Source organism: Canis lupus, chromosome 8, assembly GCF_011100685.1.
Source record: "Canis lupus familiaris isolate Mischka breed German Shepherd chromosome 8, alternate assembly UU_Cfam_GSD_1.0, whole genome shotgun sequence".
Classification (NCBI taxonomy): domain Eukaryota; kingdom Metazoa; phylum Chordata; class Mammalia; order Carnivora; family Canidae; genus Canis; species Canis lupus.
The window spans coordinates 7,035,474-7,107,562 of NC_049229.1; the positions used below are offsets into that span (position 1 = coordinate 7,035,474).

Here is a 72,089-nt window from a genome sequence, read left to right on the forward strand (position 1 = left end):
TAATGATAACAACAAAAAAGGACCAGCTTACTTAGAAATTTACATATCAAAGAGCAGATGGATGTCCTAAGAAAATAGCATGTTAATGTTAAGTATGTTGTAGAGGCAACACATGCTGTATCTTCAACATTTATACCTACAGCTATTACCTTGACCTTTTATTTTCACAATCTGTTTAACACTATGACCTTCATTCCTCATCAATCTTTTTTTTTTAGAAGCAGACTCCAAGTGGCAACATACCAACATTTGGAAGTGTTCAACCACAAAAAATTGAATTTTGGGGGGATCCCTGGGTGGCTCAGCAGTTGAGCACCTGCCTTCAGCCCAGGGCGTCATTCTGGAGTCCCCAGGTGGAGTCCTGCGTCGGGCTCCCTGCGTGGGCCTGCTTCTCCCTCTGCCTGTGTCTCTGCCTCTCTCTCTTCTGTGTCTCTCATGAATAGATAAAATCTTTAAAAAAAAAATTGAATTTGCAATGTCTATTCTGTTTTTGTTATCTAAACTTAACTCTTTCTCTAACTCATTGGCCTTTTTCTGGCTATGTGCATCTTTCTATTTACCTGGATCTTATGGTTAGTAAATAAGTCTAATCAAAAGTAAATTTTCTAGCTACTGATGAGGGCCCAATAACAGACTACTTTCACTCTATAATGACTTAACTGTTATACCAACAAAAAACAAATAAACAAAAAAAAAAAAAGAAAGAAAGAAAAAGAAATCACAAACTGTAGTTAAGCTACCAACGAGGCCCTCAGAACCTGGGCTGCCCAGAGAAGAGTCACTCAACACATTAAACAACAAATTAAAAGCCAGTAGCATTTAACATTGGGATCTAAATGCAAATGCTTCATCATAGACATCCAGCTTCTTTGACTTTCTTTTAGATATCAATCACTATCTTAATCACACAGATTACAAAAACTATAAAAAACTTTTGTCAAAACTGAAAAATAAATTGCTGCTGTTTGTTGAACTTGAACAATCAATTACAGATTTAAAAGGACTATATGCTTTGGAATCAGAATAGCAGAATTCAAACCTCAACCCTACTTAGTCAAATTAATCTGTCAGTATCTCTGAGTCTTCATCTCTATGTATTGATAATAATCTTATCTACCTCATAATATTGCACAAATAACACACAGTTTTTAAAAGATTTTATTTATTCATGAGAGACAGAGAAAGAGAGAGAGAGAAAGAGAGAGAGGCAGGGACATAGGCAGAGAGAGAAGCAAGCTCCATCCAGGGAGCCCGAAGTGGGACTCGATGCCAGGTCCCCAGGATCAGGCCCTGGGCTGAAGGCGGTGCTAAACCGCTGAGCCACCCAGGCTGCCCCCACACATGTTAAGTTATTAGGGTAGTACTGTTCTATATAAGGTACTTAATGTATTTTGCTTATAATTGTCTTTTTTATTTTTTATTTTTTTAAAGATTTTATTTTTTCATGAGAGACACAGAGATAAGCAGAGACATAGGCAGAGGGAGAAGCAGGCTCCATGCAGGGAGCCTGACGTGGGACTGGATCCCAGGACTCCAGGATCACTCCCTGGGCTGAAGGCAGGCGCTAAACTGCTGAGCCACCCAAGCGTCCCTAATTGTCATTTTTAAAGAAAATATTACATTAATAATAATTTACTTGACATAGGGAGAAATAGATACAGTTCTAAGTCAGATAAGCTTCTCAAAGAATATAGCACTAGAGTTGAGATCTGAAAGATGGGAGATTTTTTGATAGATGAATACAGAAAGGCCAAGTACAAGCCAGAAGAACAGTTAGGAGCTTAAAATATGTGTAGGGGAAAGGTGATGTGTACCTAAAATAAAGAGGAGATAAATTAGAGATATTTATGATGTCTACTGATATGTTGTAGGGTTGATAAGATGTTGGAATAAGTAAATGGGAGCAAAATCAAAGGCCCCTGCTCTGCCTTACATAAATTTTTCTTCACTGAAATTTGGTACATAGGTGAGGAAGAAACTGATAAAAAAAAAATGGAGGAAAAATAACTAATATAGGCTGGATTTTATAGGATTTATGTATCTACAAGCAGTGTTTTAAAGCTATTTAATTGAATGTTTACTGGGAAAAGACAAGTAACCTAAATGAGGGAGGTGGACTTGACCTAAGTATAACAAATTGGACAGCACATATCTCTACAGGGAACTACAGATATGACTCAGCTCCAATGGATTGTTGCCATGCTCACATGTGAAGTTGATGTTGCTAGATCTTCCTTTTTTTTTTTCCAAGAGGACTTTTATTTAGGTTAAAAATTATAAATACTGGCATGCAGTATATTCTTAATTATATGGTTCCCCAAGATGCATGTGGTTTACATTCATCTCAAAGATTCTAGATTGTGACTTCTCCTATAGATCCCATCTATTTTTTCAAAGCATATTAATTGGATACTTCTTTAGTGTCAAGAGGTATTTTAGATGCTGGATATACCTGAATGAGTCCTCTAAGGATATGTCGTAATTAGCATTGTGGAATTTTGCAATATTGTCCAAGAAAATTACATAATGCAAAGAAATAGATGGTTTGATTCGGTGCCTGCAGAAATACCAATGGAAATGTGATCTAAGGAATGCCTCAGAGAAAGAATAGGAAGAGAATCAGGAGGAATTTGCATGACAGAAAATGATAATTTCAAGAAAGATGCTATAGTTAAGAGAGGCAAATGCTACAGGAAGACAAGTACAATTGGGACAAAAGGGTGTAGTTGGTTTGGTAAAAGTGTACCAATGGAACCCTTAGAGAAAACAGTTTCAGAAAAAAAAAGGAACAGAAACCATATTTTAGTCATTGAAGAATGAATGGAAAGTGGAGAAGTGGATGTGATAAGTATATTGTTTCTAGAGACTGGATTAGGAAAGAAAGCACAGAAATAGTGCAGGAGGTAGTTGGACATACAGGGTGGAAGGAAGAACACATTTTTAAGATGTGAAAAACTTGAGTATATATTATATAAAGTCAGTGAAAAGAACGGGATTACAATACAATAAAGTAAGGAGGAAGGAGGAACATGAACCAGAATTCCAGAAGAGATGACTGGTTTCTAGCAACCAAGAAACTCCTTTCACCAAATTTTTTCTGTGATCAAATTTTAGCTTCCTGGGTGCCTCTTGCCACTCCTACTCTTGATTATTGCTTCCGGGACTACTCAATTTCACTCAAGAAAGTTGAAAAGAATATATACATACATATATATACATACATATATATATATATATATATATATATATATATACACACACATAAAATTTGTAAAATTTTATCAAATGCTACCTCAATTTGAGAATCTATATATGGTGACAGTACCAAGAAATGACCACTTCTGAGTTGTTTCAGCTGCCAGCTGGACTTTCTCAGTATGTCATCTGTCCATCTATCCATCCATCCATTTATTCACCCAACCATCCCCCCAAAAACATATTTTTTAAAAAGGTTTTTTTTTTTTTCATTTATTTGAGAGAGAGCACAGAGGGAGAGGGAGAAGCAGACTCCCCACTGAGCAGAGAACCTGATGTGGGGCTCAATCCCAGGACCCTGAGATCACCTGAGCCGAAAGCAGTTGCTTAACTGGCTGAGCCACCCAAGTGGACCCGAAAAGACACTTTTTTTAAAGGACCTTCTCTGCCTGCCTCCAGGCTGGAAAATGACTAAATGAAGACATGATCAGGATCCATGTGCAACAAGCTGTTTTGACAGCAAATCCAAGAAAACCGCATTTCACCACTGGACTGGAAGATCCCTCCGGGCAATGACCAAATCTTGTTTATATTCCTGTAAGCAGTTCTTGGCATAAAGTAGGCCTTAAGTACATTTCTTTTTGGTGTATGATCTGGCTTCCATCTTCTCTCAAGCTTCATTTCTCATCACTCGGCCTCTTAATCACTAGAATTTAGCACCATGGGTCTCTAATCTGCTCCTGGATCATGCCAAGACTTGCCTTAGTACCTCAGCAGTTGTTCTTCTTCTTGACTTTCATATCCTTCCTCAGAAATTCTATGAATTGGCTAATTTATATCCATTACTTCTTAGCTTCAATATGAATCCTCAAAATGGCCTTTCCTGACCACATTATCTAAAAAGAGACATTAACTTTTTTCTTTTTTAAAGATTTTATTTACTTATTCATAGAGACATAGCTAGAGAGAGAGGCAAAGACACAGCAGAGGGAGAAGCAGGCTCCATGCAAGGAGCCCGACGTGGGACTCGATCCCGGGTCTCCAAGATCACGCCCTGGGCTACAGGCGGTGCTAAACCGCTGCGCCACCGGGGCTGCCCGAGACATTAACTTTCTAAGATACTGTCTTGTTTATCCTTTTGTAGAAATTGCAAACTCATCCTGTGGAGGTTTCCCTCTTTCAAGTATCAACTCATTTCCAGAATTTGCCTAACATTGTTTATTCTTCAGAGCCTTCAGGTAGATTTTGTTTTGTTATGTTTTGTTTTATCTGGGATTATAATCATTATCTGCAGAAAGGTTAATGCACTGGAAGATTAACATATTTTGATTTCTAAAAAATTCTGAAGAGACCTTATATTACTAGAAAAGTGCATGTTTCTTTAGGCATTTTCTCAAAAAGATATTAAAAGTACACATTCTAATAATAATAGTCTTCAAAATAAAAAAATATTGAGATCGATTTCCTGTTCCTTAACACTCTGACTTTTGACTGTTCTTTTATTTTTTAGAAATTTCAATTTCTTGCTCAGGTCAATTAATAAAGCTCTTAAAGATGGCTAAGAAATTTACAGGGGAAGGCTTAAGCGTGAGGAGTATTTGACTCATTGACTAAAACACTGCAAAGATTATGCAAGAGCAATGCAGGTTCCATATTTTCAGCAAATATTTAAGTTAAAAGTTCATAATTTTCTCAGTCAAGAATACGATCCTGTCTATAACCCATTTTTCTTTTTCTTAATTACATTTTTATATTCCAAACTTACAAAAATGATTAGTGTAGATTATGAGCTAATTACTTTCCAACTTCATTTTAATTAATGATGCTATTTTTGGGGATACCAGAGCAGTGACACATATAATTCACATAGCTTTGATGTTTATATTTTTGTTACTCTCTTTTTTAACTCAAATGACTGTTTTATTCCCTTCAAATGTATAAAAATCAGGGCTCCCATGGGCTCCAACTTAGTATGCTAAGCTTTATTTTAGAGCAAATTTTTGTAGTGGAGAACATTAGCGGTTTATAATGGCTAAGTCAGCAGACCTTTAACTATAGTTATAATAAAGGGCATCTCAAGCGGAGAGATCACGCTCTCTCAAAAACCTCCACAGTCATATCTCCAAGCTAAAGAGGAACAAGAGCCCCTGATTGGCACTTTGTTACTTGAATGGTCCCCCACTGATGAGGCAGAAAGGACATTAAGGATGATTTTAGCACAATCTAAAATCTCGCTGATGGCAAACTTAAAGTGGTGAAAGCCATAGTGCCATTTCTAAAATATGCTCCAGCATCTGAAAAGCTTTGCTTTCCAAGATACCTGGGCCTTAGTCTTCTTCCTACTTATTACTTCTAAAAGGCCCTCTTCATCATTCTGTCCCCTGTCTTCCAGGGCTCAAGACAAACTAGGGAATAATCTTCATTTATATGCAGCACAATCTTTCTGCTGCTGGTGCCACAATATAAACGTGTTTTATTAAAAATTAAAAATATTGGTTCTACTTTCCATCAGAATGAAAAGTGAAGTCTCATTCGCATTTTCAGTTCTGTTTTCTCATGGCCATCCTTCTTGCATTGTACCTCAGGACACTACTATTAACAGATAGGCCACATTCCCAGAGACCTTAAATTATGTCAGCCTTTCCTGAACTCTCAGTCATGAGACAATAACAAAAGGCAGAGGACTTTTCAAAGGATAGGTAAGGAGATGCCATGCTCCACTGGGATTAAACCTCTTTCTTGATCTTGTGTCAGAATGATGCTGAGAAAAATATATGTGGTGTCTTATCATCTCACAGCACATGGCTCTTAAAAGTCGAAAAGGCTATTATACATTGAAGAAAGTTAAAGGCCCAGAGAATTACTCTACAGTATTCAACTCTCTTTAAAAAATAAAATAACAAGGCACATGCTGGATGGTGTTCCCACGGATGTTTGTCTGCTACATTGCATGCTTGTTTCCTTTTTGTAATGTTAACTTTCAGGCTCCTGTTGGTATTTTTGGAAAGCAGAGAAGCATGTATTTTGTTAGTTGCCAAAATTGGCTCCACGGAGCAGCACGCTTTGCAATTTGAAGGTTAAATTCCTTTCAAAGAAACTTGTTGGAACTGCTCTTCTCACTCCTATTAACTAGTGGAACTGTCTGACCTTTATAAGTGCAAGTCAATATTCACACTGTCAGAGGAGTATCAGTGGGAGTAATCTTTTCAGTCCCAGAGAGAAACAGTTTGCCACAGGCAGATCATGAGTAGAGAAGGGGAGTTGGTGAGCAGTGACATAAAACACTTTTAAGTGAATTCAAACAATGTCTTTGACACAGCTTGGAATTTTATTCAGTTTTAGTTGTAACAGTGCCTACTGGTCCTTCTAAACTGCAAAGGTGTCATTTTGAAATAATAAAGACACAGAATGTGAAATGAAGGCTGTTAAATGGGCTCATCCCTTTTTATCCACACCTTTGAGAACACAGGTGGCTTTTGTCCCCCAAAATATACATCTCTGAAAACCATTTGGAAGTGAACATTATTATTTTTAATGAGCACCAGTATTTCTTTTCTCTCTCCAAGCAAGACCTAATACCGGGGTGACATTTTAATAAACTTAGAGAATTATATATATATTTTTTGCCTTTTATACCCCAAGCTGCCATCAGAGTTTAACTCAAAAAGCAATTTTTTTCAAGTAAGACGTCTTCCAATGTGACATTCACAAAATAAAAATAAGGGAAGGAGCACGGTAATGTCGATTTAAGTTTTGGTTGACTTTCCCTTCATTACTATATCATTATAATTACATTTGTGATCAACTGTGCTATTACAGGGTTTATTTTAATAAAAATATTTTAATGAAAATATAACAGCATAGGTTAATTTTTGAAGACTGAGTGAATTATTTAGTTGCTGTTTCTACCAATAGATAGAATATATCTTAGGAACAAAAAGAAATCTTGAATATTACTTAAGTGTTTTGTCGTTAGTGACATCAGTGCAGTAAGTTGAAACTATTTCATTTATATGATAAAATAGAGCAAGTGATTTAAAATATTGGTATTATTGGGAATTAGATTCTTCACTGTGAAAAAAGGAAAATATGATAGGAAATGGAAGAAGGAAAAGAAAGCTTTTAGGTTTTTATTTTAATTACAGACAGAATAAACTCAAAATTTTATATATATGCATAATACCTATATGTGCATGTGCATATAAATAATTCTAAACATATAAGAATGTAATTTTATAATTATTTGATAAAGTACTCAAATACTGGGAATGAATTAACAAAGGAAAAATGTTAAAAAGGACTCTCATTGACCAATTTTAGAAGATATTTAACGTCAAAATAAACAATAATAGAAAAAATTATAATATTTTTTTCATGGTCTATGATCTTTAGTTAAGTATAAAGACTTCCAATCACATTACCTAGGGACCATTTTGCCCACTGCTTTGTTTGGCCGCCAGTCTCTTGTCTCTCTCCTCAGCAATGGTGAGGCGGATACCCTTTCCACGGGGGAGGGAAATCCATGGTTTGTTGCCTTTGCCAATAACAAAAATGTTGGAGAGTCTGGTGGCGAAGCTATTGCCATTGGCATCTTTCACGTGAACTACATCAAAAGAACCAGGGTGTTTCTCTCTGTTGGTGATCACACCAATTCTTCCCAGGTTAGCACCTCCCGTCACCATACACAGATTACCCGTATCAAACTTGATGAAATCAGTAATCTTTCCTGTCTCTAAATCAATCTGAATGGTGTCATTCACCTTGATGAGGGGATCTGGATAGCGGATGGTGCGAGCATCATGAGTCACCAGATGAGGGATTCCTTTTGTTCCCACGAAGATCTTTCTCACTTTGCACAACTTATACTTGGCCTCCTCAGGTGTAATCCGATGAACAGCAAATCGACCCTTGGTGTCATAGATCAGACGGAAATTCTCCCCTGTCTTGTCAATGCTGATGACATCCATAAAACCAGCAGGGTAGGTTATATCAGTTCGGACCTTGCCATCAATCTTAATAAAACGCTGCATACAGATCTTCTTTACTTCATCTCCTGTTAGAGCATACTTAAGTCTGTTCCTTAGGAAAATGATGAGAGGGAGACATTCTCTCAGCTTATGGGGGCCAGTGGTTGGGCGTGGGGCAAACACACCAGTCAGTTTATCCAGCATCCAATGCTTTGGAGCTGCTACACGCTTCAGATGCTTCTTGGGACCACGAGCCATGGCTATGCTAGGCATGAAAAGAGCAAAAATATTGTAACATTTAATTAAAAATAAATCCATTAATTTAGACTGATCATTTTTTAAAAATAAAAGGGGGGATATAGAAATAAATAGCTTATTTGCAAAAAAAATAAAGCCAACTACACTATTAAATATAGAAGAAATTATAGAGAAAGAACATAAACATTTCACAACCACCACAGCAATTAATAGACTCAGAAAAATATCATTAATACAGGTAAAAACCCTGGGTAAGACATCTTTAAAAAACAGGATACTCATGCAGGGTCAATAATCATTTTAAAAAGTATTTATTAATTACAAAAGGAAAAAGTACCTTTTCAGTGGATAAATCTGGTGAAGATCATTTTAATCAAGTGGCTAAACTTAATACCACTAACCATACAAATTGACATCATGTACTATACAATAGGATGCATTAATCAGTTAGGTAGTGCTCTCACCTATTTCTTAACGTGAATCATGAAGAAATAAATGAAGAAACAATTAGAAAACCCAAATTAAGAGACATTCTATCTAGAATAGACTGTCTAAAAATATCCATATTCTAAACTTTTTTAAAAAAGAAAAAGCCGGGATCCCTGGGTGGCGCAGTGGTTTAGCGCCTGCTTTTGGCCCAGGGGGTGATCCTGGAAACCCGGGATCGAATCCCACGTCAGACTCCCGGTGTATGGAGCCTGCTTCTCCCTCTGCCTGTGTCTCTGCCTCTCTCTCTCTGTGTGTGACTATCATAAATAAATTAAAAAATTTAAAATAAATAAATAAATAAATTTACAAATAAATAAAGGAAGGAAAGAAAGAAAGAAGGAAGGAAGTTAGTTTTAAAAAAAATAAAAATAAAAAATAAAAATAAAAAAGAAAAATCCTGTAAGAAGTCTATAGCTTAAAGGGAGCTGGAGAATAAGACAACTACATGAAATTCACAATCCTCATTTGCATTCTGGATCTTAAAAGTTTATAGAACACATTATTGGGATAATTGATAGTAGGTAGAATTTAATATAGACTATATTAGATAATAGTATTGTATCAATGTTAAACGTCCTTTCTATGACAATTTTATTATGGTTATGTAAGCGAATGTCCCTGTTCTTAGATGATTAATGATTCATGTTGAATTAATTAGAGATGAAGTGTCACAATATTTGCAACTAATCCTAAAATGCTTTATTAAAGAATATGAGTAGAAAGAGAGACTGAGAGAGATTGAGAGAAAGAGGACAGATGGGAGTGAGAGAGATAAAGGGAGGAAATGAGTAAAATACTAACAATTGACACATATAGGGTGAGGGCATATGTTTTTCAAACATGAAAAATTTCCTGCAATTTTTTGATAAATGAAAAGTCTTTTGGTATAAAATTTGTGAAAGCATTAAAAATCAGTGACTTTTATTCTCTCATATATTTCCTATAAAAGAATAAAAAAGACCATCAATTTTGACATATATTACATTATATTTTGTATTACTTAGAGTAAAATGTCTAATAATTTCCTGATGAACTAGTTATTTATGTATACAATTCGAATACTTATAGAAATTTAGAGTTGCAAGGATTTTTGAGAGTCAGAGAAAATTATAGAATCATAAATTTCCACATACGTTAGCTTATTGATCTTTTTGTTTTCTTGTATCTTAAATTTCTCTCCATTTGTTTTTCTTTTTCTAATCAACATTGAACATGCTCTATTTGACTTAAGATAAAATAAACCCCTTTTCTCAACCCAAAGCCTACCTCTGAATACCACTTATCCTGCTCTCTTTCTTCACAGATAGACCTATTCACTCTTTTCACACAGCACTCAACACTACTGAAATGGCTTTTGTCAAGGACACCAATGACTTGAATGTTGCTTGATCAAATGGGTACTTTCTTGTTTACCCTCTAGAGATCATTTGACAAGGTTAACTTCCTCCTTCAGGAGGGGAAAACATGATGAAAAACTTGCCTCTGACTTCCACGTTTCCCTCATTATTTTGGGTCTTCTATTGTCAATCTCCTTTGCAGATTCTATAGCTGCCCTGGTTCCTTAAAAGTTTGTGATTGACAGATGTCTGTCCTAATTCATCTGATCTTTTCAATAACCATCTATATACTGGTCTACAAAATCTAAGCAGAGCAAATGTCTTTCCTAATTCAAAACTTTTTCAAAGTGGTCTCCATCTGCAGCATGGCGCCTAATACAGGACTTGACCTCACCACTGTGAGATTGAGACCTGAGTTGACATCAAGAGTCAAATGTTTGACCAAATGAGTCACCCAGATGCCCTCTAGTTCAAAACTTTTATATCCAGTTTACTATAAATGATCTTCTTTTGAATACCTTGTAGGTATCTGAAATTGAACATTCCATATTTTATAATTACACTAATCTACTGCATGCTAATGGAAATTTTTTTATTCAAAAATATTTATAAAGTGCCTGACACATACCAGTTTGTTCCCTAGGAGCTTGAAATACATTAGGCAACAAGAGAGATAGATTCTTGACCTGGTAGAGCTTACATTTAATTGTCCAGGCCAGAAATCTGAATGGCATCTTTAATGTATTCTTGTTTTCCACTGCCCCATCAAATCTGATATGGCTTGGATTTACTTTCAGTGTGTTAATTTCGCTCTGTGCTATTCTCTTTTGACTATAATATTACATAATCACTAAATCAGTTTTAAACTCATGCCAATAAGTTTAAGCCCATGTTAATTGATCAATTACATGCTTTTGAAAACCAGCTTCTGAAAACCAGCCAATTAGTAGCAGCCAGTTACCAATGCCACAGTCCCCACACCAACCTCCTGAAAGTCTGCCAAGTACTGTATATTTTATTTTATTTCATTTTGCTTCTCAAAGCCTTTATAAGATCAGCAGTTTGTTTTGTTCAGAGGTACCATGTCTTACATGTGCAACTCTCCCTTGATTACCACGAAAAAAATTCAACTTTTTTCCCCTGATATTGAATGTTGACATCTTTTCTCATTTCACTGTCATTATCATTACTGTAAACCATATCTTAACCATATCCACCTGACTTATTGAAACAGCTCTTTCATTGGCCCACCTAGCACTCTCTTTTTCTCTTCAGTTCATTCTTCAAACCTCAATTCATTCTGTGAGGCCAGTATTACCTTGATGCCCAAACCAGGAAGACACATCACAAGAAAATAAAATTGCATATTAATATCCCTGATGAACATAGATAAGAAAATTCTCAACAAAATATTAGCACACTGAATCCAACAACTAATAGAAAAATGATTATACATCATGACGAAGTGGTATATATATTGGAATGGTGGACTGGTTTAGCATATGAAACTCAGTGTAATCCATATTAATAGAATAAAGGACAAAAGAACATAGTCATATCAGTTGATGCAGAAAAAGTACTTGACAAAATTCAACATCCTTTCATGATAAAAACATTTGACAAGCTATAAATAGGGAACTACCTCAATTTTATAAAGGCACCCATGGAAAACCTACAGACAACATTATGCTTAGTGTCAAAGAGTAAATATTTTTCCTTTAAGGTCAGGAAGAAGAATATCCATTATTACTGCTACTTCTATTTAGTATTGGATTGGACGTTCTGGCCAGAGGAATTAGTCGAGAAGAAACAAACAGCATCAAGATTGGTAAGAAGTAAAACTATGTGTAGTTTTACTTCATAAATGACATTTACATATGTAAAATCCAGGGTAATCCACAAAAAAATAGGCAACCTTTTAGAATAAATGAATTCAGCAAGTTTCTAGGATATAAGATCAGTATAGAAAAATCGTATTTCTGCATACTACCAATGAACAATTTGGAAATGATACCAATAAAAACAATTCCATGTATAATAGCACCCAAAATAATAAAAATCCTTAAGGATATAGTTAACAAAAGGAGTGCAAAACTTGTACACCCAAAACTAGAAAACATCATTGAAAGAAAATATGGATTAAATGGGAAAAATATTTCATGTCCATAGACTAGAAGATTCAATATTATTAAGAGAGCATTATACTCCAGATCTACAGATTTATCACAATCCTTATAAAAATCCCAGTATCTTTTTTTTTCTTATTCAGAATTGACATGTTGATGATAATAGACAAAACCATCTTGATAAAACCATCCTGATTTTAAAACTTACCAAAAACTTACCAAAAAGCCGTAATCAAACCATATTGTGGTATTAGCATAAGGATAGATATAGAAAGCAGTGGAATAAAATTGAGATTCCCAAAGTAAACCCATACCATATGCCAAAACCTTTTAATGGGGAAAAATGGTCTCTTCAATAAATGGTGCTGGAACAAATGAATATCAACATGTCAAAGAATGTTGTTAGATCCTGATCTCACTCCATGTACAAAAATAAATTCGGTATGGATAAGCAACCTATATAGAAGAGCTAAAACTATAAAATTCTTTGGATAAAACATAAAGGAATATCTTTGTAACTTTGGATTGTGATTTCTATATATGAAAATAAGTGACAAAAGAAAATATAAATTGGACTTCATCAAAATTAAAGTTTTATTCTTCAAAGGGCACCATTAGGAAAGTAAAAACACAGACTTGTATCCAGAATCTATGTAGACTTCTTATCTCAACAATAAAAAGAATAATAATCCAATTTAAAAATGAGCAAGGACTTAAAATTTCTTAAGGAAAATATAGAAATGATCAACAAGCACATGAAAGATGCTAATGTCAGGGCACCTGGGTAGCTCAGTGGTTGATCTTCTGCTTTTGGCTCAGGTCGTGATCCCAGGATCCTGGGATGGAATCCCGCATCAGGCTCCCTGCAGGGAGTCTTCTTCTCCCTCTGCCTGTGTCTCTGCCTCTCTCTCTGTGTCCCTTATGAATAAATAAATCTTAAAAAAATAAAAATAAAACAATCACAACAATAAAAAAGAAAGGTGCTAATATCATTAGTCATCGGGGAAATGCCAGTCAAAACTGCAGTGAGATACCACTTCATATCCTTAAGATGGTTTAAAAAAAATTTAAAGACTTAACAGGGCTGGCAAGGCTGTGGGGAAAATTGTAACCCTCATAAATTATTGGTGGGAATGTAAAAATGGTGCAACCACTTTGAAACAATTTCTCAGATTGTTAAATCTAGAGTTTCCATAGAAGCCAGCAAACCCACTCTTAGGTATATACCCAAGGAGAATGAAAGCATGTCCATATAAAATCTTGTGCATGAATGTTCAAAACAGCATTGTTAGAATATCCAAGAAGTGAAAAAAACTCAAATGTTCATCAGTGGATGAACAGATAAACAAATGTGGTGTATTTCCAACCATACAATGGAATAGAAAAGTTCTGATACATGTTACAACAGAGATGACCCTTGAAAACATGATGGTAGGTAAAATTATCCAGTCATAGCAAACCACATATTTTATGATTCAATGTGTATGAAATATATGTATAGTCAAATGCATAGAGACAGAAATATATCAGTGGTTGTTAGGGGCTGAATAGGAGGAGGAACACAGAGTGAGTGCTAATAGCCATGAGGTTTCTTTTTTTAGAATGATGAAAATATTCTGGAATTAGACAGTGATGATGATTGAACAACTCTGTGAATTTCTTTTAAAAAAATGATGAACTGTACATTTTAAAGAGTGAATTTTATGGTGTATAATGCAATTCTCAATAATGCTATCATAAAAATAAAACCAACCCAAGCAAACTGTCTAAAATGAAAATCTAACCTTATCAAATCTGATTTTTTTTTAATGCTTTCCAGTGACCTCCTCTTGTCTTTAGGATAAACTTCAAACTTAACATGAACTTTTTATACTCTAATGGTGATCTTAATGTAACTCTAGTTGCATCTCATGGCACTCCCCACTCCAACTATAGATACACCAAACATTGTACTTCTCTTTAGGATACGTTATACTAAACCTCCTTCAAGTCTATATGTCTCGAATTTTTAGTTCTCTACACTCAGTTCTTCAGTCTCTTCATCTTTCGCTCTATTATGAAAACTTCCTTTGCCCACCATCCACTATTAATAGGTTAAGTATGCTTGATCAGTTATTCCACAAGATGTTAATAAGTACTAAACTTGATTGTAATTACTTGTTTACCTTTTTGCCTCTCTTACTAGACTGGAAACCTACAAGGGTAGAGAGATTGTCCCTTCTATTCTCTTCATTCCCCATGTTATAAGTAATAAAACACATATTTGTTGGATGAATGTATCAATAAATTAACTCACTCCAGGTTATTTTCTGAATACATTTTGTATGATGGTTTTAGTAATAGTTCTAATGAACTGGATATTTTTTTCTATAAAATGTAAAATTTTTATTAAAAAATTATTTGCATTTGTTTACCATATTTATGATGTTACCAAACTGATGCCTTGATGGAGCACATCATAGTAGGGCCATCCTTATGGCTAGATATCTAACTACCCTGATCATCTATGTCTTTACAGTCATTATTATCCTTCATTAAACAAAATGCTTAAGCATCTGAATAATTAGTTTATGCTTAAGAAAATTGGTATTAATAATATAAATTTGCACAGCATCATATTGCTTGAAGAATGAACAAGAATTTGAATTTTCTTTTAAAAATGACTATATTCTCCCCTTTGAACATATAAAACTTATTTTAGTCAAACAAGTCAGATTGCATTAGCCTGGGTCTGCTCAAAGCCAGCTATGCAAAGAACAAGATTCCACAGGCCTCTTGAAAGTTTTACAAGTCAGCTCTGCCCAGTTTAATAAAAGCATTTGTGTTGACTTAAATTTTCAGATGAGCTATGTTATTAAAACAGACATACACAAAGATGGTAAGATGGTTATTTAAAAACCGGTTTTCCATCTAAATAATGTAGTTTATTTAATAATGCTTGATTAGTAATTAGTGATTTGTTAGATGATGCTTAGTTGGTGATTAGTTAATATAATATGTTCAATTTAACAGGTGTACTAGACAAGGTTCTCCAGAGAAACAGCACCAATAAGATGTAGAACTGAGACAAAGAGAGAGTTATGATTTATTATAAATAATTGGTGTATGCAGTTGTGGAATATAAGTGCTCAGATCTATGGTCAGTAAGCTGGAGACCTAGGAGAGCTAATGGTGTAGTTCCAGTCTAATGGCCAGTCGACTTGAGACTGAGAAGAGCTAACGTTACAGTTTGAGACCAAAGGCAGGAAAAATAACCCATGGCCCAGCTAGGAAGTCATCAGGCAGGAAGAATACCCCCTTATTTGGGAGAGGGCCAGCCTTTTGTTTTATTCAGGTCTTCAACTGATTGGATGAGCTTACTCACATTAGGAAAGGCAATCTGCTTTACTCAAGGTATTGATTTAAATGTTAAATTCATCCAGAAACACTCTCACAGAAACATCTGTAGTAACGATTGACCAAATACCTGGGCAACCTATGGCTCAGTCAAGCTAACATATCAAATTAACCATCACAACAGGCATTTGCTACATGTGTCTAGTAGGTATTTTCCTTTTTGTCTGTTACTATTTTTTATTTCTATTTTTGAAGGAGAGCTGTTGGTAGTAGTAGGAATTCCTTGCACTCAGTTTTTCAGATTGGTGTCTGTGGAGGCAGAATTCTAAGATGAGCCTCAGTGAGTCATGCCTTCATAAAATCACCTCCCCTTGAGTGTGAATTGAACTTGTGACTTGCTTCTAGCCAATAGGATATGGCAAAGATAATTGGAAAGTCATTCCCTTGATAATGCTATAAATATAATATCCTATCTTAGCAGATTGGAGAGAGAGCTTCTCCTGCTGGCTTTGAAGGAGTAAGCTGCATTGTTATGACAGAGGTAAGTGGCAAGAGACTGCAAGGGCCACTAGCTGCTGAGAGTGGTACCTCGATGACAGTCAGCAAGAAAACAGCAACCTCAATCCTACAACCACAAGACATTAAAATCTTCCAACAGCTATGTGAGCAGCCTGGCAAACAGCTAGATTGCAACCTGTGAGATGCTGAGCAGAGGACCCAGTTCAATCATACCTGAACTCCTTGACCCATGAAAAGTGTGAGATAAGTGTATGTTTGTTCTAAGCCTCTAAGTTTGTATTGACTTGCTAAGCAGCAATAGATAACTAACGCTGTATCACCGACACCAAACTCTTCTCTAACCTTGACATGAAAAACTATTCTGGTTGCCATAGTTTGAAAAGTGGACAAGCGGACTGCATTTAATTACGAGTTAGGACAAACATAGAGTGTCCAGAAATTGGAATGAGAGTTGAAACCTGTGTAGGAGCAGGGCAAAAAGAAATTCCTGGCTCATAAGCAGTAGAGATTTGACTCAGACATTTAACATGAGCAAAAGCATATTGGTAACAAGTGTACAATGTATTCAAGTACAGTATAGAGGATACAACAGTAGGCATATTTTGACATCTATGTTGCCAGGTTTGTAAACTCATAGCTGGGGATTGGCTTCCAGGCACAACATTTAAATATCTAAGAAGTGATACTGCACAAATTCAGGGCTCGATTTTAGTGAATAACAGCAGCCTTAACAAACAGGAACAGGATTTAGGTTCATTAATAAGATAGCTTCTTACTTATGAGAACTTGGAGAGATTATATATATATATATATATATATATATATATATATATATGATGAAGTCTAAGCCTCCAGTGTCTGCGCTATAGCTACTTTTAGTTAAGTTTGGGTTCTAGATTTCTTCCTAATCTGTGACAAAGAACTATCACTGACATCTAAAAAACTAAGCCAAAGATATTTGCATTTAAGTACAGAGTAGTATACAAATATATACATAGATAAATAAAATGACCTTTTTGTTCCTTAGAGCAACTCATAGGTCTTACAGAATGAGGACTTCCCTGAGAGGCTTTAGCTCCCTGATTATCACTGAGTATACCCATATTGTGTGTCAGAGTGGAGAGAAAAGGGATGCAGTAAAAGACAGATCGGGGCCCAAGCCCATGTGTTTGATTATGTTCAGCAGACATCCATAGCAACAATCCAAACTACTCTCACAATGAAAAGTATCAGCAGTTGGCCACTTCTAACCCCATTCTAAACTGAATCAGCCCACACCATGTTTGGCTCTGAATATTTTTAACTAATATTTTCCCTCATTTTTCTATCAAATCCACTTATCTCTCTTTACCTTTATTCAAATGAGCAACCCTAGAGTTTGACACTCTTAAATACATATTTATGTGATTTAAGGCATTGTAAGAAATTATATAAGTTACTAAATGTTTGCTGAGGAATCTTTAACATAAACTCATTTTCAAATCATTTCTTAATACCAAGGGAGTACATAATACAACAAGCATGCAGGCACATCTGGATGGGGGAAAAAAAAAACAAACCCTAAGAAAACCCTAAGATTATTTCTCCTATCAAGCTGGTCCTGGAGAAAAAACTGAACATTTCATATGTTCACAGCTTAGAGTAAAAGCAATACAGACTATAGGTAATAATGAGATGCCAGACAAGATTACTAATGCTTCAACTCTCTGTAATCCCAGCATTAACTAAAATTCTTATTTAGATTCAGATCAAATGCTAAAAACTTGAGCATCATATTCCAAACTTCCTATGATCTGGACAAATTATATATTTCTAATTTAAGTATGACTTTTTTCATTTTACTCTAGCACACTCTATCTGTTTGACACATTTATATATGTTCTTTCTGTTCTTTTTGTCCAGAATGCCCTTTAACTGATGTTACTTGCTGGACTACTTCATTTTTTTAAGTCTTACATCCTGCCTAAAATATGGTCAAACTGTTTTTGTTCTGAAATAAATGCATCCTAAATACTGTTCTTGCTTTAAACTATTTCACTCTTTCTTTATACCAAAAATCAGCTTATAGTGTAGTATCATGCCAACAAGACAGTTGACTAAATATCCTAGAAAAAATTCCCCTCCCCCTGCAGACATCCTAAAAATGCTAAGTAAAAAATAGCCACAAACTTTGTGCTCTTAAGAAAGTAAGTGAAGGCTACAGGTGGTAAAAGTGATGAAGTAGAGAACATGTTTGTGATGAGGATGCTGAAACCACAGGTGCCTTGAGGCTGTTTGCAGATCTTATTAACTGAGAATCTAGGGAAAATAACATCTTTCCCGAGATTTCACATATGCAAGTCTTTCTTCTTTCACTGGGGATTGAAATTTGTTATTTATGTTACCTATATGTTCCAAGAAATCCTAAGTTGAAACATTAATTTAAAAATTGTTATTGCCTAGTGGTGCCTAGCAGAAAATAATATAAATATTCTCTGAAGGGATTCAGCCTCGATTGAGGACACATAGATTCCCACACGTAAAACCCTGCCAAAACTGAGCTCACAATACAAAATTTCCAAAAGTAGAAATAAACAAGCTACCAGAATTAAGAATTAGTAGAAATAACAAGCAACAAAATAAAAAGCTCCAAACTCTCCACATACTGAAAATTTGGAACAGAATAGAAGCTAAGTGATCTTAAAAGATATAACTAAGTAAAACAGTTGAGTAAAGAAAAAAAGACACTTTGAAAATATACTTACAATTATTCAAAAAGAAAAAATGTTGCATCCATGCTTCTTTTGTAGCAGAAAAATATTCCAACTGGAACAAAGATTTCAATGTAAAGTAAGACACGATGAAAATACTAGGAGTAATCATGGAAGAGTATTTTATAAAGACTGAAAAATTCCTCTATAGAAAAGTAGAAAATTTCTAAATGGTAACATACAACAAAGTGAGAAGAAAAATAACAAAATGAGAGGAAATTAAAACTCATATCACCAGAGAAAAAGGATTAACCTGCTTCTCTCCCCATAATTAATAAAGAATGCCTACAAATTGAAAACGACTAAAATTCAATATCATGTGGGTGTAGGAAATAAACATAGCTCTCAGGAATGAAAATGCAAATTCCTTTTAAATAAGAAAAGGCATTCTACTGAATCAATATAAAAGCAATGCAAATTTAAACTAGGAAATACCATATCTTATGTCAAAATAACAAAATTGCAAACATCTGGATACTACACCGTTACTATTTAGGCTGTAGGGTGATAGACCTTTTCACACATTCCAAATGGGACTGCAAATGGCTGCAATCCTTAAAGAATGCAATTTGACAAGTACTAAAACACCAGATTTATATAGCTTTGGCCCAGCAAATCTATGTGAGCATTGATTTATACATTAAGCTATTTTTGGAAAGATTATACAAGTAATCTAAATGTCCATCGTTAGAGGGATAAATAAATTAAGGTATACCTATAAGATGTATTACACACATGTGTTAAAAAATTTTAGTGAGGAAGCTCCCTGTGTACTGATAGGATTACCTCCTTAGTACATTACTAACTAAAAACAAAAAAAACCCAATACCCAACCAGAAAGTTAAGGAACAGTGACTATGTCTGCTATTTGTGATTAAAAAAAGGATGAGAACACACATTTTAATTGCTTTAATAGGTACAAAAAAAAATCTCTGGTAGGTAGCACGACCAAAAAGGTAATATTAACAGCAGGCAAGCATAGGGTTCTGGAGAGATAGTTTTCATAATCTATCTTTGTATTATTCAAGGTTATGTCAGGAAAGCAAATTCAAACGTATGCGTAAACTGAAGATATTTTTAAACAAGAGGTTTACCTAAATATTAGGCAAGGCTGAAGAAATTAACAAGAGAGGTTGAGGCACATAGAAATTAGCGACAGTGGGAAGCCATTATCTGCTATTCATGGAAAACAGTAGGAAATAGGCTAGGCTAGGCTAGGCTAGGCTAGGCTAGGCTAGAGGCTCTCTCAGAGGACCATCTGATCACATCTGTAATTGTAGCGAGACAAAGCAAATGATAGAATCCATGTGCTGAAGCAGAAGAAAAGGGGAAGAAATATTCATCTCTTTCTTGCAGCCTTCTGATACTTTATCCTTTTATTGGACAAACTCAACCAGAAGCCAGATAGCAAGGAGTCCTATAAGGGGGAAGACACCTGAGAAGCATAGAGCAGGAGATAGAAGAGGAAGCTTGTATTCTTATTACATGCAAATTGAGATCAGAATTAGATACCATGTGGCATATAGATTGAGCAAGAATAAAAGCTTGACAAAAGTCTTGTTAGCAAGACTTGTCTCAAAAGCAATTCTTATATGTGACTAGTGGATATGTAAGTTGATAGAACCCTTGGAAAGCAGTTCAGCAATATCTAGTTAAAGTTGGAGATGTGCATTCCTACAAACCAGTAATTCCACCTCAAAATAAATTACCCGAGGGAGAGTCACTCATTTGCACCTAGAAACATGCATGAGAATATTCACTACAGTTTTTCTGTAATAGTGTAAATAATGGCAAATCACTTGAATATTCATTAATGAGACAGTGGAAATGTGTGCCTTATTCATACGACAAAAGGGTGGACTGCGGCGAAAGTGAATGAACTAGAGCTACAGCTATCAAACACAAATATCACACCAAAAAAGAAAAATTGCTGATGTTATTTATATGAAATTTAGCAGCATGCAAATTATATATTGTTTAAAGGTAATAAGGATAATACCATATTCAGGATAGAGGTTAACTCTGAGGCATGACATATGGGTATGCAAAATATTTGGCTGTTTGAAAAATGTTTCTTTTTTCTTAAACTATGAAGTGGGTATACTAGTGCTCACTGTATTTTGAGAAGTTCTTAGGTATATCTGAAATATAAAAAATTTCAAAAATATGTTAAATAGAATCAAAGTAAAAAAAAAATATATGTAATGAAAGGATACCAGAGTTATATATGGAATTATATCCCCCCAAAATTCATATGTTGAAGCCCTAATGCTCACTATGACTGTACGTGGAATTAGGGCCTTTAATAAATGAGAACTTAAGAGCAGAGCTCTAATCTAAGAAGACTAGAATCCTTCTAAGAACAAAAAAGGTAACAGCAGTGAGAGTGCATGCAGAAAAGGCCATGTGAGGACACAGAAAGTGGCCATCTGAAAGCCATGGAGAGAAGCATCAGGAGAAAGAAACCACACATGCCAACATTTTGATCTTGGATTTCCAGCCTCTAGAATTGTGTTTAAAAAAAAAATCTGGGATGCCTGGGTGGTTCAGCGATTAAGCGCCTGCCTTCGGCCCAGGGCGTGATCCTGGAGTCCTGGGATCAGGTCCCACGTCCATCTCCCTGCATGGAGCCTGCTTCTCTCTCTACCTATGTCTCTGCCTCTCTCTCTCTGTGTCTCTCATGAATAAATAAATAAAATCTCTAAAAAAATTGTTGTTTTAGCTACTTGGTCTCTTGTATTTTGTCATAGCAGCCCTAGCAAACTAATACAAATGTAGTTTATTTCTTATTACCCATAGTCATTACCCCTGAAATTCTGGTATTTCTCAGCCTTTTTTTTTTTATATATATATTTTATTTATTTATTCATGACAGACACAGAGAGAGAGAGAGAGAGAGAGAGAGACAGAGAGAGATGCAGAGGGAGAAGCAGGCTCCATGCTGGGAGCCCAACGTGGGACTCCATCCCAGGTCTCCAGGATCAGCCCTGGCCCAAAGGCAGGCGCTAAACCAATGAGCCACCCAGGGATCCCCATCTCTGCCTTTTCAGTGTATTTCCTTTCACCATGATCATTGGTGTAACTCCCTAATCGTAAAATTTAATGATCCTTTAAATTCGTTTCTATACTTCAGTGTATTTCTGAAGAAATTACTATTACCTCTTCTTTTATATTGTTGCTTTTAATTTTTTTGTCTTGTTTTGAATTGCCATGGTTCTCCTCTAAAAACCTATATTATTTGTCCTTTCCCTCCATATTTGTTCCCCAACCTGAGATAACTTCTCCCAAGCCTATGTCTTGTCTCTCTTATATCTCTCACTTTCCTCCATGGAACAGCATCCAAATAACTCCCTCAACCATATCTGAGAGGCTTTTTTCTTACTTCCCAAGGACAGAAACTAACTTAGTTGCCTACTACTAGAAGGTCATTTTATGATGCTCTGACATATATTGTCCCCTACTATGTACATCTATTCCATGAATACTGTGATATTAGTCACTGCTGTTACAGTAGCAATGCCTGACACATTATGAACAATGCAGAGTTTTCTTTTCTTTTTTTAAGAAAGGAAGAATTATATCAATTAATGAGAGGACAGAGAGGATCTTAGAGTTAAGCACGCATGGAAATGTGTTTAAACCCTTATCCTTCTGAATGTATACTTTTGCTATTGATTCTCAATCCCTGTTCCAGCTCCATATTCCATTAACACCTCTAAAAACATACTTCTAAAAGCTGATTTCATCATTTTATCCTCATAGCTGTTTTTCCATTTTCTTTACCATCTCTCATATTTCCACTGCCATCTTCTGAGTCACTCAAGCATGAAAACTTTGTATTGCTTCTAATTCTCTTTCCTCTTTCTTGCTGTCCAACTCTTTATATTCATTGCCATCTTCTTCCTGTTGATATTATTTCTTGTAAGGCTATTGAAATTATATTTTAACTGGATCTTTTCTTTCTAGTCCCCCTCCTCTAGTAGCTTAAATAGTAATCTTTGTACAGTCTTACCAAGGCCCTGATGTAAAATTTCTCTTTCAGATCGAATACATTTCCAGTGCCCCAGGCAAAATTTCTTTTAAGGCCCTACCACAGTTGTGTTGTTTTTGTTTTTGTTTTTGTTTTGGATTTTAATTCCAGTAGTTAAGATATAGGGTTATGTTAGTTTCAGGTGTATAATATAGCGCTTCAATAGACTGTGTTGGGAAAACCAGACAACCTACCAGTTTCTTGACTGTCTCACCAATTCATTGTAATCCTACACATTCACTTTCATACCAGTTCCTGCTTTGTCTCCCTATGACTTTTCCATTTGTGAGTGCCATTTATGTCCTGGTTAAAAAGATGTCCTTGATTTATTATTTATTATAAAACATAGCTTAATTTATTTCTTCAGGTCCTGCTTATTAACATATTTTTGGCTTATTCCCAACCACATATGTGTAACATCTCTTCAATCATTGAGGGCTTCTTCCAGCTTCTTTATCCACTTTACTCAAAAACTGATTTTGGATTTTCTTACATGTGGCCAGCAATACCAGGTACTTCCCAGAACAAATATAATAAACTTTTAATATTTTCTCCCACTTTTCCCTCTTATGTACATGATCTCCTAACTTTTTATAACATGAAACATGCATAAAATTGTGTTATATGAACTAATATCATAAATGAAGGTAGATGCTGCAGAGATAACAAGCTGAGGGCTCCTGCTGTTCAGGCAAATTAGATGCATATTGGGGCACATGAGTAGTTCATTCAAGACACACACATCAGTTTTATATCTCACTAATTGGGAAGATTCTCCTTATATAATATTTGGTAATTGAATACTATACATAATAATTTAAGAAAGAAGCCACAGAATATTTATATTTTGACATTTTAAATATTTGTGACACCTGTGCCAGAATTATCACTATTCACCAGCATTAGTTTGTCCTCAGCTCTTGAGTACAGGAATGATACCACTATCTACCCACTCAATTCATTGTCAGGAGGATTGTTCCCACATACCATTTTGCCTCCATTTTAAGATGCCAATGATTAGGACATTCCATCTCTTTAATGATAGCACATTGATGAAATATAAAGAAACATTAAGTGCATTTATTGATTGATACTTCTCAATATCAGAAATGTTTAAATGAGTGTGTCTATTTGACAATCAAGGAAATACAGTGTTTATCCATTTATCTAAAGGAGAAAATATTATATACTTCTTTATTTGCAGGTGACTTCTGGTGGGCAGAAGCTTTTAATTCTCTTCTTAAATGACAAACACGAAGGGGTCCATGTCTATTTAACTGTCTCTGTGTATTGGCTTCTGGAGCATTTGGTGTGTTTCATAATTCTTGGAGCTATGCGAAAACTAAAGCAGGTCTCCAAGTGGCTGTTAAGAACCATGTATGAACTACCGGAGGATACAGGACAGAGTAGATAAGATTCCCTCCCAGTCATACATGTGATTGTCCCTCCTTCACATTTGTGATTTCCATTTAAGAATGGTAGGTACATATGTATGTGCATGTACTAGCACTGGTGCTCTGTTGTGAAAGCTAGGTTCATTATACATACATTATCAAATACAATTTTAACATTCTCAATACTATTAGTAGCAAAATATTGAGTTTTAAGTTTCTCCCTTACCCAAGGGCTTGCTAGGGTTGCGTCACTGAGAATTCCAGATGGAGAACTACTTTCTGGCTCACACATGGAAGCCCGCCAAAGGGGGAGAGGCTGTGGTTTAAATTAATCTTCAGCTGGGGGTGGGGAAGACTTCACCACAGTCCCCTGGAGGATTTGGAAAGCATATTTACACCTCCTGCTTTGCCAACAGTGAGAGCAAAACAAATCATTGTTCTGTACAGATAGCATGATGGAAGCATATTTAACTGAGGGGAAGTTAAAAACAACAATTGCTCAGCTTGCCTCAGAGCAAGGCATTTCAAGAAGGTATTCCATTTTTTTCTGTCTCTTAAATTTTTCAAAGATAGAAGAATATTCTCCACTTTATTCTTTACCTCTCCCATTCTAAGTCAAGTGATATACTCAGCTCAGAAAGAGATCTTTCTGAATACCTTTTTCCTAGTCTTTCCAAATGAGTTAAAATCTAGAATCTGTAATTCCATCACAAATATATCATTGACATATTGTAATTGTCAAAGGGGTGAATACTTGATAATGGCTTCATGAATCTGGCTCTTAACCCAGGGTTAACAAAGGCAGTACTTAGGTTCATGAAGATGTTATTGAGAAGAGTCATAATTACCCATCCCTCTTCCAACCTTGTTTTGTTCATTCAGTTCCTTGGTATGGGAGGTTAAGAAATGTGTTGAGATTTCGGGAAGATGTTTCATGCATTTTATCTGATCTTTACCCTATTTGTACCGGTTTAAGTATATTTAACACTCATTGCAAATTTGCTAGCCTGGACCCTGAATTCTTCAGAAAGCCAATCCATATGGAAGTTTTGTGAATTCCAACTCCTGTAAAACATCTTTGAGATTGCTACACTTGTGAACACAACATTATACTCAATTATGTGTAAGAGAAAACCTATATACTCCAATTATGCAAAGTTCCCTTTTGTTCAAATTATGTCATAAAACTATGCCAATATATGTTTCTGATAGAACCATTTGGTCTTTCAAATGAAGGAGCCATTAGTGACCTCACAATAAGAAACTTGGTTCTCTTAAATTGTCCAAGGTTAGTAGCAGATCAATATGGTTCAGCTTACTAGACTTCTGTTCAAGCACTTTGCCTATGTTAGCTTTGATTTGAAATACATTTAACGCATCCCAGGTGTCTCAATTATAATTTATTAGTTTTGAAAAGCATTCATCCCCAAGTAGTGAAAACTTAATATACTCAAAATATACCAGTAACCAGAATCAATTCTGGATGACAGCAAATTAACAAAACAATTCAAAACTGGACTTTGGCAAATTCTTTGGAGCAATTAGTGATAATCAACTCATGAAGTGACAGAGAAGCTACCACATGCTGTTAAGAAAAAAAATCACCATCTTGTGGAAGCATACATTCATACCAAACATTTAGGAAAATCCATTCCCTTATAATCACAGACATTGTATAGCATGCTCTTCCACTCTTGTGTGCACTTGTGTATTATAACTCTCTGTAGCATATTTTCTCATTAAATGGTTTAATCTCTAGGTTTATTTAATCTATAGGCTCATAAAATTGTTGTAGTCTACAAAATATAACTCAAATTAGAGGAAATGTCCAACATTTTACTAGATAATCAGACATCTCCAATAGTGCTAGTTATTTATCCGTAAAGAAAAATGTACATTAAACATTACAGGAAAAATATTAAAAATGAATTACCCTGGGCCTCAAATCACTCCTTTTTAGTAATTATTCAAAAAGTGAAATCTGGGATCCCTGGGTGGCGCAGCGGTTTGGCGCCTGCCTTTGGCCCGGGGCGCGATCCTGGAGATCCAGGATCGAATCCCACATCGGGCTCCCTGCATGGAGCCTGCTTCTCCCTCTGGCTGTGTCTCTGCCTCTCTCTCTCTCTCTCTCTCTGTGGGACTATCATAAATAAATAAAAATTAAAAAAAAATAAAATAAAAAAAACAAAAAGTGAAATCTTTTTGGAAATATATTTATCATTTAGACTGTCACTAGGATTAGATTATATTTAAGGTTGAAGAGTAATCCATTTCAAATAACCCTGAAAAGGTTAAAAATACAGCTTCAAAAACCTATTTCACCACCTGATACTAGGTTCATAGTTTCTCAGAAAGTAAAGGATCCTGTAGCCATTCAGACAGCAACTGAGTCTTGAGTGTTGAACACACTCAGAATTCCATGTGGTATGGGGGAAGCTTGATATAAATAAATGTATAAGAAAATATATTTATCTCTCAGATGTAACAGTAAAAAGAAAGTAATCATGTGCAGAGTCAAATTATACTGAAATTATACACAGGGTAGAGAATGTGGAGACAGTGAATAGGTTGTAGGCATGTCAAAAAGAATTCAAGAAAAGGAAGTGTAATTGAATATTTCAAGGACCGAATCCAGAAGAGTGCTGAAGAGATCCCAGGAAATTAGGGCTTCCAACTTCTCTGGAGTCACAGGATCTTGAGTGACAGTTTACCTTTGTCCGTCTTTGGCATTGTTTCTTTCTCTTTTTTTCTTCAACCTACAGAAGGCTTAAATATAGTTCTGTGTGTGTATCTTCATATTCAACAACAGCTAATTGATAGAATTTCTTTGTGTCTCAATTCCAAACTCCTAAGACAATTTGATCAACTTGGTTTGGTTCTGGTGATTACCCATGATTAGACTTGGAAACTTTGTGTGTGTGTGTGTGTGTGTGTGTGTATGTAGGAAAACCTATCTATGAAATTTGCTCATGGGTAGGTAAGAAGAAGTCCCTTGAGACAACATTGGCATTTCTAACATACTCTGATATATTCCCATTCATGTATTATTTGAGCACTTCCATGGGAAAAAAAACAAAAAACAAAACCTATGTTAATTTGACACACATAGAGATTTAACCATACACAGTTCTTGTATCTAAGGAGCTCAAACTAGAGTGGAGGAGATAGAAGAAAACAAATCACTAATTTCAAGGGATATATAGAATACTAATGGCTCTGATACATTAGATACATCAACTCTGGTCTTCTCGTGTATCTCCTCCCAAGAGGGTGAGGAATCTACAGGGCCCAGATGTTACAGAGTTCTCTCTGGATATCCTGGCATAGAATTAGCTTTCCAAATGGCAGAGGACCTGTGTGAGCTTCATCTACATGATTGTTTTCTAGAAGACTGTCCTATATTGTACATTCTCCCTCTTCCTGATGGATAGGTGAAAGGATATATGACTCAAATTGGAAGAAACATCTCCATAAGTCCCCTGGGAAGGAAAGGGACAGGATAGAGATAGGGTAAAGAACTAGAGAACATGGAATTTAAGCAGGGTACCTCCCTTTGTACTCTTGTCCTGGATAACAAATGTTTGGGGCAAATCTAAATACTTACTAAAGGACTATTAGAGATATTTTCTGGGTGTTATGGGAGTACAGAAGAGAGTCACTATAGTTAAAGCTGATGAAGATATATTTGGAAAGAAGGATGACATTATATTTGAATTGTAAAAGACTTAATAGTTACGTGAGCAGTGATGAAGTTCTTAGAAACTACAATGTATGAAAAGGCAGGAAAATACATATTTATCTATATGGTATGATATTCATAAGGACCTACAGAAAGACTTTATGCATGACACAGCACTTGGTACATGGATACTAAGGATCTTCAACTTCCTTTGGTACCAGCAGTGACCTAAGACATTCCCCTTTCTTCCCATCCATGGCCTCACAAGTTTTCTAACACTCCTCATTTGAAAGTTAAAAATACTCAACAATTCACTGAGCCTTTCCTCTGGAGATAGGCTGGCTATTTCATTTAACATAAGTGTAAATGTAAGAGTATCTCTAAGGAGTGAGTAGTCTGCATGTTCTCCATTCAATAAAATGGAGTTCAATTAATGAAGATTTAAATATTAGGGGTGTATAGTTGAAGGTGGTAGGTGGGTTACACACATGATCTTCCATTCCCCCTTGAAATACCAATAAACTTTTAACAAAGGAATTTATAAAATAGACTTAAGCCAAAAAAGACAAAGATTATAGAATAATGCAATGTTAGGAAAAGTGGGAACTGGATATATACATGGTGTGACGGTTAATTATATGTATCAGCTTGACCAGGCCATGTGATGCTCAGATATCTGATGAATCATTATTTCTGAATGTGTCCGTGAAGATTTGTCTAGAATAAATTAGCACTAGAATTAGTGAACTAAGTAAAACAGACTGTGTCATCCAGTGTGTTGAGGACCTCAACAAAAAGGTGAAGGAAAGGAGAATTCTGTCTGGTTGCTTGAGCTGGAACACTGGTCTTCTGCTGTTGGGCTAGGACTTACACCATCTGCATTACGGTTCTCAGGCCTTTGAACTCATACTAGAATTATACCACCAGCTTCCCTGGATTTCCAGCTTGCAGATGGCGGATCATGGGACTTCTGGGCCTCTGTAATTGTATGAGCCAATTCCTCATAATTAGTCAATCAGTCTTTCTGTTTCTGTTTCTCAGGAGAATTCTGACTATGCACATGAAAAAGGCCTTTAGAAACCTAAGATAGTTTCTACCTGGCAATGAGCAAAAATCTATTATACTGTGGAACACTCAAAAGTAATATCAAGTGCCTTTTGAAGTAGGGGAAAATGTGAAATCAAAATAAAAGAGATTGTTGAAAGTTCAATATTTATACCTGGACCTCCTTTATCTGTTGTGAGGCAGTACTCAGCTGTCAATAGTATTTACATATTCATGAGTTGTGTACAGAGAACATTGATGTAACCTAAATGACCATCACAATATAATTATATTGGGAGAATGAGAGTTTAGTGTGTTTGAGTGTGGAGGAGGGGTGGAGACAGGGAGGAGGCAGTGTACAAAGGACATCTACATCCTCACCTTCCATGGAGGGATGTCAACAGAAAAAAGCCTAGAAATCAACAATTTAGAAACTAATAAAAATTTTTATTTAGATATAGAGAGATATATCAAAAGAATAAATTGCAAGATATGAAAGTGATTGCCTCTTGAATTGGTAAATTGAAGGGATTAAGATACTGCTAATTTTTCCCATAAATCCAATATTATTATTTGAGCCTTTAAAAGACTACATGCAATTATTAGTTTGAAATACAAGCTAAATCAAAAGAAACAGCATCAAGTTCCATAAATTTGACATTCTCCCAGAAGAGTACTTGAAATGCTGATATTCCATATTATTTTTTAATTATAAACTTGTATCCTTAATAATCAACTGAAGTAAAGGTACATTTTTGCCCATATTTGAAACTTCCTGTTTCTTCACCTATAAAATATAATTGTATGTAGTCATTCTTTGCATGAACGTTCTAAGAATATTTGACATACCACACAATATAATCTATTTAGATCAACTGTAAGTAATTTAAATTTTATATATCATTTGATCAATGTTGAGAGGAGAACTAAATGAGACCCTTGGAAGTTAATGACTTGCCTGAGGAATTTCTATTGGCAAATAATCATAATGATAGAGAAAGTCTTTTAGTACTGTCATATGCCTAAAAGAGGCATCCAATTCATGTTTTTTTTAAATTCTTTTATTCACACCAAATAAAAATAGGGGCTTACTTAAATTTTAATTCAGATTGCTTTCATGGAAAGTTGAAGCAATATCTCTGTAGAATATCTTGGAATATTTCATAAATATATCCTACTGCATGATAGTTCCATTAATCTAATTTGAAAGTATCAACACGATAGTTCCATTAATCTAATTTGAAAGTATCAACATGAAAAAATCTTCTGATTCACAGAATATTTTTAAAAATATATCTCTAATGTTTTGTTTTGTTTTGACATGTCCTTTTATATTATTCTGTCAGCACTTAGTCTAGATGACTACAGTCAGCAGAGCCAACTAGCCAAGGATCATCCTTGATTTTCTTACATACATGCTACAGAACATTTTATCATCAGCTCCAGAAAATGTTATTTATCAAGGCCCCTCAGGCAAAGCCTCCCTAGGGTAGAGTGAGGCCCAGAGTCAACTTTAAGAGTACAGGCGAAATTGTAGTTGAAATAAATACTAAGGAGAGATTCAAGGGAATAAATAAATTACAAAATGGCTTATGCATAAAATTAGGGAATATAAAGGATCCAAGGGTTCCTTTGTGTACCTTGGATCTTTTTATTTTTTAATTCATTGCAGGAAGAGAGGGAAATTCTAGTATCTCTAAGCCCTTTACTCTCTCCTATATGTATCGGTTATTGGCAAGAATGGTTAACTCAACTACATAATTTCTTCTTGACCAAGTGTCAGCTTACTGTAAATCTTTCGCATCTTTATCAGATGATTCACTTAAGATTTTTTGGTAATAAATATTAAGTAAACAATACTTATTGCAAGTAATAAATACTAGCTTAGATCAAAGTCTCCTTTCTGTAAAGGATCAGATGATAAATATTTTCAGCTTTGCAGACCATACAATTTTGACAACTACTTCACTCTTCCATTATAGCATGAAAGCAGCCAGAATTGATACACAAATAAATGGGCATGGCTGTGTTTCAACAAACCTTTATCTATAAAACGTGGCAAATAGAATTTGGCTCATGAGCAATCAAATGCGAACCCCCAGATTAGGTGCTATTATAACCAAGAAATCAAGGGACTAAATATTGCCATAAATATCATATCCACTACTCAAGAAGTCCCATAGAAGAATACATAATAGTAGTAGTATAAAAAGAATCAAATACCCCATAAGTATTTGATTTTTAGGAGGGTAAACCTTGGGCAACATCCAATGCAAAGCCATGGATCTGTCCGGTTGAATCACATGAATAAGCCTATAGGCCAAAACGAGTTCCTTTTCTGTCTACACTGAAAGAGAATCTGACTCTTTGGATATTATCAATTTCCTCTGAGTCACATGCCACAATAAATAGAAACAGTGGCAATTGTGCCAAGATAAAGAATGTTGGCATGACTCCTGAAGACAGGTGGTCACCCACTAAGCCACCATACTGAATGGAATGGGTATGGATGAACTAAGGCAGCTCTAACTACCAGTGACTACCACTGTAGTGGTACTGGTAGCACTGTAGTACTGGTAGTATACTGGCTACCAGTACACTAGCCAGTGTACTTTACTGAGACAGCTAGATCCCCAGAGGGAAGTATAAAAGAGATCATCCATAAATTAGTTTCAATTTGTTTTTCAGGCAATGGTGAACACAATTAGTAGTGGACATAGAATGACCATTTTTTGCTGATTATTCACAGGATTAGTTCTCTTTCCCTATAGTGGGAGCCAAGAAGTAGAATAAAAAGAACTGAAACTCTTGAGATGCTTGGGCGGCTCAGCGGTTGAGCATCTGCTTTCGGCTCAGGGTGTGACTCTCTCCTGGAGTCTCGGGATTGAGTCCCACATTGGGCTCCCTGCATGGAGCCTGCTTCTTCCTCTGCCTATGTCTCTGCCTCTGTCTCTCATGAATAAATAAAATCTTTAAAAAAACAAAAAGAACTGAAATTCCTGAAAGAGAGAGTGAATGAGGTAAAAAAAAAAAAAAAAAGTAATCTTTGAAAGCAGTTCCTAACAATTGATATAGTGTCTCAATAAATGTTACTTTTATTTTCCCCCTGAAATCTAGCCTTGGCTTTTATACAAATTAGTTGCATATATGGCACATTTATAAACATTTGTAGGGCCCTAGTTTAGGTATCTGAGAGATGGGATAATATTAAACCAACTTTACCTAAAGCCTGCTCCTGATCTCAGCCCTATCTTAAATTCTGCAGAAAAGCCTGGCATAATTTCCTCTTGATTTAGGGAAATCAGCCTAATATACATTTTCACTGCTCCATCTACTACAGTATCATATACCTTTCTTTTATTATCACACAGTTATTACAGTGTTTTATATTCATTTATGTATTTACTTGATTAACTTCTATGTCCTCACTAAATCATAGGTCTATTATGAGAGACCTATAATACCTTCCTTGCTCATTCCCTAGCAGAGGTTTCAGAACTCTCTTCTAGTAGTAATCCCAAGGAATACGCATTCAGATTTTTTTTTAAAAGAAACTATTATTCTATGATTCTCAAGGATCTTCAATATTATTCATTGATATGTTCTTTCATTTTTATATTTATTCATTTTGAAGCCACTTCCATTTTATGACCATGTGTTGTGCTAGGTCCTGGTGAGACAGGCATGGATTGGCGGGAAGGGTCATGACCTCATAGTGCAGAGTCAAGAACAGGAAACAGCACACCTCCATACACACTTATTCTAGTTTTTAAAAAAGTGTTAAGGGATGCCTGGGTGGCTCAGTTGTTTAAGCATCTACCTCTTGGTTTCAGCTCAGGTCAGAATCTCACAGTGATGGGATTGAGCCCCAAGTTGGGCCCCGTGTTCAGTCCAGAGTTTGTTTCAAGGTCTTCTCTCCCTCTCTCTCCTGCTTTCTCTCTCTCTCTCAAATAAAATCTAAGCAAAAAAAAAAAAAAAAAAAAAAAAGTGTTGAAAGACAAGCATAGAGTGTTGTGAGCATCTAAAATTAACATATTTGACTTTGGAAGTGATCTCAGTAGGCTTTAAAGGTTTAGGAAGTGGCATTTAAGCTTATACTTGAAGGATGAATGCATAGGTGAAAAGATATTAAATAGATTGCTCACACATGTACACACACATGCTGTCCACAAGGCAGTGTATAGTTATTAATACACATTTAATAACAACTATAGTTACAAAAAAAAACCAGAATATCCAGAAGTGGCCTAAACTTAGACTTGTGCCATGATTTGTTTCAGACCAGGACAGAGTTAAAGTCTGAATGTTATCATAGTAATGAATTTAAAGGGAATCCAGGTTAAGTTGATCTGTCTGTCTCTCCACATATATATACACACATGCACACATTTGCCACATTTACCTTAATTCAGCCATGAAGTCTAATGTGCTGTGAATATTTTTTTCAGATAGTTTTGAATTTTACTGAATTCATGTTCAGGTATTGTTTTTCCCTCCCTATTTTACAGCCCTTATTGTATTAGGACTGATCATCTACATTGTTTTCTTTCTGGATTTTAATAAGGGATAATTTAAGACATAAGTATTCTTTCTCCCCTTTAGTTTATTAGCAAGGATAATTAAAGTAAATGGGGCATAATAAAGAATATTAACTTTCAAGCAAGAGTTACTAAAATGAAAAAAAAAATTAACTGTACTTTGGACTTGTAGAAAAGAAGGCCAGTCTAAATTGCAAACTATTTTAGATGTATATATTTTAGTCATTTTATCTATATTCAATAACAAAAATTGGATGTCAGGACTATATGTTGGAAATTGCTTTAGGAAACAGATAATGACTTATAAGTAGACAGATTGGTAAAATAATTACTTTGAAATACTAAAGAGTGCTTAAGAAGCTATCCAAATAACAGACTATTTAAATCTAGTAATCTATCTACAATTCTTTTACTATTGATGCTTTACATGGAGAAATTTTTCTTCATAATTAGTAAAAAGGCCAGAGTCAGTAAGACATTTATTTAATCATCTGAAATTATCAAGTAATGAGGTTTTTCTCTTTGTATTTTTATCTTTATGTTATAAATCTTTGCTATTCCTCTAGAAGTATCACCATCTCTAGTATGTTCAAAAATAAAAATGAGCAATTTTAATGCATGCACAACTTCCATTAAATCTAATAATAAAAAAAACAATGGTTAGCAAGTTTTTTGTTTTGTTTAACTCTGCTTCAAACATGGAGATTATTTAATTACAAAAACAGTCAGATGATTTCTTTTTTCCTTTGAAACAAGTGGTGAGTCATTGAATGGGAAATGCAATTTTACACTTATTTTAAGGGAGCCTTTTGTGAGTTTTAAAAACAAACCTTGGGGAAAGGAAGAAACCCTTGGGTGCTGAGCTGTCAATCCAGAGATAATAACACATGCTTTTGGAATACTGCTGGCTCAGAGATGTTATAATATGTCAGAAGTAGACACTCCCACTCATTCTGATAGTTTTATTGCTTCTGGCGTGTTATGATTAGAGATGTGTGTGGCTTTAAAACTGAAAAGATTGAATTGCTTAACACGCTATGTATTGGAAAGCCTGGGCCAAATGGAAGCTTAATCAGCATTTTTCTTCCTTCTAAATGTAAATGGTATGATGCAGTGTCCTGTAAATGATGCTGTTTATCATATACTGTCAGATGATGCTGCTGAAAGATGCATTTCCATTTGTTTCCTTACTTGAGTTTGATTTGTAAAATCAGATTTAAACAGTGGATGAAATCGAATCTAAATTTCAAGGACAGACAACCTAATAATATTTAGCATAACTGGGACTAAGTCTAGAAATAATTGTTCCAACTCCAGCTTTTAGGATTTGAAAGAACGTGTCTTTATTTTTACTTTTAAAATAATTAACCAACATGTAATGAATTTTGTGGTAATTATAGTCATTAGCAATGGAAACTTAATCTCAGCCCAAGTATTCATATGCACACTACAATTCGTATACTGAGCTACAAAAAAGACTTTTTTTTAACACATCTATAGCACCAAAAACAATTTTTAAAAAAGATTATTTATTTATTTATTTATTTATTTATTTATTTATTTATTCATGAGAGACACAGAGGCAGAGACATAGGCAGAAGGGAAGCCCAATGTGGGCAGGATTTGATCCCAGGACCCTGGGATCCCAACCTGAGCTGAAGGCAGATGCTCAACTGCTGAACCACAGCAGTGGAGATGGCAGCTATTGAAAAAAAAAAAAAGTGGGTATAATTAACTGGGCAAGATCTTGGAGGGAAGGCTAGAAACAATAAAGTCCAATGAAAAACTTATCAGGAATGGAAAGAAGGAAAAATTACCTTTTCCTTGACAAAAGCAAGCATTAGGTATAGATTACTGTCATTATAATCTAAAATTCATAGAAACATTACTGAGAGAGAAACAAATTACTTTCTTTTAAAATGCTCATAGGCTGCTGAAATTCTTTTCTAGCTACATAATTAAACTACGTTTATAACAATGGACATAGGCTATGGCTATGCTGAGACCTTATATATGTTCTTCCAAATATAGTGATAATTTGTGACTGCAAGAGGAATCCATATAAACAGAGATTTCATTAGCTGCTAATGAGAATTTATGTCCACACATCCCATGTGACTTCTAAGTATATGACAACATTAATACAAATGGGAGTGTGGGGAAAATTTACAGTATGTTGATATCATTTTATATCATCCAATGTAGCAATAACAGAGCTAGGAAGCTGAATCTGGCACTTAGGTATTTAATGAAAATCTTTTGCTTCAAGAAAATTTGGGAAAAACTCTCCCAAATATTACATGTTTTCAAGTGACTGCCTTGGAAAATGGTTAGACATAGCTATAAGAACACAAACCTTGTAATATTACGAAAACAAAACTAAATTCACATGAATGCCAGAATTTCAACATCAGAATAGTCTGTGTAAACATTAGCCACTTTATTAATGGCTTCTGTACAGATGTATTGCCCCTATTTTTCCTTATTTTGCTTTTGTTTTACTTTATTGCATGCATTTTGTTGCCTAAGCTCATTTTAGAAACCAAATATATAAATAATGTGTTAATATCAGAGTTTTGCATTCAATTTATGAATGCACAATGATTCACTATTCATTCTAATGAAAATAAAGATTTGGATTTTTCCAAGAATATGAATAATGCTGCTAAGAATATTTTCTCCATACATCATGCATGTGTACATATACTTAATTTGGTATACATGATATCCACATCACTAGAGATTTCTACACTGCTTTCAGAAGTCACCTACATAGTATGAGTATCCCTAATATTCCCAGGTCAAGCATTATGGTCAGGAAGGTCCTTTGACACAGAAAATTGGGCATTCTTCCCACCAAAACAAAAATTTTCTTTCTCCAATACCTCAGAACATATCGAGCAATAATGTCCTAAAAGGTCAAACTTTTCAAATCTCTATCACTGAATTCCTTCTTCAGGTTAGAGTAATAAAACTAGTCAGTGCTAGCGAGAAATGCCAACTGGAAACCAGTAAATCTACTACCCTTGGAAGAGTGATACCTGTTCAAACAGAATAAATTGCCTGAGGAGCATAAGGAAACAGGAGAAACCATCCAAGAACTGCACCGAGCAGATACTGTGCACCCTGTCCATAGTGCTTGTAACAACCTGGTATAGTCAGTAAAAAAGCCAAATCGCTCACGGAGATGACTGTGGGCTACTGATAACTGAACAAGGTAGTGCCTCCTGTTGGTATTGCCACCATCTTAGATTCCTTGGCCACGGTCCTAGGAGTGTACTATGCCATAGTAGACTTAGCAACAACAACAACAACAAACATTTTCAGTATACTTCTGGTCACTGAGTCGTAAGATCAGTTTGCCTGCAAGTGGAACGGGCAACAATGGATCTTTCAAGTGCTTCCCCAAGTTCCACAGTCCCATAATGTATCATGGGATGGTAGCCTGAGATCTGTTCTCTTTCCCCACATCAATAAAATGTGGGCCCTTTACACTGACCATATAATGTTGACATGTAAAAACTTGTCTCTGCTGCAGGACGCTATGAAGACTTTGCTGGAACATCTGGGAGTGAGAGGATGAGTGAACTCAGAAAATTCAAGGTCCAGACATCGCCAAATTTTTTGAAGTCATATGGTAAGGTAAAGCATGCATTGCACCAGAGACTATTATCAACAAGGTGCAGGCTTATCCACCCCCGAAGAATGTGAAAGAGGTGGAAGCTTTTGTAGGAATTTGGAGGTTTTGGAAGACTTTTATTCCCCACCTGGCATAGTGCCTCTGTCCCTTGTACCACGTGGTAAAGAAGAGACTATAGAGGATCAGAACAACGAGCTGCCTTTGAGAAGGCAAAAATACTAGTGAAGCAGATTATTAAAGCTCCGGGCATCACCCAAGCAGGGCTACCACTTGCATTAGATGTATCTGTGATCCTAGAAGGTATGGGTTGCGCACTGTGGCAGAGACAATAGAAGGAGAGCATACCCTTAGGATTTTGGTCCCAACTCCAGAAGGGGGCAAGAACTCAATATACCCCCTTGGAACAACAGCTCCTTACAATATGGAGCCTCTCAAAAAGGAACAGCATATCATGGTAAGAACTTATCTTGCTAGTAAAGGGGTCTATTGAGAATATATTCCATTGATCTACCTCTGCCAGGGCTCAAAACTCCCACTTTGACTAAATGGCAAACCTATTTGCAGCTGAGAAGTTCCTTGTCCACCAATCATTGGTAGAAATGTAGACACTAGCAGGCCCTGGAGAATATGTAGATTCTCCAAATGTCCCCACTCCTATTCCTGTGGTGGCCTTTGTGGCCTGTAGAGAAGGAATGGGGAAAATTCCTGCTAATGCCTGGTATACCAATGGGCCTAGTCAGGGCAGCCAGCCCACTTGACTATAGTCCCTATTCAGCCCAACACTGAAACCTTTGGATGAAAACAGCCGGTGGGCTGTACTCAAGAGCAGTTTGGCTGGTGAGCACTCATAATAAGCCCTGGCTGTTAACCCTTTGCATGGACAGGCTGTTCTAAATACTTTGCACTAAACAGGCTGTTTCCATCCCTATGGTTTGGAAAATGGGAAGCTGAGTTGTGAATGATCATGAGTAAGCCCTTTAGGGGTCAGGATATGTAGAAAAATAGTTGAGTTCACTTGAAAGACCCTGAAGTTGTCCTCACTGTCTTCCATATCCTGGCTCATAAAGTACCAACACTCCCTGGAAATCAGGAAGCTGATACCCTAGGTCAGACACCGGTCCTAGCAACTGCCCTTTCAGTAGATACAGCAGATTGGGTGCATAGAAGGAGTGACCAGTATAGTGCCTGATAGGGATGGCATATTGTCAAGGATGCCAGATTGTCCTTAAAACGTAGTGACTTGGTTAATGCTGTAAAAGCATGACTTGTGTATTCTAAACAATGCCCAAGGTAGGACTGCCAAAGGAGTCTGAGGCCATCCACGAGGAGGGATTGGCAAATTGATTGTATTAGCACTCACCTTCCTTCTGAGTATGCCTTGGTTTGTATGGATACGTATCTGACCTAACCCAAACTTCCCCTGTTGCCACACAAACCAGGCTACCACTATTAGGGGATTAGAGGAGCTGAGTACCAAATACAGATAGCCTTGTTGAATAGACAGTGGTGGGGATCACATTTCAAAGGTTATGATATGCAAGAGTGGGCAAAAGAACATGACATTGGATGGAGGTGCCATCTCCTCTATGATACACAAGCAGGAAGATTTGTAGAAAGGAAGAATGAAATATCAAAGCATCAGATAAGTAAATCAAATATTACTTGGGTTGGCCAAATATTAATTTATGATATCTTAATGTCATATCCTCTTTATTAGATCACAAAGGACACAAATGAAGAATATTCTGAATGATTTGACCGCAGCCTATGGGAGTTAATAATAAATCAGTGGTTTGGGTCATGAGGCTTTTGGTGGGAAAAAAATATTGGTACTTAATTTGGGGATCGATATCTTAATCTGTATTTTCTCTTGCATGTGCTTATGTCATTGCTGTGGTATTTGCCTACAGTGTAGCTAGATGGTTGCCAAATGAACTACCTACCTACATGCTAACAAGCAAACCTGCTGACCACTCCGTAGGATGCCAAAGGTGAGGGCACATGTAAGCTTGTAGAGCTGGTCAGGAAGGTGGTCAAGAGGATGTGACAGCTGGTTGATCCTCTAGGGGGACCCAGTAATCAAAGGCTCTTTATTCCCTCCCGTGTTTTAGGAATGTATGTTTTGCCCTCTTCCTACATTAGAAAATACTTCAAGTAGCAGACTTGAGAGAGTACTGTGGTATTGAGGGTTGTATGGACTCTGTGCCTGAACCCTGATTAAGGCCTCTAAGCTCTTAAGGTTCTGGCAGGCAGGTACGGAGTGCTACTTACTCCTCTTTGCCACCACCCAGGACAAGCCTGGTTTGTAAATTCTTTGTTGATGCAAAATGAACAAATCTTTTAAAAAATTTTAAAGAGAAAGGAAAGGATTTTGTTTGAGCCCAAGTTAGAACAGCTGACTGGGATAGATCTTCAAGAAGAAAGTGCTCCAGAAAAGGAACATTTGGTGCAGGGTAATATATGTTTTTTACAAACCATCATGCCCGAGGACATTCCAGAAAGTTGATCTTATGTTTTTATATTATGTTTTTAGTGTAAGCAAGGCTTATGACTTTTATGAGAACCAGGGCAGTTTCCTTGTCTTATCATGTGTTCCGGATGTTCCTTTTTTGGGGGGGGTCACCTGGGTAGCACAGTCTGCTAAGCAGCTGATTCTTGGTTTCTGCTCAGGTCACGATTTCATGGGGCCTGAGATGGAGCCCCACATGGCAGTCTGGGCCAGGAGTCCGCCCCTCTCCTCCTGTTGTGTCCTCCCACCAACCGCCCCCTTTCCTCCTTCCCCCCACCCCCCCCCACTTTCACCCCCTTCCTCCCACCCTCCCCAAACAAATTAAAAAAAAAAATTTTTTTAAGAATGCTCCTTTTTGGTTAACTATTCTTAACAAGGCAGCTGTCCAGTGTGTGCCCAGGGCAGATGTAGAGCCCACCTTGATAAACATTAAAGTGTAGCTTCCTTAGGATCCCAGAAGCAGGGCCCACAAACATTAAAAGTCGGAAATTTCCTCTTGCTTATTCAAAGTGCCACCTACCAATCTGGAACGGTCTACCCCTTCAGTGTCTCCTTGCCCTCTCGTACAGAGGGGCCAGTTTTGAACTCACTCCGGGGGAAATACCGGAGCTGCAAGCCAACAGACTCCAGGGGGCCAAAGCTGTGCACCGCACCCTTTACTGCGTGGTTCTGCCCTCCTGCTCTAATGCTTAGACACCCTCTAGTCTTGCTTCCAGAATCTTTGCCAGCCTAAGGCGGTCTCCACGAAGACCGCTGCATTCAATGGCTGCTTTGTCAACCTGCAACATTTGGGGCCATCCCAGGTGTGAACCGAAAACCCTTCCCTCATTCCAGCCCCAGAAACAACCACCGCACGACCCCCAGCAGCTGCCCGCCCAGCAAGCGAGTCAGGAAGAACCGTTGCGCGGCGCGGGTGGGCTCCAGAGCCACGCGGGACGTCTCGCGAGAGGTCGCCCAGCGGGAAGTGAGGCCACTTCCGGCTTCTCCCCGCCGCGCCTCTCTCTGAAGACTCTGAGGAGCGGCAGGTGGCGGCGTTGCCCGGGTTGCCACCTAATGGTCTCCGGTGCAAATTGCCTGTTCGCTGAAACTCGAAGGTAAGCCGTGCATGCCCATCCGGAGTTTCAGTTAATATTTTCGTTCACGCTGTTGTTTAAAGGAAGCGTCTGTGCCGCGAGGGTTAATCGCAGCAGGCCTGGAATTAGTCGGAGCTGTGTTGCTGAGGCGAGGTATGTACCAAGACAGTATGGACTCCAGACAAGGCCTGACTTGCGCTGATTAATAGTGTCGCTTTTCAACCGCGGGGCCAAGGTGAGTTTCTTCTGGTTTGCGCAGGCTTGTGAAAATTATTTGATGGACAGCGGGGTGGTGGTTTACGCCTGGCTTGGGTGACCCTCCCCCACCCCGACTCTGCCGGAAGGGCCGGTTACCTCACAGTTCCGTGCGTAGGTAGGCCCCTAGTCCGAGGCACTCTGCACCTGTCTCGGGGGGTGATATGTCCACCTGCCCTGCAGGTGGAGGAGGGTAAGAGCTAGCTCGTGGCTGCTGTCTGTGCTGTGAGCCAACCTGGAGATGCAGTTCCTACTTCAGGGCTGCTGCCATTTTGTATTCTTTTCTCGCAATAACCAGTAGATTCTTAAGCTTTGTAATTGCATGTCCTGTGAGAGTGGTTTGAAACTGGTCTGACTGCCACAATGAGTGAAGCCAAGAAAAGCGAAGAAAACAAGCCAAACAAAACAAAAAACAGAAGAAACAGGGAATGTAAGGGGGAGAAGAAAACGAGAAGGCAAGAAACCCATAACTCATATCTTCAAGAAGATAAGAGAAGGTGGGTTTACTGTGTCCAAAAGAATAGACTTGGAGGCTAGGAAGTTTAGAAGATAAAGCAGGGAAAATCTGAAAAGCAGGAAAAAAAGGCAAAAACATGAAAAAGAATGGAGAAAAGATGTCCAGATGTTTAAATATTTTCTAACAGAAGTTCTAGGATATTAGAGAAAAATGAAGTGGCAGAAAATTAAATAATTCATAAGAGTCCCAAGGAAGGAAAAAGCAGTCACCAAGCACCAGCCCAAGGAGTCAAAAGTCTCAGCTAAGGTATACTTTATCATGCAATATTGTAACACCAGAAATAGAAATAAGAAAAGATTTCAGAGAGAAAAAAACCTACTAAAGTACAGGATTCTGTGATTATAGAATTCCAGCAATACAGAGAAAAATCAGATTATTTCTGGAGGACTTTTTAAAAAAATCCTTTACAAAGAGCGATTTAAAACTTACAAATTTAGAAAATCACAAAAATTTCAGAATATATTTATATTTGTACATTATGGTCATAAGTATATGCCCTCAAACATGTATCAATTTTTTTTTTCATTATAAGGAGCAGGTGTCATTTAGTTGCACGCGTGTGTGTGTGTGTTTGTGTGTGTCGGTGTACAGGAATGCATACGTTTGTGGAATACTTCAGAAATTTTCATGTCATCCTTGTGCAGGGGGCATGCTAAACCTCTCTGTATCATTCCGATTTTAGGATGTGTGCCACTGAAGTGAGTACTACTTTTAATATGAATAGTAATAGCTAAAAAATGGCCATATATATATATATATTTTAATGTTACAAATAATGGCCACATATTCTTCAGTAGTAGAGACAACAAAGTTTCTAAATCACTAACTATCCTGTGCTGGACCTGAAGACACTAGAAAGTAAAATGTTGATATATTGACAATTATTTAAGTGTTAGATGTTCTAGAAAGTATTAAATGTTTTCATTTTTAATGATAGTGGAAATGTACCAATTTGAAACACATGATAGTGACTGAATATTGTTCTTGATAATCATGGGTTTCTGTATAACAGTGAAAATCACTGAAGAACAGTCTTCAAGAGAAGGGGAACTTAAAAAAAGATATTATTGTATCATTTGATTCATTCCTATGTTATGGTCTAGGTATCAGCAAACCAGAAAATTTAGCTTGCACATTTCCAAAAGATATTTTCTAAAGGCATTACTAATATTCTGTTTTTTATTACTTCTCCAAGAAAGTCATCTCTTTCTTCTTCCCCTCTTTTACATTGAATATGTATCTTGATAGCAGGAAATAAAGAAGATAAATATGTTTTCTTGACATCAAAATGAGATTTTCATAAACAATGTGTTTCTATGGCTGTCGTGCTTTTGTGCGTGCCTATGTATGTGTTAACTTCATCAGGTTTTAATCCTTAACTGTACTATCAGAGATTACTGAGCACAGGCTTTCTATTTATAATCTCATAGAAGTGATTTTTGAAAGAGGAATAATCTTTGTTGTGTTATTTACTGCATGCAATACAGCTCAATAAATAAATTGCACGCAGATACAGTTTATTGTATGGAGAATCTGTACAGAGCAAAGATGACTTGCACTTGCCTGTTCAGCACTAATCCCTCATGCTTTTTGTATTTGTGCCAAAGTACTTTTGGTAATATTAATTGAGAGGAGCCATGTGGTGTTTTAAATAGGGTCATGGGAATTTGTCGCATTATACAACTGGGTAACTATACAAAACATCCATCGGTACTGACCACACCATCAAATATTGCATCGTGGCATCAACCCAAGACATTACATTTATCTAATCATTGACTTTACATTTACCTCAATCTATTTCACGACAAGAAATGAAATGCTTGCTGCAAAATTACATTTCCAGCAATTTCTGATAAAGGAAGGAGATGAACTTTGAATGGAGCAATTGTTTTCTAAATGGATTTTTAAGACATGGTGTATTGGGTCTTGAGTTCATTGATTTGTATTGGACCAAGAGACAGGTTGAAAGGGGACAAGGGGACATCTCTCCAGTAGAGAGAGTTGGAAGGAGATTGCTTGTTCCCTGAATCAAAGGTCTCAAGCCAAACTGAAAAACCTGCTCACAGAGCAAATTTCTTTTGATTCTTTAAAATAAAATTTCAAAATCCTATAAGCACGAGGACATCTTATATCTTTTAGGACATTTTAAAGAGAAAAACACATTAGTTCAGTACATGGTTCAAAGGAGTGGAAATGGGATATAGGACCTTTCACCCCGGGTTACCATTTGATGAATGCCACCCAGCTTTAAAGTGATCATAATTCTTTTTATTGTGTTGCACTATAGTAGTTTAAGGAATAGTCATAAGGTTTTCATCAAAGTGGGAACACTTGGATCCCTACATTCCCAATTAAAAGGATTTCTGAACCTCAAAAAAAAAAAAAAAAAAAAGCCAGCTAGTTGTTTGTGAGGATACATTTACTTATAATAAACCACGAGGATAAAAGGATAAGTTTTCCCTAGCTAAGTTAGATAAGTATCTAATTTTTATTATGAAGTAGGCAGACATAAAGTCTTTAATTGCCTTAGCCCCAGCTAAAATAACTACAGATACTTTTTTCATTCACTAAATCAAATCTAGTTTTTTAAACGCCACTGCACTATTTGCTTTAGTGTTACCCTGTGGAAATAAATTAAATTAATACAAAAGCTTAATCTGTTTCTTATTACCATTAACTTTTTTTCCTCATCCTTTCAGAAGATAAAAGGTAAATAATAATATACAAATAATATTTTTCCCTGTTCATGATTTTAGAAGTTCTGTTTCTCCACCACTAAGGCAAATGAGTTTGCTTTTGTTTTTAATAAATGCTTCCCATTAGAATTTAATTTAAAAACACATAACACATCCATACTAATTAATGAGTGACATGGAAATCCCAAGCTATTTCAACGAGATACTGAGAGGTTCTTGTGTAGCCAATGGTCAGTTTTACCCCAACCTTGCTTTCAAACTGTTGCTGAGTTCAGGGGATGGTTATGTCCCAAGAATTTCCCATCAAGGGATTTTGCCTTTAAAAAGCATCTGATGGGACTATTCAGGGATTCAGTAGATGCATTCTATTTAAAGAATCAGGTCAAGCACCATTGTGGCCCAGAGAGTTGAATGTTTAAAAAAAAAAAAAAAAGTGCCTAAAAAACAACAACAATGAAAACATCGCAATGTTCTCCTTGTGAGTAAATGCAGGGTTATTAAATGATTTTGAATTCATGATGCTCTGGTTCAAAAAGTGTTTTTTTTCCTCTACATGGTTCTCCCTCCAAAATATAGATAAAGTAGCTAGCTTTAAATTGGAAAGTGCAGGGGCACCTAGGTGGCTCAGTGGGTTAGGCATCGGACTCTTGGTTTCAACTCAGGTCACGATCTCAGGATCCTGTGATTGAATCCTGCCCTAAGCTCCCTACTCAGTGGGGAGTCTGCTTGAGATTCTCTCTCTCCCTCTCCACCTGCCTCTTCCCACGCCATGCTCTCTCTCTCAAATAAAATCTTTGAAATGGAAAATGAATTGTTATTGGCCATTTCAGATTTATAAATAATCCACTCAAAGGCTTATAAATGGATGGTATAAAATCCAATGATTTCAAAGTGAACCTGAGAAGTGGTATTTTAATCGAAACAGGTGAGATGATAGAGTGAAAATGTGTCCAACTTTCTCACTTCTTTGGGGTTCAATATTCAGAACTGTTCTTTCTCTTTTTCTTTCTTTCTTCCATCCTTCTCTCTTCTTTCTCTCGTTCTTTCATGCTCTATTATACTTTTGACTTTTCCATTATTGCTTCATTTTTTGGAGAAGACTAGATGGCATATATCCTAATGGCTGTTAAAATTGAATTTAAGCATACTTACAAACAGATTGATGTCAATAAATTATATTCCTGAAGTGCTTAAGCACATAACAAATCAGTACTGAACAAATTTTAGTTGATGGTGTTGAAAATCATGTTTAATGGTGGAGTTATAAGTTCAGAGCTGAAATTTTAAAGCTCATACCCTAATTGAAAATGGTGATTTCAATGTGCAGTTCATAATTTTATATTCTTGCATCAAATCTGCATCCCCACAACTATGAAAAAACAAATTTTTAATGGATTATCAGGGATTACATTTCACAATACAGTTATCAAAAATGATAACTAATAATAGATCATATTTATGCATTATGCTTCAATTTCTCCAGTTTTGCCTGAGATTGTACAGAATATGGAAAAAAATATTTTTGTATGTTAGCTACAAATAAATACATGGAAATACTTATTTTTAGCATGTTCCATATATGGAGTCACTTTTGTAGTTGTTTTTGTTTAGAATTTTGTTTTCATTTTATATTAGTTTAGCTCTTAACTGTGGTCACTTTGTCCTTAAGTTATCTATGATATTTTTTTTTAATATTTTATTTATTTATTCGTGAGAGACATAGGCAGAGGGAGAAGCAGGCTCCATGCAGGGAGCCCGATGTGGGACTCGATCCTGGGTCTCCAGGATCACGCCCTGGGCTGAAGGGCAGGTGCTAAACCTCTGAGCCACCCAGGTGTCCCTATCTATGATATTAATTCAAATCTACATTCTACAGTGTTCAGAAATTTAATGATAATATATACCCACCCACCTCTGCTTCAGGATTAGGGTATACACATTTATGGCTTACATCATCATACCTGTCTCTAACTCAAAGCTTCTCCTTCAACAAATTAATAAATTTCATGGATTAAATCCATATCCTACCCATACTTTCCATTCCACACACACTTGGATGTAAAGTTGTCCATTCATGAAACCACACCCAATTTCATGAGGTATTTGTGTGTGCTGAATAATTTACTGAACAATTAAGAAATTGTAACAATCAACATTGCTCAGTCTATTTTAGACTGAGTTACTGAACACTACATCTGAAACTAATAGCCTACTATATGTTGGCTAATTGAATTAAAAAAGAAAGACTGGGGATCCCTGGGTGGTGCAGCGGTTTGGCGCCTGCCTTTGGCCCAGGGCGCGATCCTGGAGATCCAGGATCGAATCCCATGTTGGGCTCCCTGCATGGAGCCTGCTTCTCCCTCTGCCTGTGTGTCTGCGCCTCTCTCTCTCTCTCTCTCTCTCTCTCTCTCTCTGTGACTATCATGAATAAATAAATAAAATCTTTAAAAAAATGCCTATAAAAAATAAAAATAAAAAAGACTGATAGCATTCATTTTTCTTAAAGAGTTTTTTTTTTCTGCTCTTAAGTCTTCACTAGTGCATTATTCACTTGTTTTGTCTGCTCAAGTACTGTATGTTTTTATAATGCTTTTTGATTGTTTTTCCTTCCTTTCATCCCTTTTCATTTTGGAGAAATCATTATAGAAGCAAACAAAAAGGTTCTATACATTTCTAATACAAAGGAATTTAATCCTCCCTTAATTTTTCCCCTCTTTATCTAGACTCTGCCAGCAGCTCTTTTTCCATCAGATGTTTCTAAACAAGGACAGCTAATCCTCAAGACAAATTCTTGTTCTGTTTTTCAATGTTGTAAGTATTTACATGGTTAAAATGTGAGTTATTATTTGCTTCTTTCTGTGATAATATGCCTATTTTATAAAAGCCTACTTATAATAACAAATATATTAGAAACAGTACAGTTCATTTAACATTAATAGGTGGAATTTGCTGCCATATACAATCCAGTTTTTCAAGATCATATCTTCCCCTAAGAATATGAGAGCCTAGTAACCACTGAACAATTTGTCATTGATTGGTTCCCTAGCCAAGTAACATATAGTTAATTGTCATCTTGGAATCAGTTTTCTTTCAACTGTAAATATATGACAATACTACCAATGGAATCTTAGTTAAATTCACACATTACGATGGCAGTGTCTTCAGTGGGTACCTTTTTGTTTAATTCAGCAATGTGTGCATTTCCTGCTATGTGCCAATCATAACATAAGATCCTGAGATTATAATACTTTATACAAAAGACACAGAGCCCTCCCTCATGAAGCTCATTAATAGACAAGGTAGATCTATCTCAAAGCCATATTTTTTTTGGCAGTTCAGCTTCCAGTGTCCTAAAAATCAATAATTCCACGGCAGGTGCTTCAGTTTGAAATCTTAATATATCCTCTGAATATTTCCTAGCACCAATTGAATATAAATAATAATAATACTGTGAAATATACCACTGGCATCAATGCATTAACTGTATGATGAACTCCCCAGAAGACCATCCGAAAAAAATATTCATGAATTAAATCTAGGTTTTATTAAACTTACAGTAAGAGAGAGCACCATCTTGGCATAGTTTAAGTAGTGTCTTAGGGAATTCGAGAAGATACAGGATTTTAAAGCATGGGCTAAATCATTACATGGTGACTCTTCTAAGTCTGGAAACTGGTATTAGAGTTTTGTGATATAATGGCTTTGGATTAGAGAGCAAGTAATGTTGAGCAAGTTTTGAAAAGTTAGTCTTTATGAGTAAGATAGTTTAGTTGCTTCATAGTTTCCTGAGAGTATGTATTTCATGAAGCAAGTAGCTAAGTTATTTTTGCTTATTCTGAGAATGTATGAAGGAAAGGAGCATATACCAAATATCAACATTTTGTAATACAGGAATCAGAAGTTGTTTCAATGTTTAGCTCACTTAAAATGTTTAGCTCTAAAAATTAAAAAAATAATATATTAGAGTGTTCTTAGGACATCTTTTTTTAGAAACAATGAGACAGATTTGTGAAACTTTGAATTTTGTTAGGAGTTTACTTTTGTTGACTCCTTTCTGTTACATACTGTAGTGACGTAGGGCCTAAAGTCAACATCATTTCCTTTCAGTTGGAAAAGATATATGTACATGTATTTAATTATATATATACATGCATATGTAATGTTACATAGTATAAAATAAATTTATGTATTATATGTTATATATATTGAATTTTTCTTGTTTTTTACTTTGAAGGGGGAAGGTCTTTCCACAGTAGTGCACCACATTGCCTCATTATTATCAAGTTTTCTTTATGGTTAATCTTATCTGCTTCATCTGTGGAAGGTCATTTCTTTTAAAAACCAAAACAAAAAGCCCTCATTCCTGAAAATCCTTTCAAAATGTCCTTACAATTTACTATAGGTGCCACCTAAAACTTTGGCAAGCTATTTGGTGGTCAAATCCAGCCCGACCCAAAACCTTACCTCATAATTTGCTACATTCCTTACTATTCCACTGGGTACTTTAACCACATTGAATTCTCCATTAATAAATATATTTTTACCTGTTTTTTTTTTTTTTTTTTTTCCCCCTCTCATGAAGTGCCCGTCTTTTCTCTGTGTGTTCCCTAATGTTTTGTTATCCTTCAAGACTCATTACAAGGATTTCATTCTTAGGGAAAATTTCTCTAATGGCTTAAGGCAAAAATAATTATTCCTAATCAAATTGTGCATTATAAACATAGTTTCCTAAGAAAAGTACTCTCATTAGACTTATTAATGACAATGAGGTACATTTATGTTAGTAATACAAATAATAGCAAAAAAATGTTTTTAAAAGATTATTTATTCATCACAGATAAGACAAGGAAAGGAAATTAAAAGAGATGGTCTTACAGAAACCAAAGGATGAATGCTGCATTGGGATAGGTAAAAATAAAAGACAAACAAACCTGTCCACAAATTGTCAAAAAAATGCAGGATAGAGAAGTACAATGACAGCAAATTAAGCATAAAGAGAAGTTTGAGGTAATGACAAGTTTATCAAAGTGGCTTAATTGTAAAGGTGGAGATAAAAATCAGATTTGAGGGCACTGTGGTGTGTTTGAGAAGAACAGTAGCAAATCACACTCAAAAGGTTGGGTGTGATAGAGACAGGAAGAAGGACCCATAGTCAGGTTTAGAGCTGTTTTGTTTTGCAGGATGGAAAAACAACAAAGATGATAGGTTTGTAACTCAGGAGAGAAAAAATAATAGTTGTGTGGAATTCCAAGAAGAAGTAAGATGAGGTAATAACTAGGTAAAACAGGAGTAGTGGTATTACTCTTGAACTGGAAAAACAACATTGGATCCAGAGAAGAAAAGAAAAAGGGAGGAAAATGGCTGCAGATGTAAATAAGTACTTGAGTAAAGATCAATAAATATGTGAAGATATATGCAAGGCAATTTACTGAGAAGAAGGGTGTGCTGGCTGGGTAGGAGACTTTAAGGAAGTCTGGAATAGCAATGGAGGATAATAGGAGTTGTTGATCAAGGATAACTAAAAATATTAATAAATTGTTTTCAGAATTCTGCTCTTTGGAAATTGGGAATGTGTAATGGCGACAATGTGTACCTTTATGTAGTTTTTATCATAAGCTCTTGAACATTAATTGAAACCATGTTTTAGGGGCGCCTGGGTGACTCAGTTAGTTGGGCTCACTACTCTTGGTTTCGGCTCAGGCCATGATATCCGGGTCATGGGATTGAGCCCTGGCTCAGGCTCCACCCTCAACAAGAAGTGGGCTTGAGATTCTCTTCCTCTGCCTCCCCCCCCCCAACTTGTATGCACATGTACATATTCTCTCTCTCTAAAATAAATATTTTAAAAAGCATGTTTTAGAATGGGGACTTTTTGAGGATTTTTTTGTTTTGTTTGTATGTGAGGCAGAACATCATAGAGGAAAGGAATTAGGATGCTGGTGAGAGATATTCAGCCTTGGGGCTCAATTTGGGAATGTGAGCCAGCTTATCAGTTGCAACAAACAACCCTAAAATGTTAGTGGATAATAGCAACAGTCTTATGACTTGCTGACAAATGTACAGGTCAGCCGTGGTTTGTTTGGCTCTGTTAATCTCCGAACGCAGCATTTGTCACGTCTACTGACATCTCATTGACCAAAGCAAGCCATATTATACGGTCAAGCAGAATTAAGATACTATACACATTATATAGAGAGGCTTGGTAAATCTAAGATACATAATACTGTTTTTTTTGTTTGTTTGTTTTTTTTTGTTTTTTTTGTATTTACCAAGTTTTTATTCCGTAAAATTCAAGGCAAATCAAAAATTTATCCTGCACCAAAAGAATTTATAAGCTAGGACTTGGAGATACATATAAATAATCACAATATAAAATAAAAACTGCACGAGGATAGTAAAGTAGTAAAAGAAATAGAGATATGCCATAAGAGGAAGGAGTAAAAAGGAATCAGATGGGAAGACATGGAGGGGAGGTGGGGCATGGTCAAAGAAGGTCAAGGGAGGCCAGAAAAAGGAAGAGGATCTCACCTTGTAGAGCAACACAGTGCAAAAACATGGACACACTTGTAGAAAAAATGGTAATCCAAATTGTGGATGAAAAGTTACCACACTCTTCATGGGAAGAAAAATAGAACGTATTACATCTAAGAGCAGAGATGTAAAGCTTAGTGGTAATTTATAGGTTAAAATAAAAAGGTGGAAAGAGACTGAAGGCTAAAATGAAAGAGTAATGAGTTTAATGAAAAGAAGGCATGGAGGCAGCTTAGATGTTTATTTTAGATGGAGCTAATTAAAGCTTCTGAGGTAGACCACTAACCAGCAGTGGGAAGGTCTAGAATGTCCTCCTGAGAGAATACAGCTGTGGAGTAATAGGATGGTGGTATTTTTAAGTGGTGGCATTATTAGAGTTGTGGAGGGCAAGTAATTGTGCAACTAGAATTTAGGGTTGTCAACCACATTAATGTTGAAAATGCCAAACTTAATAACCAGAGCAATGGGGGAAAAGAAGTCAGTGAAATTCCTGATTACGCCTCTTGGAGGAGTAGTCTAGCAATAAATGAACATTAAATATGGGGTGGGAAGAAGACTTGTTTGCACTCTGAAAGTCTCCACTCTACCCTAACAACAAGCTGAAAGCTAAAGAGACTGAAGAGTCAATAACTTTTTTTTTTGATGCATAAGAGAAGACATGGCAAGCATCTCAAGGTTGGAGAGACAGATGAGCAGATATAGGAAGTTTACTTACTCTAGCAGATACTCATGAGCAGAAATTGCTACAGGAACTAGTGCCAGGAACCAGTGCTTGGGTAAAAAAAACTTGAATGTAATGGATGAATTGCTGGAAGTTAAGTGTGGACAAATCTGAGAATTAAAAAAGTCCATGGGAATCCAGTGGTGGAGAGGCCCCGAAAATATTGTCAGGTTTACCTCTAGGAGCTCAAGGAGATTCCTATAATAAATATCAGAGAAAAACCCCTTCATGTTTCCTACTTTGAGGGGTGGGAGAGGGAGAAACAATTTTGAAATCTGTCAGAGCACTCTGCTTTCTTCAGTAAGGCCTACACTCAGGGGAAGTTAACCAGAGTCTAACAAGATGGGAAAGTATCAGAGACTAACTGGCTTGGGAAGGGAAAGAACTCCAGCACACTCTAGCCATCCTGTCACAGCTTAAGGAGGGAAAAAAAAAAAAGTAAGTACCTGTGAAGTGGCACAGGCTCACTGAAAAACTGAGATCTACTCATGGGACTGTAGAATGCTTCACCTCTCCAGACACCTCACTGCCATATTGCTAAAAGCCTATTTATAGCAATTCCTTTTACTCAGCCATATCTGACTATCAAGAAAAAAAAAATTACAAAGCATACCAAAAGGGAGAAAAAGGTTAAGAGACAGAGCAAACATCAGAACCAGACATAGCAGGGATGTTGGAATTGTCTAACTGGGAGTTATAACAAAACAAAACAATGATTAACATGATAAGGATTCTGATGGATATATCATGTAAGAACAGATGGGTAATATAAGCAGAGAGAGGGGAAATCAACAACAACAACAACAACAACAAAATGCTAGAGTTAGTATTGTAAGATTTGTGAGAGTCAGAAAAACAGTTTAGGTAATTATGTAATAATTTTGCAGTAATTATGTAACATTTAATAATTTCCCAAATATATGTACAAGCTAATATATAAATAAGTAAATATACATACATATTTATGGCAGATGGATGGAAAGCAAATCAATTAAAATATGCAGTAACAAAACCTATTTAATCCAGTCTATCGGGGCACCTGGGTGGCTGAGTTGATTAAGCATCTGCCTTTGACTCAGGTCATGATCCCAGGGCCCTGGAATCGAGCCCCACGTTGGGCTTTCTGCTCAGCATGGAGCTGGCTCCTCCCTATCCTGCCTGCTGCTCTGCCTGCTTGTGCTCTCTCTCTCTCTCTCTCTCTCTCTCTCACATTGTCTATCAAATAAGTAAAATCTTTTTAAAAATCTAGTCTATTATTCATATTAAAGTTTAGTCAAATATAGATTTATTTCCGTTTTACTAACTTTCTAGTTGACCTAAAGTGTATATAAATGGACATGCTGGAAGGACTTAGTTATAAGGATGGGTCTGAGAGAAGGTGTATGCTATTTCAAAAAGGATGTATGTTATGGTAACACAAGGGGGATTAACACAAATGATCATTATAGAGCCAGTCCAGACTGAGTATCCACTGGAGGAAAATTTGCTTTGGAAAGATAGTATTACTTGAAGTTATTCATAGAAGCATTGCATATACTCAGGAAATCAAGGCAAGTTTTAGTGTTTTCTGACTATTTTTACTAACTTGTGGAGGTAATTTTATTTATTTTAAAAAAATTTAGGTAATTTTATATCAAAATGAGTCTGTTAGCCTTTTGGATGTCTTTAGAAAAATGTCTTTTTTTAAAAAAAGATCTTATTTATTTATTCATGAGAGAAAGGCAGAACAGGCTCCCCGTGGGGAGCCTGAGGTGGGACTTGACCCAGGACCCCGGGATCATGACCTGAGCTGATGCTCAACCATCGAGCCACCCAGGCATCCCTAGAAAAATGTGTATTCATATCTTCTGCCCATTTCTTAACTGGATTGTTCGGTTTCTGGGTATTGAATTTGGTAAGTTCTTTATAGATTTGGATACCAATCCTATCAAAATACCACCAGCATTTTTCAGAGAGCTAGAACAAAAATCTTGAAATTTGTATGGAAACACAAAATACCCTGAATATAGCCAAAGCAGTCTTGAAGAAGGAAAGTAAAAGCTGGAGGCATCACAATTCTGGACTTCAAACTATATTACAAAGCTGTAATCATCAAGACACATAGATGTGGTACTGGCACAAAAACAGACACATAGATCGATGGAAACAGAATAGAAAACCCATACATAGACCCATAGCTATGCCAACTAATCTTTTAACAATGCAGGAAAGAATATACAATGGAAAAAAAGACCATCTCCAAAAAATGCTGTTGGGAGAACTGGACAGCAAGATGCAGAAGAATGAAACTGGGCCACTTTCTTACATCACACACAAATTCAAAATGGGTGAAAGACTTAAATGTGTGGCAGGAAACCATCAAAGTCTTAGAGGAGAACACAGACCGCAACCTCTTTGACATAGGCTATAGTAACAGCTTATAGACACATCTCTGGAGATAAGGAAACGAGCAAAAATAAACTGTTGGGACTTCATCAAGATCAAAAGAAAACAATCAACAAAACTAAAAGGCAGCCTATGGAATGTGAGAAGATACATGCAAATGACATATGCGTTAAAGGGCTAGTATCTAAAATCTACTACATTTTGTGTATCTATTCATCAGTAGACATTCAGGTTGTTTCCATGTCTTGGCTATTATGAATAACACTTCAATAAACATGGGAATGCAAATGTATCTTCAAGATAATGGTTTCATTTCTTTTGGATATAATTCCCAGAAATAGAATTACCAGATCATCTGGTAGTTCTATTTCTCATTTTTTAAGGAATCCATACTATTTCCATGGTGGCTACGCTATGGTTGCTTTTATACCAACAGTGAAGTAGGGTTATCTTTTATGTACATTGTCACCAGCACTTACCTCTTGATTTTTTGATAATAGCCAGTATGACAGTTGTGATATCTCATTATGGTTTTGATTTGCATTTCCCAATGATTGGTGATACAGAGCACCTTTTATGTACCTGTTGACCATTTGTGTGACTTCTTTAAAAAATGTATATTCAGATCTTTTGTCTATTGCATAGATTATTTATTTTTTGGTATTGAGTTGTGTGAATTCCTTACATAGTTTGAATATTAATCCCTGATCAGGTATGTGATTTGCAGATATTTTCTGTCATTCCAATGGTTGCCTTTTCATTTGGTTGTTTCATTTGCTGAATTGAAGCAAATAAAATAATTATTTTTTAATAAGTGTTGCTCCACTTACTTATTTTTGCTTTTTGTTGCTTGCCCTTTTAGTATTGTATCCATGAAATCATTGCCAAGACCAATGACAAGGGCTTTTTCCCTCATGTTTTCTTCTAGTGGTTTCAGGCCTCACACTAAAGTCTTTAATTCATTCCATCTTAATTTTGTGAGTGGCATATAATAGGGATACTCTTTCATTCTTTTGTATAAGATTGTTTAGTTTTCCCAACACCATTTATTGAAGACATTCTTACACCATTGTGTACTCTTGACATCTTTGTCAAAGATTAATTGACCATGCGTGTGTGTAAGGTTTATTTCTGGGCTCTCTGGAATTTTTTTTTTCATGGATCCATATGTATGTTTTTATGCCAGTACCAAACTGTCTTGATTATTGTAGCTCTTTAATAATATTTTGAAATCAGGCTATTATAAATACCAGCATTTCAAATTTCTTTTGGCTTCCCTGGGCTACCTTCTTCTTCCAGATATTTCTACAAATTATATTTATAGAACTTCTAAAACAATTTCTACTATAACTATTTTGACTGTAAACAATAACAACAATAACAAAACAAACATTTACTAGGGTCTTATCAAGAACCAGAGACTTTAAATATATTATCTCACTTAATTCATGACATTAATCTACAATACAAATTGTATAAGGTGAGGATTTTAATTAACTTAAAAAATAGCTAGCAGTCAAGATTGGAACAGATGACTTTGTTTTTTTTTTTTTTTTTTTGGAACAGATGACTTTGAAACAACTTTTGTATACTGGAAAGTTACTCTCTTTTTAGTCCAAAATCCTTTAGTTACGGCATTAAAGGTAAATGCAGAAAATGATTACAATAAAGTACCTCTGTAAAGCACCATTCATATGAATAGCTCAAAGCACTTTTTATTACATTACCTCATTAATCTTTGTGGTATCCTACTGAGTGAGGGTGGCAGGAATTTTATTTCTCTTTTATGGATTTTTTTTTTTTTTAAGTGAAAAAAGAACTTTAACTTCCAGGTACTTTCTCCATAGAATATCAATGACTGCTTGAATTAAAAGGTGGTAGGCTTAGATCTCCTATTCCAAAATACTTCATTAATTTATTAAGTCATATGTTTAACCAATAGTTATTGAGTACAAATATATGTTATATAATTACTAAAATGAAAGAAGCCTACAATCTGAAAAAAAGCTTTAAATATTAGACTATGTTTTTAATGGATGCAATAGACAGTGGGAGCCCTAGAAGGGTTTGAATTGAGGGTGACCTAAAAAAAAGCTGTAACCTAGCATTATAAATGTTCATTTTTATTAAGTAAATAGGGAAAGAATAGCTGATAAGCTTTGTGCAAAAACTCTCCCTGGTACTTATGGCTTAATAGCCCTCTACCAATGATTTATAGAGAGGCAAGGTTTAGGATGATTTTGTCTGAGTCATATCAATTCAAAATATATTTAGCAAACACTTACTGTAGCCAAGGTGCTGAATATAGAAGGAGAATGTCTTTGCTTGCTCCTTAAAAATATTCAATCTCATGGGAGAGATGAAATAAGTATCTAAATATCTGTAGTATGTAACAATATAAATATCAGAGAGAAAACAAAGCGCTATTGAGGTATAAAGGTGAAAGAAAATACAATCTACTGGCTGCAAATCAGGAGAGATTTCAGAGAGATTATAACTCTCACAGTACTGCAGATACACCTGTGGATGAAACTGTTTGCCTTTGTGTTTTACCCACAGTGATATGAATAAACAGATTTCAGCAGGCTCATATGACATGGTTGTGAGAGGACTTTCCCCAAAGGGAATATATTTTTTAACAGGCAAGGATAAACATTTTGCCATACAACAATTAATGACTGTGTAATTTTCCTTGAGAATAAATATGTAAAGAGGATCTGGGACCATCAGGAAAAAAATGATTTTGAAAGGCTTTTAATACTAGGCTTACTTTTCCTATATTCTGATAATGTGCATATGGTTCACCACAAGGAAAAGTAACTTATAATTAATATTATATTAAATCATTTTATTTTTTGTAGTGAGGGCTTCATATCTCTAAATGCTTTATGTTATATTTTCAGTCTTTATGTTATCCTAATGATCTTCTAACACTGCACATTTACCATCAAGAAATTATTTCTCCAGCTTTCAGCTGAACTGTTTACTCTAGAGGCTTGGTGCATAATTATCATCTTTTACTTCCCTTTACTGCCCTTCTAGCTAGTATTTCCTCTTCCCTAGATATCTGGTCTTCCTCCTTTTTTATCTACTCTTTCAGTTTTCATCAAGTAACGTGCCAGATAAAGATGAGTAGCAGATCAGATTTCTGATATTTAATTCTGTACTCATACATTTATATTTTAACTTAGTATGGACATACAACTCAAAGGGAAAATTGCTTCCATTTAAAACTTGAGTCATTTTTCATTTTCCATTGTCTTTTAGCGTGCATTTTTCTGATGCAAACTCTAAAACCCAACTTTTGTTCACTTTCTGTTTTCTATTTTGGTATTTGTATTGTTTTGTTTTTGGCTTTCCTTTCTGGAAGCTATTTGTTTTTTTACTCATTTTGGGTATGTGGAAGAAAATCATTGTGAAATGTTTGGGTGAGGTCATTTTGTCTGTAGGTGTGTGTATGTGCACATGTGTGCAGTGTACTTAATACTTTTGTACACTTAGTGGGCCCTATCAATTTTAGGGCTTCTGTCACTTTTTATTACTTTGAATTTTTCTGCTGTTACTCTCTTACAGTATATCCTATATTATTTTCAAGAACTTCTGTCTATTTGACAATATGGAGCATACCTTCGTGTCTCCCAAATTTTCAGTTTCTTAGTTGTTTTACTCTAAATTCTAAAACTTTTCTTTGATTCTGTCACTTTTTCAGCACTTTTTCAGTACTCTTAATTTCCAAAGTTTATTTTTGTCATTTTCCCGTTTCTCATAAAACCCCATTCTGTTATTTAGTACAAAATCTAGAATTTTTCTAATGGTACTAGTTAGATGTAGCTTTTTTCAGTGTTTGAAATATCATGCTTCCATCTGGAATTAGGGGTTAGCCTTTTCATTTGTATTGTAGGCTTCCTTGACATATTTAGTGGTCCTTGGATATCCATTAATTTCTAACGGTGGGTGGGACTTTTAAATTAATAGACTTAAGCTAAGAATAAGCCACAGGCATGTAGCTATTATGTAGGATATTCTTTTTTTTTTTAATGTAGGATATTCTTAAACCCATAATAACAAAAGTGTGTCAACTGTTACTGTGTGGTACAGATACCCTATTATCCTGTGTCTTTTAAGACTATTGGTTCAAACTCTTTAGATTTAGAGATGACTTTTTTTTTGTTTGTTTTGATCTGTATGTTTGTTCTATAATAGAACTAGAGGAAGCAGGGGAAAGTCCAGGTGGACCACTCAACACTCCATTTCCCACCCCCACTTCTCATACCTACTTCTGCCTGTCACTGTATTCCTGAAGTTCAGCATCTCTTGGTATTCTTCAAAGCCATTCAGCTGTATCTTCTGCTACTGTTAACATTTTTTCCACTTTTGTTTTTATCAGTACATTCCTCTTCAGCTCTTTTTTGTCTTTCAGAGAAGGTTTAGCATTTCTTACCCACACGTGTCCTGTATTACCAATTCTTTATTAATTATAAAATGCACTTTTCTATTTTACTCTTACTATATTCTTAAGTGGGATAGAGTATAGACTTATGTGCTCAATTCACCTTCTTATCTTATAAATTGATACCATTTTTTAAAATAAGGGAAGTGATATGATCTATGCTGTGATTTAGAAAAATAACAATAATGCGTAGTATGGATTGGAGTGGATATAGGTAATACAATTTTTGAGGTTGTGTATTGTCAACATGTAAAAAGAAATCTATTAAGTATGTGAACAATGGAAATAGGAAATAGGAAGGCAGAGATTTTTAGAGTTAAATCTGTGGAATCTGTCGACTTTATTAATGTGCTTTGAAAGAAGTTTTGCAGCTCTGGAAGTTAAAGAAGAAAAAACAGCATATCTAATACCATAAAATAGAAAAAGGCATTGGCTAATTTGGAAAGCCTTACATCATGGTAATTAGAATCCAAAGGCAAGTGCCCTGACATAGAGAGCAAAGCAGAGGCTTTATCCTATTCATGAAGTCACTACTTCATCTACTACTTGATGAGCATTCACAAACATCCATTTTCTGTTGGGAAGTATTAGTCACAATGGAAGAGCATAGGGAATAGTGTTGCTACCTATGGAAAATACCACCCAGATCAAGAGTCAGAGCATTGCCAATAGGGTATAATCTACTTGTGTATCTTTCTTGATCTCAGGTCTTCTCCAAAAGGGTCCTAGGAGACAGATTTCAACAAGACTGGAAGCTTTATACATCCAGATTGGTTTTAAGAAAATACAGAACATGGAGAGTGCCCCACTGTCCTTAGAGCCTATGGCTGGTGAAAGACATTGTCCTTTCTCCAATGGAGAGGGATTTGGGTATACCAGGAGCACTTAGGATCTGCATTATGACCAGAGAGGGCATTAGGGAGATAGTTCCCCCGAGGAAGGATTGATTTGTGTGCTTAATCATTAATCAGTTCAAACCTGATTAATTGTATATATATTATGTATATATAAAATCTCCTATGTAGGTAGCCTGGATTGGTTTTTTCAACAGAGGACAGGGGAAGGGGGTTTGGAACTCTTTACTGTATAGTGTGTGGAATTATACTTTATCTCCCTATTTTTTTTTAAAGATTTATCTTACTTATTTATTCATGAGAGACACAGAGAGAGAGAAGCAGAGACACACAGGGAAAGAAGCAGGCTCCATGCAGGGAGCCCGATGTGGGGCTTGATCCCAGGAAACCAGGATCACGCTCTGGGCCAAAGGCAGGCGCCCAACCGCTGAGCCACCCAGGTGTCCCTATCTCCCTATTTTCAGCCCGTTCCTTTGTTTTCAGCCCTGTTTTAGGTGAACCTAGGTTTGGGTTCCTTTAGTTGACTTATTTAGTGAAAGTTGGGAATTTTCTTTTTGTCCAGAGGCAAATAATGCATATTTTTGGTCTTGTGAAAATACAATCTCTAACTACTCAACTCCATACAAAAGCAGCCATAGACAATATGTAAAGGAATAAGTGCTTCATTAGTTATTTACAAAATCAGTGATGAGATGGATATGGCCAGCAGGCTGTAGTTTCCTGACTTGTGATTATAGTGCAAAACTCAATTTTTTTTACTTGGTAAGAGAAATAATATATGGAATGTGGGTGGCAGGTTAACTTCTTTTCTACATACTAGTCAAAATCTGAATTTTAACCTCATGACTCATGATCACTTTCTGTGCCTTCTGGTTCCTGTGCTTCCTGAACATCTCTGGGATTCTGCAAGAAAATTTGTTTACTTCCTATCAGTGTATGCTCAAGTAGGAACTTAAGTATTCTCAGAGTTTAGAGAAGGTATTTGTTTTGAAAAGTCAGTGATTTCTCATATACCTCTTTTCTGTCTTTCCAAAAGGCAAAGGGTAAAAACAGACAACTTTTATTGACTCTTTTAATATTATCCCTTGCCTTTACTCTTTTGAGTTTGCACTTTACACCTGCGCTGGATTTTATTAGAGTACCAGAAAGAAGTAGAGGTAAAGCATGAGTTTAGCTCCTCAGCTTCTGCCACAAGCTAACCTCTTCCTCTTTTGAATTACCAAATTTCTATTGGTTAACTTTCCCAACTTTTGCAACTTTAATTTTAGCACTCTAATAACTACCTAATGATAACAATATAATCTTACGAAGCTTTTTTTTTTTTTTTTTTTTTGAGAATGGGATAAATGTTGTAAACATGAATAATAACTAGAGAATGAAGCCTTTTTGGCTTTTTTTCCTAACTAGTTAAAAAACAAATTATTTTGGCCATGCTAGATTTAGCAAAGGTGTATGTCAATCAAACCAATTTGACTCGATTTGATGACTTTTGCTATAATGAACAACTGGAATATTCCAATTTACTTAGTGTTTGTTTATTTTTTGGTATCATTTTCACCATATATTTTTACATAATTTAAAAAACCAAATATTTGATATTGCTCATCTTGATTATCATGTTGTGTATAATCTAAGTCTGTAAAGTGAAGGTTGTATATTAATAATTCTGCTACAGTAATTAATGAGATGTTTAATTTTTTAATATCTTTGCATCTTATCTTTTTGCCAATAGGCATCTTACTTCCAAGGAATATTAAAGAGAAGCTAAGACTAGATCCTCTTTTATTTATTTTTTTACTTCCTTCTAATAAAAAGGGTAGGATAATATTATGGAATATAACCCAGTATGAAGTATAACTGTGTGAAGGAGTTTAAGTACATCTATCTATTTATGATTTCTTTCCATTCTTGAGCAATAAGATAAGTTAGTATAAGTTAAGTTTAATATAATCTATGTTCCATCTTTAATGGTATAAACCAGGTGGCATAGTGTTTCTGGTTTTATTCTGCTCATTTTATTCAGTTGCATGGGAAAAGAAAGAGCATACTTGCGTTAAGGTAGATTTATAATCTAAAAGGAACTTTTCCATCTTAGCAAGCTCTGAGGACTGATAAGTCCTTTAGCTAGTCACCCATAAACCACCATGCAGTGACATATTTTCTTTCAGTGAGATATTCTCTACCATTCTCTATAGAAGCCAGTACATAATAAGTAGACCTGAGAAATGGTAAGCCTAATTGGGAGACCAGTTTTTCCTCATAAAAGAATCTGAATAGATATCCTAAGACTAATATTGAATACCTGTACATTGACAGATGATTCACTGACCTGCATTATAAACTAGAATTACACCAGATTCTTATTCTTATGAAGATGCCAGAGCCCAGTAAATCCCATGAATTATTATATACATTTCTAAGAAATGTATTCCTTGTTTTCTGTAAAACTAAGCCTGAGGTATAGCCTCGAGATAATTGTATACCATATGGTCCTACTCACAACCAAGGAAGTAGTTGTAGAGGAAAATTAGGCAGTTGGTTTACTTTCTAAGTTTCAGAGGTTTTACTACCATATATCATGTCAAGGATGGAGGGATGTCCTACAAAAGGCAGTAAATGCTCTGAGCCAGCGGTCAGTGAATGGTTTTCTTTCTCCTCTAACTAGAAAATATGGGTCTAAGAACCAAGGGAAACATGAGAGTTGTTTGTATTGATTCTGATAACTCAGTCACCAGTGTTGCTTCCTATCTCCACAGGATTGCCTACTGTTGGTCTTAAGATTTTAGTTTCAAAGAATAATATTTCCACTAAGATAAACAATGTTTTCACCAAACTGCATGCTGAGACTGCCACCTGATTCCTTATGACATTGAACTAGTATGGAGGCACAATGTACTTCAGTACTCCTATATTGGCATCAGTGAGTAGTCTTAGTTATTTTAAACATATCTTCATTTGCTTCTCCTGATCTATTATTTATCATCTCCACTCTTCACTCTTTTCTAGGATGATAAATGATGACCATGTCAACAATCTCTGATTTCTAGTTTGTTTCAGTTAATAGAGGAGACCTGGAAAAGGATCAGAAGGAGGGAGAGTGAAGTCAGCATATTTGTATTCCATAATTCTTCCTTTAAGATTGCCTCACGCTAACTGTTCCCCTGTGGTGAAGACCACTGCTTCTTTGGAGAAAGGTGAACTTCAGATCTTTTTTATTTTTATATTCACTCTATTGCTTTGTTCCGTTAGACATGAGCATGGTAGTAGCTCAAGTGCTAAAGAACCACAGGTTAATGCACTAATCAGTTTGGGGTTTGTCAGGGGTAAGCATGTCTTCCTTTTTTTAAGGATATTTTGCTTTAAGCATCATAATAGTAAAGAATGCTGATGTTGTAATTATTGTGATTTGGGATATAAACATGGAAAGAAGCTATAGGGATGCTCACAGCCAAGGTGGCAGAATATGCCTGATTGTCTCTTAGCGGCTCTGCACCATTATCACTCTTCTTTGGTCTCTACATTATCTAAGGAGTGAATGATTAGGAACTATGTTCTCAGTGTCCTTGCGAAAAGAATCTAGGTTAGATTTTGCCAGATACTCATTTGAGATTTGGAAGGCAGAAAAAAGGCAAAATTTATATTAGTGTAGTTTCCAGCAGTGGCAAGCTTACTCATGAGCATTGATAGGCATCCTGTATGAGTTTCCTGAAAATTACCCGCTTTAGTTCTGCAAGTAGCTGTGACCTAACTGGTGATTTTCCTGTGATTCCTGTAACTATCCAGTTTTATCTAAACTAGCTGTATTGATCTTCCTGATCTTCGTTTTCTGGTCCTTGCAACATTTTTGGAAGCATCTTCTCTCTCTCTCTCTCAAATTTTTGTGTGTGTATGTGGAAGGCATACAGTTGTTTCTTTTTTCCCCTGAGTATTTTGATTAACACAGATGGTGTATATTTCCTTTTAATATGCATATTATATAATATATGATATAAATACATGTATGTATATACATGCATATACATACACACATATATTTTGAACTATGTGTATACATAACCAGAGCAAAGCCATTAAGGGAGATGAATTATTTATGTTTTCATTTAATTTATGGTGTGTTGTGAATAGATAAGTAAATTATAGTGCCAAATTAGAAATATGCCTAGGTTCTATGGCTGGCAAAAAGATAGAACCATTTAGAATGCTTCAGTTTTGAAGTCAGGGAAGGCTTATTCTAGGTGAGTTTTAGCTGAATCTGACTGTGTGACTAAGAGTTAATCAAGTAAACAAGAAACTGAAGATAGCCTCAGTGAAGGAACACCATTGGAAATGTGACATTGAAGTAAGAATAGTCTAGTGTGTGAAAACTACATATATTTTGATTTTATAGGACCACTTTCGAGTGGTAAGTGATAGTGCTGGGCTTAGGTCCTAGAGAGATGTATTGCCATTTTAAAGCTCTTGGACTTTGCCCTATGTGCAATGTAAAACTGAAATGGAGTTTACCAGCTGGAAATGGAATAGATGAATTTAAGGCTGATGAATTAAGAATCATCACAAGTTTGTGTTTTGGCAGCAAATGGTCTTTAAAATATTAAAATATTTGCCCTTAAAATATTTGTAGATTAATTTATATATGAATAAAGGGCTCCTTCCCATAACTATAGTATAAATTAGGAACTGACTGTAGTCATTAAACATGATGGCAGCACTTAGACTTTGCATTGGCTAATTAAATTTAAGTTTTTTTTGAACTTTTGGTCTACGAGGCCATTCATTGCAAAATATTCAGAAGAGAAACGATTCTAACTTGAAACCTCTCACAGGATGCTAAGTTATGTAGTTTTTGACGTTCAGTCTAATTTGATAGCACATGAAGTCACTGTGAAGATCACAGCAGACATTAATCTTTGATTTTTCTTCCTTTCACTCATTCAGACCAAATCAATCCATTTTCCACAGATATCTAGGGAGTAAAATAAAATCTCCTTAAGGCTTTTAGTACTTCTTTTTTGGAAGACTGGTAGAAACACATTCTTAATTTTTTAATTAAGTTGAATGAGAACATATGTTTAAAGGAAATATATTTAAAGTAAATAATGATGTCAAACCTGAAAAATACATTTCTACACTAAAACTTATTTTAAAATCATAAGTTCTTGTTATCTAGTTATTTAAAAAGTGATTTATGAATATTTAGTAGATAATATTTAGCTTTAAAACTTAGCCTTATTTGTAAAATTTCATGTTTCCAAAAGGTGTAGCTAATTCAGTATTTACATAAATTCATGCTGATCAATTTTATTTTTAATTAGAGAGGTTTTTATATTTTATTTTTTCTATTTATTGGGATGGCTAGTTCAGGATGTTAGCTGAAGCATAGGAGAAGCATCTGACAGTATCGTGTATGAGAGGTCATTAATTAAGTCGTGTCAAAAATATAAGTATGATTACAGTTTTCCAAGAATCTAGTTTGTGTTCTTGTTGCAATCAATGCATGCATTAACTAACTAGAAAAATAATTGCATTTTGTAGATTAAGAGATTGAAGCAAAAATAATCCACATGAGAATATTTTTGGAATAGGCATTGTAATTCTTCTATTTGACAACATAGAGATAAGGCCAAAAATTTAGCCATCATCCTGCTAGTATTTCTCACTATAATTTATAGCTCTGTCTAGGTCAGTAAATTGAATAGGTAGATGTCAATCTGTCTAGTAAAACAGTCAGTATTAAGAACATTGTTACGTTGGGAACATTATTTTCAAAATTAAATTTCCTAAACTCCTTGGTAAGCCCTTACTTTTCTTGGAAGCAGGCAAAAGTGATTACATATTAGCATGAGAGTGAAAGTAGAATTGCAGAAATGAAGGTCTTTGCAGAGAACAATCAATAGAAATGAGGTAACTGAATGAAAATCAAGAGTTTAAACTGTCAGTTCATCAGTAGATTTCCCTTGGTAACCATGGAATTTAAAGTTGTGACCTTCAGTGGAAATAGATGTTCTTACAAATTGATAGTCAAACCTGAGATTCTCTGAGAAAAAACTTAATTATATTTCCTCTGTATATTAAAAAAAACACACACATACACAGACTAACAATTATTAACCTAGTTAATGAACAACTGACTTGGATATAACTATAATTTTATCAATAAAATATGGGACCAAATAGATATAAAATAAGGAAAAACACAAATCAGATTTTAGGTTGTTTTTGATTTGGAATAATAATACAACTTCGTTGGCTTCCAGTCCCAGTACAATATTATCTTTAATTTTACAAGGAGAGTATTAGCTCTTCTGTCACTGAGTCAAACTTCTTATTCAATTTCCTATATATGTCTTATCCTACTTTATTTCATATTACTTAAATATCCTTAGAAGGGTTTCTCTAAATAAATCTTACTGACCTAGTTTATTTTGGGGATGTAGGCTTTTTCTTCTTCCTGAAAGCACTGTGTTTCCTCAAATATTTGAAATGCATAATATGCCTCTAATTTGTAGGGTGAAATGTAAGATTATATTTCTTCTATACAAATGTTTCTTCAGTCTGGCTGTGGTAGTCAGGGGTAGCAGTTCTGAAATCTAAAGATTCAGCAAGAGCAACTTAAGAGATGCAAATTGATTAATTAAATCTCTACCTCATTACATTTTGCACATCTTTAACTCTTCTGTCAAGATCTTAGAGATGCCACTTTGAAAAATATGTCTCATGGGATTTTCTTAGATGGCCAGTCTAACCTACATGTGAGTGCTCGTGGCTCAGGTAGACGTACTACCTTGTGATGCCTTCTTAATTTCCTGGCCCAGTTTATCAGGGTGTGTAGATATGGGTAGATAAAATAAAACTATGCCATAAAATTCAATATAATCAATATTATTAAACATCTCGTTACAGAAACATTTCATTATGATTAGTACTCACTTTCAGAAATTTTGAGAGCTAAATGTGATTGACTCAAAGCACAGGTCTAATATTTTTAAAGATAGAAATAAAATCACTAAGAAGTTAGTGGAAAAAAAGAATATAACATTTTGGATCTGATAATATTTATTGTGGTGTGGGCTTTTATGTTTTAATCCTGACATATAATTATAAGGAAATGAAAGAAATGTAGCTGTAAGTCAAATTTTTTAAAAGTTTGATGGTTCAAACTGTAATACAGAATAATAAATACATATATTTTCTATATATGTAATATAACCATAACATGTTTAAAAACTGTAAATGAAATATAGGCAGATTCTGATACGGATTTCTAGTTTTCAGTCATTTTACATGAATTATTTAAAACAGTAATATAGGAGTAGCATGGAAATGGAGTTTCTTCAGTTTAGGTCTTCTGTATTCTGCTCATCAACTTCTGTGGGTCTTGAGCTGTTGGGTACCCTTTTCATGAAGGGAGGACCGTACTAGTCTAGTTCATTGTTGAGTTTGCAGAATTTGATAGGAAACTTGGAATATAGAACTCACTTAATATTGTTGAGTATAGAAATTAAAATTTGAAAATGGGTGCCACTTTTTTACATAGAAAGCAACAGATTCAGGGGCACCAGGGTGGCTCAGTCAGTTAAGCATCCAACTCTGGTTAGTAGCTCAGATCTTCATCTTAGGGTCATGATTTCAAGCCCTGCATTGGGCTCTATGCTGGAGAGCCCATTGAAAGAAATAAAGAGAGAGAGGAAGGAAGGAAGAGAAAGAATGAGAGAGAGAGAGAGAAAGGAAGGGAAAGGAAAGAAAGGAAGGAAAGGAAGGAAGTAAAGCAAAAGAGAGGAAGGAAAGCAAGAAAGAAAAGAAAAACAGATTCACAGTCATTAGGTCTATAATTACAAAAAATTATTAAACAACATAGTTTTTACATCTGATACTTCCAAGGAATTTTAGTTCTTGTTAATTAATCTCTGCAAAATATGTCATTACATACTTGTTATATAAGAAAAATGTTTTCTGTCTCTTTGTAAGGAATTGATTAAAGGAGATAAACTGTGTAATGCTTTTGACCAGAGCTTAGCACATATTTTTATTGTCTCTTTTTACTAATTATTTTTTGTCTGAGCATGCTGGGTCCTGTGTTTATGCATGGTGATACAGCAATAGTTTTATTTTTGTTTGTTTGCTTTGGTTAAGAAAGAGAAAATTCCTGAATTGAGTCTGACCAGAAAATGGATTGACTATACAGTAAAAATATGAGTACTATGAGACTTTATTCTGTTCATTGAATCCAATGACAATTTTTGTTTTTGCTTTTGATTTCAGTGTAAAAACAGTTTCTGCTGCTTTGTATTATAGCAACTGATGCGTTAAATCACACCAGTGATGAGTGTCTTGGTAGAAAGAAGACTTACCTCCCCAGGAAGGGATTCTTATACTAACCAGTTTTTCATGTCATGACATCAGTGACCAATTCATTCTTTTAACAGCATGATAGTGTAGTCCACAGGGTAGCAGTCCATATTGTAACCTTTTGGTTACTTTGAGATATTCTTATCTGCTTTAGATAAATTAGTTTGGATTCTATTTGGAGGGGAAAAAATGAAGTTTATGAAATCAGAAGCTCATTCCCATCTTGTCATTCTATGATAAATCATGCTGGTTACAAAGCCAGTTCTTCTCTGAGGGCAAATCTAAAATTGCTCTACAAATATATCAGACCCATGTGTCTGTCTATTGCTTCCAATAAATGTTTGCTTTTTAAAATTCAGTATTAATATAGGTATATTTTGGAGATGTAAAACACACTTATATGGTTGGGTTAGTATTTTTCTTTTAAAGAACTGTTTTTTTTATTCCTTTATTCATATACTTAGACATTAAGTGGTATAACGGGTATAAAAAAACACCTTCATATTCTATTTTAAACAGTGTTTAGTCTCAGCCAATATATGTGGAATTTAACCATATATTTCAAACTTCAAATTTCATTTATCTGTCCTAACCTGCTTTCACAGAAAATGAGACTCTCTGACAGCCACTTTACCAAATTAAAAACAAACAAAACTCAGGCTTTAATTGTCTTTACCTAAATAAGAACACTGAATAGTAACTTTAACAGATAGGTCTTAATTGTAAGACATGGCTAATGTGCTTTAAAATTTCCGTAGTTAAAGATCTATGATTCCATAAATGAATAGGAATTTTCTTACCTATGCTAATTTTGTAATATTTAGGTAGACACTACTTTGATTTTGAATTGACAGATATACATATTTGTACCCTAGTTGGAATATATCAGTTGTGTGGCTTCTAGCAAATTTTGTGGGAATTAAATAAGATAAAATATTTTAAATTGCTTGGCATGCTTCTTTTTCATATTTTAGTTGCTGTTGCCATTTATTTAAACCATTCTTTTCCACTGTAGCCACATTGATACCAGCAGGAGAGCGCTAATATGCTGTGTATTTTTTATTTTTACAGTGGAGGAGCAGACAGTAAAAGTAATGCCCATGAATATAAAGTACATTCAGTGCTCTCAATAAATCCATAATCTAGTCATGACAGAGGTAAATATTTGTATATTAAGTAACGCAGGAAACAACCAACATGGAGGTTAAGAGAAGAGAATGGATCACTGAGAACCAGAAGAGTAGGATAATAGTAATAACTGTCATTGAAAGCTTTCTCTATATTATCTCACTTAAAATAAAGATCCAAAGAAATAAAGCTGAAGTATTCTCAATTTACAAAGGCAGGAATTGAGGCTTATTGCCAAAGTCACTCAGTTACTGGGGGATATAGCAGGATTGGGAATACAAGGAATCTAACACAAGACCTTATGTTCTTAATAATATAGTAATAGTAAAATATAATTTTTTTGGTTCAAGATATTTGGGTAACAGAGGAGGCTTCGGGTTAACCTATGCTGGAGCAAAGCAAAAAGATTGAGCATGTGGTACTTTTGGGATTGAAAAATTACAGGGGAGATTATAAATTGGGTTACTTAAAATATGAATGTTAGAAATAAGATAGTCCAAAGACACCTTTGAGTTTAGAGACAGAAGAATTAGTTCTAGCCTCAAAAAAAAAAAAAAAATGCACACAAATAGATACCTTTTCAGATATTCTGAGTAAAAGTGCATGGAATTATTTTGCTTATCCAAAACTTTGTCCTCATTTTTCTCTTTTTAAAAATTAGCTGGAAACATTTATCAAGCAGTTAGTGACTCAATATGGCAACAGTCGTGCTAGGGCTTTATACAGGACTTCAATTCACTGAAAACTGATCTATTTTATTGATAACTGATGATGGTTACTCTTAGGCAAAGCAATATCATAAGGGTCTACTTAAACCTGTAGAAAAGATTTTATAGTTTAGCAATGTGCTATTTTAAAAAATGTTGGTTTCCATTTTGTAGCATATTGCATAAGATTTGAAATAAACATAATTTAAAAGTAATATTCTAAACATACCATTTTCATACATATTAAGTGAACTATGAGATAAGAGACTTGTTTGAGTGGGGAAGGAAAGTCCTTTGTATTACTATTAATAATATTATATAGCATAGTGGGTTATGTTCATGTAAGTAGTATAGATCTAGAAAATTCAAACAGGAGTTTTCAAAAACAAAGACAAAACCTTGAGTCATATTCTGGATGCCCTCTAGGTTTAATATAATTGTATATAACTTGAAAATATAATATTAGCTGTATATTTAAACTGTTTTAGTATTTCCATTTTCATGAACTATTCTTGTATTGACATCATTGTATACCATCAATGATTTTGGTTAGACGTAGTCAGCCATGCGCTCAGATTGTTGTGCAGCCAACTGCATGTGTGTGTGTATATGTGTGTGGTGTGAGAATGGAAACAGACTCTGTTAGGATTCAGTCTTATCAAAATAGATTCTATAGATTCTTTTTTCTCTTTTGAATATATGCTTCTTAGGGATTCTTAGCATGTATTAATGCCTACAGTTTTATCATATATACTTTTGGTTTTTAAATTATAAATACATAAAATTCCATAAAGCTTCCTTAGAGTCCTCCTATGCAGCACCTGTTATTTTTTGGTACTTGTATCAAGTTTTATAATTTCTGTAAATTATCAAACCAAATTACATAAACACATCTGCTCATTTAGATACTTCATAAACAATAAAGATGGTTATAATAGGATGGCTGATTTCCCAACAACATTAACCATGGATATTCTCTGATTTTAGAGCACAATGGCAAGATTATACTTTCCAGTAGGAAATAATTTGAAAGTGTTTGCAGAAGAGCTTTGCTCTTTGTTTCAGTCTTTTAATAGCAATATATTAGATTATAACTGACTGATTCTTTATGCAAGAGCAAAATATGAAAATCTAATTTACATGTCAAAGCAAAGACAAGATGGGAAGAGAGGTTGAGAGGCTAAATTAATCATTTTATATTTATAATTAGAACGTATCTGTACCTACGAAATATGACAGTATGCATACTTTTATATGAAAATAATGATTATATCAAATCATGAGTTTGCTATTCTTTTAGTAAAGGAACTTCCCCTCATTGGCTTCATGTTATTTTCACTAATGAAGGAAGACATTATTGATGTCTCTCAGAGAAACTTTCTTCAAAACCAACCTCTTGAAATTTGAAACTTATCTAATCAAAATATTCCACTTTAGGAGCAGTACCCACTCATTTTATTACTCTAAGCTTAATGGTTCTAGAGGAATTGCATTTAATATTCCCTTTGAATCTGATTTTTCAAAATCAATTAATTCTTAATTCTAATTTCAGTTCTTCTGGGCCATTGATTCTTTTCCTCATTAGATTCTTTTAATCACTTGACTTCCTCAAAAAGCAACAGTTCAAGTTTTTTAGAGAAAAGTTTCCTATAAAAAATTAAATGCATATAAATGTAACAACCTAAATATGTCTCCACTACTAATGCTTTTTTTCCTCTGCATTTGTAGTGTAAAGAAGTGTACACCAAACAAAATGAGCAACCTCTCCAGTTCCTTCTGCACATATCTCTTCAACTTTCACTAGCACTCTTGAAGCCACCTGGCATATTAAGAATATTAAGTGCAGTGTTCTTTTTGTACCATGCTTTGCAGTGGGTGTGATAATTTTTTAAAACATTGCAGCAGCAAAAAAACAAAACAAAAAAAAACAAAAAAAAGCATTGCAGCAGCCTAGAAAAAAAATTTATGCACTGTCAAATGCATATTTTCTTTTTTTTTTTTAATTTTTATTTATTTATGATAGTCACAGAGAGAGAGGCAGAGACACAGGCAGAGGGAGAAGCAGGCTCCATGCACCGGGAGCCCGATGTGGGATTCGATCCCGGGTCTCCAGGATCGCGCCCTGGGCCAAAGGCAGGTGCCAAACCGCTGCGCCACCCAGGGATCCCCATGTTTTCTTAAATATATGTAGTCCTTTACTTAATTTGAATCATGAATGTATGTGTGTGTGCATGTGTTAATTTCTGGTATCTCCTGTTTGGAACCTTAAACTCACCCTTGCTATTTTTGCAGTATTTCTCAAAATTTTTTTCTATCTTCGTTAATGTTTTCGTTTTGAGAACATTATTTTATCAGATTGTTTCTAGAGCGAGTGTTCCAGACTCTGTCCAATTTAATTCAACAATTTGTAAATTTACAAAACTGTTGGAGATTTGGGGGCAAATACTTATTGATCAGGCTTCAGGAGACTGAGTGCTAGGTGACTCAGAACACTGTTTACTCATTGATTCTTTCAAAAGTGTGAGCATCTGCTATGAATGGAACAACTGGTTTAGATCTCTGTATAAATCTCGCTGAGTCCATTATCTTTAATGTTAACATAAGGAATCTGA

At 35.4% G+C, this 72,089-nt stretch overlaps 1 long non-coding RNA gene, 1 other non-coding gene and 1 pseudogene across 7 annotated transcripts; all 3 read right to left on the reverse strand.

Moving 5' to 3' along the window:
• LOC480276 (ribosomal protein S4, X-linked pseudogene) lies at window positions 7,617-8,437 on the reverse strand (annotated as a pseudogene).
• LOC119872817 lies at window positions 13,249-41,218 on the reverse strand. Of its 6 annotated transcripts, XR_005363086.1 has the most exons (5): window positions 40,332-41,218; window positions 32,945-33,081; window positions 22,761-22,880; window positions 18,972-19,032; window positions 13,254-13,307 (listed from the first exon to the last, which is right to left on the reverse strand). It is a non-coding gene; the product is annotated as an uncharacterized LOC119872817 (long non-coding RNA). The 6 variants fall into 6 exon arrangements; XR_005363087.1 differs by lacking the exon at window positions 18,972-19,032 and having other exon boundaries at window positions 13,257-13,307; XR_005363088.1 differs by lacking the exon at window positions 22,761-22,880 and having other exon boundaries at window positions 13,296-13,307.
• A 1,037-nt stretch (window positions 41,219-42,255) lies between these two features.
• Window positions 42,256-42,362, reverse strand: LOC119873044. The gene has a single exon (XR_005363849.1). It is a non-coding gene; the product is annotated as a U6 spliceosomal RNA (small nuclear RNA).
• Window positions 42,363-72,089: the final 29,727 nt, after the last annotated feature.